Source organism: the organism of the source record quoted next, unplaced genomic scaffold, assembly GCF_019419815.1.
Source record: "Pyrus x bretschneideri cultivar Hongxiangsu unplaced genomic scaffold, Pyrus_bretschneideri_v1 Contig7, whole genome shotgun sequence".
In the NCBI taxonomy this organism is placed as follows: domain Eukaryota; kingdom Viridiplantae; phylum Streptophyta; class Magnoliopsida; order Rosales; family Rosaceae; genus Pyrus; species Pyrus x bretschneideri.
Genome location: NW_025999809.1, coordinates 6,800,021 through 6,860,968, shown reverse-complemented (window position 1 = coordinate 6,860,968; position 60,948 = coordinate 6,800,021). Strand labels below are relative to the sequence as shown.

Here is a 60,948-nt window from a genome sequence, read left to right as displayed (position 1 = left end):
AGGAATAAAACTAACTAATTAAAGAATAACACAGCGATAATGACAATTAAGAAAAACTATAATCAATTAAGAGAAAGAGATTAGGGGAGAAATTAGAGTGACGGAGAAAGAGGAATTTGGATGTACACACAGATTATATGTGTGCTTATTTAAGTGATTAGTTGTGTAAGAAAGAAGGGGTTAGAGAACTGTGTTAGAGGGGCTTAGGAGATTTTTACTGGATGCAATGGGAGGATAAGGTTGACTTAGATAGCATCACAATCTGTATGTGTATTAGTTAGCAAGAAACTGCAAAATTCGATCGAGTCACCCGTTGATTTCGACCGCTGCATGAAACAAGGGAAGAACCAGCTAGTAACTTTCACAAGTTTAAGTTGAAAGCTGGTGTTTTTTGTACATTTTCAACCATGGTTTGGCTGAAGCAGACAGATGAAACAATTATGCATACGACACAGCTAATGTTCGTTTGATGCGAGGAAACTGAGGCCGCGTTTGGTTAGCGGAGTGTGTTGGATAGTTTCGGATTACCAAAACAATATACCAAAACAATATACCTATAACAAACGAAGACTATGTTGTTCTTGTGTAAAGTCAAAGTCACTTGGCTGCATTGAAATTTCCAGCATTTGTTTGTTATTTTACATGTGAATTGAATTGTATTACATGTTTTGATGCAGCATATCTAAGAAATTCTGGAAAATATATAAGGTGTTGCAAAAGCTGTGAGCAACTTTTGGGTATGTAAACCCCTTTGATAGGTGCAGTTAGCAAACCAGTGAGTGAGTTAAGCAAAAACTTAAGAACAACTGTTAATCCACTGCATCTTTTACATGAAATTTTGCTTTCATCCGGAGTAAAAATACAGTATTGTCCTCAATTTTGAAGGTATATAAAGGATGAGCAAGAAGTGTATCAAGTCAAGTTACATAAGTTGCAAGTGGCATATGTGTCAATGTTCTACATGCTAAAGGAACATAAATACTTAATTCTAAATCAACCCAATGACCATTGGATTTGGATTTCACTTGGATTTATGTTCCAAGATCACTTTTGATGTCATAGAATGTGAAGATTTAGTCCTAATTTGTTAGGTCATCTGATGTTTTACAAATAGGATACATACCACATGAAATATGTCACACCCTTGCACAATGAGCAAAAGTTTTGTGCAACTTCATTTGCGTTCCGATCCACATTTCTATACCCGAATCTAGTCGGATTTCTACGATTCTTGAACCGACGTGTTCCTTAACTACGTTTGTGTTGGGTGAGGTGAAAAAATCCGGATTAAGTTCCGAGCATTCTCCGAAAATCGCTCGAGACGACAATAACATCACTAAAAACCCTAATCTTGACCATTGTGGCTTCAAACTCGAATAAATCCCGAACCCGAACTCAGAAAAAAAGGAAAAAATACTCGTTGGAAAGCTTAGATAATTTCCTACAAGGTGAAAAAAATTTCAATTAAATCCATCAAGTTAATATCAAGATATGATCAAATTAATTGAGCACAAAAGCACACCCAAACCAAGAATGAACACCTCATTTTCCAAACCCAGCCATCTACACCTCTCCCACCCAGAGCATCCACAACCGTCCACAACGGTTCATCCAAAGGCCCACATTCAAATTTCCGAAAGGCAGCGATCCTCGTGCTGGTCCTGTCGACCAATCAGCGCCCAGCTTTCTCAGGCACTTGACTATTTAAAGAGTCCAATTTCCGTCATCTTCTCACACAACGAAATTACCTGTGAATTGACACACACGTACATTGCCGGTCGATCCAGATCTCCCTCCCCTCTTTCAAATTCCAGTCCTCTTCCCTTTCCCCTTTATTTCCAAACCCTAACCCTAAAATTCGAATTGTTCATGGCGACCGAAGAAGCCACCGTGGTCGTCGTGACCGAGACGGTCGAGAATCCTCCTCCCGAGCCGGCCACCACCGAGACGGCGGCCGACAAACCGGCGGCCAAGACCGGCAAGGCCAAGGAGCCCAAGGCGAAGAAGGCGCCCGCTCCGAGGAAGCCCAGAAGCGCTCCAGCTCATCCTCCGTACGAAGAGGTAAACGCATTTTCGCGGATTCGAAAATTCGAATTCTCAATTTCTCGATTCGTGTTCTGCAAGTTTCGAGATTTAGGGTTTCCGATCTTATTTTTCCGGTTCAATTTTGTTGTCTGCAGATGGTTAAGGACGCGATTGTGACGTTGAAGGAGAGGACTGGTTCGAGCCAGTACGCGATCACTAAGTTCATCGAGGATAAGCAAAAGCAGCTGCCGCCCAACTTCAAGAAGCTTCTGCTCTTCCATTTGAAGAAGCTTGTGAGTTCTAATAAGATCGTCAAGGTCAAAAACTCCTTCAAGCTCCCGCCTGTGAGGTCCTCGGCGCCGAAGCCTGCATCTCCGGTGAAGAAGAAGCCGGCGGCCGCCGCTAAGCCCAAGGCAAAAGCTGTTGCTGCCAAGCCTAAGGGAGGGAAAAAGCCAGCTGCCAAAGCTCCGGCAAAGCCAAAGGCTGCTGCCGCCAAGCCTAAGGCGAAACCGAAGGCAAAACCCGCAGCTAAGCCAAAAGCTGCTGCTCCGAAGCCCAAAGCGGCTGCTCCGGCAAAGCCCAAGCCCGCTGCCAAGCCTAAAGCCCCCGCCGCCAAGCCAAAAGCTGCGGCTGCCAAGCCCAAGGCGGCTGCTCCGAAGCCAAAGCCAAAGGAGAAGCCAGCGAAGGCGGCGAGGACACTGACGAGGTCATCTCCCGGAAGGAAAGCTCCGACCGCCCGGCCTGCCCCGAAGAAAGCGGGGACTCCAAAGAAAGCTCCGGCTCGGAGCGTTAAGCCACGAAGCGTGAAGTCGCCGGCGAAGAAAGCTCCAGCTCGCAAAGGAAGAAAGTGAGAGAGTTTAGAGAGGAAGAGAGTCTAGTGGGTCTGTAGGGGTAGTCTTGTAAATCTCTTCGTCGTTGCAGTTTGAAAAGGAAGAATATATAATCCGGATTTTATTTTAATTTTCCTTTTTCGAGTATTTTCTGCCTGAAAATCGATCTTTTCTTTTGTTTTTGGTCTAGGGTTTTGTGGGGGACACAGTTTGGGAATGGATTGTAACAAATTTCAGTACATTTGAGTTGAAATAGAGAAGATGATGAGTTGTCGTGTTCCACCCTGCGCATTTTAGCATTGTTGTGTGTATATTCCAATGGCGTGAGCGATCTGAAAAAAGGAAGCGACGGCGTTTCATTGACGCTAGCCTGCCTGGTAAGCGCCTAACATCTGTTTGCGTAGACTTCAATTCAAACCTCATTCAATAACTGTGGTTGGTTCTCTCTCGGTTGTTTGTTAACTGGATCTCGACTTCTCCAATATCGTTTAAAATTGTTTGCTTTTCGATTCGATATTGAATGCATACTCTTTCAAACAGCACGAATGTAGACATGTGAACCGCCTGATAAGATGGTAGAAACGAATTTGGGCGAGAGAAATCTTTTGATATGTGCCCGAGATTTGGAGATGAATGACGCGAATAAGTAGGGTTGGGAGTCAGTGCCATCTCATAGTCATAGACACAGAAGATGTTTATCATAACATGAGATGGTTGTTGGGATACCAACATCGAATCATCTTTTGAGTAAAATCATACCGTACAATGGAACAACTGAGTTACTGAAACCATACCCGAGTTGTTGAGGCGAAGCACACAATTTAGGCGGTTGGGAGTTGAAGAAACCAGGTGCGACGGAGTTTCAACTCACAAACATCATCTCCTCTAACAAGTCATGTAAAAACGCATCCCCTGCTCTAGTGGCCTCTATTCTAGCGCGACCCCTGTGCAGTTTGCAGCGCCTCCTTATGCCAGGGCTTTATATGAACAAATGAATGCTATTTAAGTCTTTCTTTTCGTAACCTAGTTGAGTAGAATGCTATTGAGGAATAGGTCTAGTTTAGCTAAAACAAGGAGGTGGTTGGGTTTGAGAATGATTCCGATGTGGAATGCTGATATTTCCCATTTATCTCTGTCAGTTCTAGCATCACTCTAATATTGCGTCTGCTTTGGAGTTCATAACTTTTATCTTGCTACACTGGTGTTTTTGAGTAGTGGCAGCGTGACCCTGATATGTTTTGGGCACCTTCCACCTGAAAATGCTCAGTAAGCTAATGTTCAATCTCGTTTCTTGCATTCAGGATAAAGAATTTATGAATATGAGAATAGAAAACCCTCTAATATTTGGAATTCTAGAAAGTAAAACATTTACTTCCAATCACCGCGGTAACTTGAAATGAACAGAAAACAAGGCCTCCTTATCCATGATGATTCTTCATGCCAGAAGAAGTTGCGATGCGCGTACCTTGTTTTATAGACCATGGAGGTGATAAATTCAAGAGATTGAGACCTAGACATGAATCTCCCAGGCAGTTTCCATTTCAGTTACACGTTCTGTTGCTGGTAATTTGTTTCTCTAAACTCCCGTCCAATCTCCATGTTATTCAGAATTTCTTTCCTCATTCTTATGCAGTTGCTTTTTCTGGTTCATGTTTCCATTTTTTGTTATCAATTCCATTTTCAGCATTCTGGTTAGATTGATATACTTGCGATTTTAATGCCATGAAAAACTCTTGATAACAAACTCTTGATAACTAGATTTCAACTACAACAAACTCTTGATAACAAACTCTTCATACATCACACTAGTTTTCAACTACAACAAACTCTTGATAACTAGATCCTGGGTTGTGTAATTTACAAAATTGTTTGGTGGAAGTAAAATTTAGACAACTGGAGAAGAGAGATAACATAGAGGTTTGGCATTCGGTTCTACTATTGTTGGATGAACTCATGGAGAAGTTCTTATGTTGCCTGTTTGGTGGAGGGTTTTGTTCACAAGCTACCCAACAGATGTGTGAACGAATTCATTGGACTTGTGAAACAACAATGCCAACCAAAATAAAAGAGTTATTGCTGATGAGTCGACGACCAAGGAGTAGAGAAACACATGCAGGCATGTCCTTTACCATTGTCTCCATTAAGGTTTAACCATGTTTACTGTTGAAGTTGGCTTGAGAGCGCTCACTCTTTATTTTTATTTTTTTACCTAATGGAGTGCAGGTTTTCAGTCTCAAATGCAGGTTAAACATTGAAAGTAGCTGGCTGATATCAGGCAGGTACTCGTTTCTGTCATCTGTACTGTACGTTAAATTTTCAATTGATGCATCAGATGCATTGTTTTAGCTTCGAAAATCATTGTTCCTATGACTTCTGATAGTAGAAAGAATCACAAAAAGTAGCATTAATTACTGGTTTAGAAGATACGAATGTTTTTGGTCGGATTATTTCTTTCTCCTTACGCTATGGCTATGTAGTTTTGGTTACATTCTAAATTTCTAATGCCCTCCTCAATGCAACTGCCATTTAGGAACGGACAGTGTCTTTTAAGCAACTCTAGGTTACCATCTGGAGTGGAATTATTTGCCAATTAGCTGTGGATCTATAGATTTATTTAAGGCAGGTTTTGATTTCGCAGTTGCGTTGCTATAGATTATATTGGATATAACTGTATGAATGCTCATTTCTCAACTTGTTCTTACCGAAAAAATACAGAACTCAGTTAATTCTTATAGTTTCTTCGCTACCACTCTTCTCTGTTGAATGACAAAAAAATTTCACTACTCAGTACGTCCTGGAATATCTGAATTCAAAGTCATTAATTCATTTTGATTACACTGTATGTTTATGTTATGGGTAAGTTTAGGTTTATCAGAACAGAAAACATAAGGAAAAAGGAAACGTCTTTTCTAAACTGGCCTAATGAAGTTCATACAACAAGGAAATCAGACATTGTCAATCTCATATATATATGCCTATGATCATCTATGAAGATAAATCCGAATTTTGACCTTCAAATCTTCACCTTCTATATATATAAACCTTAGGACTATGCTCCTCATTTTTGATACAAAACAGCCAAGAAAGCTCCTCGTCTTTGCTACAACACTGACAAACACTTGCTGGTTGCAAATATGGAAAACTCCAATCCTTTGCTATGTCTCCTCCCGTCTTCTGAGCTGTGAAGATAAGAAGTTTAAAATGCTACCTGGCTGGGACCGTTGGTTTATTGTTTCAATCTTTCGACTTTCTGAATGGAGTACTTCAGTTCTTTTTGAATGTTTAATCTTGAAGGTGATAAGACAATGTCCTTCCAGACTGACCCGGTTTCATAAGCTGGGTTAGGGCGCTTGTAAAGTTCGTATATGGAATTCGCTGTGTCATTTAGCCTGCCTACCCTTTTTAAGCAATCGATTTCATCTGGATCCACGAGCAATGTTTTGTCTTTGTCTTTCCATCCTATCAACTTCACAAAAATCACTATCTCAGTATCACATATGTGATGTTTAGATTGCTACAAGCGTGCTCTATATCCATCATTGACTAGTATATTCATTCTATACATCTTGAATTCAGATGGATGCCTGGGCTTCATCAGACATGTTTCGGGGTTCAGGGTGCAATGGCTATGATTTCCGAGGCTAGGAGATGTAGAAATCAAGGCCATCAAAGGAAACTGTAAGTTTGTACTATTATGTTATGTATCCGAGCTTTAACCAAGAAAGTCCGTCCTTGTTGAGCTTGCTTATGTGAAAGTCTGCAGGTTTTTCTTATTGGAAAGGAAGATAAACGAAAAGAAGGGTAGCAGGCGTACCTTAGGCGGGCCTTCCAGTACATTCGTGCAATACAGTCTCGCGTTGTCAACCAGTTGGCAATATGTTAGAAATGCATTAGCAAATCTCTTGTGGGATTTCAATTGTGAGTTTACTCGCACCGCTCTTCGAACCATGATAGCTCTCCTGTTGTCATTGAGAATGCCCAATTTCATGCATCAATGTTTTTTCTTGCCACAAATTTGAGAGCGAAAAGAAAAAAGAATTAAGAAAAATAGGATATCTTTGACATAAAATGTTACCTGATGCCTCTTATAACAGCTAGATAAGCATCACACATGACTCCAACGAGCTCTATCCTGTATGGTTTTCTCTTTCTGCCTCCTACTTGTTCTGGTTCTTCATCGTCAAGTCGTTCCCAATAGTTTTCAGTGACAGTTCCATCCTCATTCACCCTGTAACCAGGCCCCATGCGGTAACGACGGCGATGAACATTTCTGGCCATGGTTACCGTCTGCACAACAAATGGTACCCAAGAGAGAGTGCCATCCATGATGACATCCCGCCCTTCATTAAGGGCTGTGACGAGGAGGGATGATGCTGCGTCCGTAGATGATTGGTGTACCTGTTTAACATTATTTTATCAGTTTTTGAGTAAATTCTGTGCATCTAAAGTTCCACTGCAGCATTGTAAGAGAGACAGGAAACAGAGACGCTGAAAGTAGAGAAGATAAGTGGGTAGCGTTCTGGGTTTTGAAGGTAGCTTCATATCGAAAGTTTTAAGGCCTCATATAATCATCTGTCCTAAGGATTCTGGCAATGGCTGGAGATCCTCCTACGTCAGTGTGGTTAAGAGAAGTACTGCCTGTTTAGATTCGTGTCGTGAAGGATCAACTCTTCATCCAGATCAAGGATAGAGATGCACTGTAATCAGATGCCCCTTCAGGTAATATAACTCAGACAATAAAAAAGCTACGTGCAGCGATTACTTCTATACGTCAATTTTATGGGTTATGCTATCTGCGGGGAACTTCCGGGAAAAGTGTGATGATGCTGCTCTTGAAGTTAGAGAGAAAGAGGAGAGAGTTGATATATACCAGTTCAGCGGTTTGAAGCATGTCGTCATGATGGCCTCTGGAGCTGAGAGCTCTGTATATGACATCTGATTCTTTGAAGGCGTCTGCCTCAATCACTACAGCATTCCCCGCTGCTCCGTGCCAGAATGGTCTGTAACGCATTTCATCCAAAAATACTATGTTAGCTTCTCTCCACTTTATTTTTCGTGTTCATTAATTTCGAAATTACTCCTCAGCTGGTAAGAAAATAAAGTTTCGCTTGAAAATTTTAGTAATGACGATGATCCGCATATGGAATAAGCTTAGAAACCCAACAGTTTTCCAAAAGAAGTTGGTTTATATAGATTTTGCATTCAATTATACTTACTCTTTGAGAATGTCCTTTAACACAGTGCTCTTTCCTGCTCCCATTCCACCTCCCATGAGCAGGAGGACCGGACTTCTGTCAGCATGAGCCACCGGAGCCATCACCTCTGTGCACGTTGAGTCATCCGGCTGTGCGAGTCCCATTGCCTTCATCTCCTCCACTAAGTTAGTGAAAACTCTAGCCACCTTCAAATTTTTCGTCACTCTCTCGAATCTCTGTTCTCTGTATCACAAATTGCAGGTAATTAGTATTCCTGTAAACTTCAATATTTGCATATCAATTGCCATGTCTTATTAACACACGCACGCACATACCCTACCAAAAAGAAATAAATTTCCCACCTGGTTGCCGCCATGACAATGTTTTTGAGCTTCTTTTTGGGCTCAGCATCACAGCTCAAGATCTGAAATTTTATAAATTGTTGTTACTTTCAGTTCCACGGAGAAATAAATCACCGGAATTCAACATCGTGTGGTTAATTTATGGAAAAAAAAATGCATCATGAACACTATCACATTATCATCCATATATTTTGTTTTTGATCTTAATCACCTGAGTAATCATCATATCAGCTTGGCTCCAGTGAAATGCAAAATAACTGAGGATGCATCTCTCAAACTCCTCGACGAGCTTCACAAACAGAGAATCCGCATCCGGTTCACTGGAAAAGAAGTTGTAGATATCTTCCTCAAACCCCTCGAACTTTCTGATGTATTCAGTGGCTAGCTTGCAGAGCTGTGGACATTCTCTTCTGTCTTTGAATCCCAGCTGCCTAGCTGCATCCACAACAACACAATGCCAAAAATATTCAATCACAAACACGTTGCAGATCACAAAGGCCACGGAAAATAAGCGGATGATCATGTTATCATTACCTACGTAGTGGGGGAACCTCTCGAGCTTGTGATGAACGCGGTTCGAGTCGGAAACCTTGAGGCGGGGGATGACCTTCTGATCCTTATGCTTTCGGAGGCGGTAATGCAGCGCGGCGGCAATGATGATGCCGATTGAGGAGGCTACAAGGATCTGAGTGAAGGTGTGATCTGAAGAAAATGGAGAGGTGATGAGGAACGAAAAATGAGAGAGGTTTTTGCATGAAGGATGGAAGCAAAGAGCGACGGAAAAGGCCAATATCAAGAGGCTGACTAGCTTTGTTGCATGATAATTCTTACCTTTCTGCATGTCTTACAAATTCCAGGAAAATTGCTCAGATCTGAAGAATGAATGAATATTTTTATTTATTTTTGCTTATATTCTTGTTTTTGTTGATTTGATTGTGAAAAAGATGAAGGAAAATTTGGGATTTGGTTGTGCTTTTGTCGTTGCATGTTAATCGTGATAGTTTGTTGCTATTGAGCGGTGACGCACGTCGATAATATCTTTTGAGAGAACGTTGTTAGTCAATTAATAATAATATTATTAATGGAATAATCAAATATATAACATGGCATAGGCCAACTAATGGCCAACTAATCTTATTTCATCAAACACTTTTATAAACTAAAGTATTTTTTAGCAATTATACATTCCCCACTTTTAAGAATTTCAAACATTCACTTTCTTTATTAGCAAAAAAAAAAAAAAAAACATTCACTTTCTTTGCCTAGGTGAATTACATCAGTTCGAAATTTGTTGCATTTGAGTTCAAATTTTCTGTCATAAGTTAGAAATGATATAGAGTATTCGCCTTGTCAAAAGCCCAAAAAAAAAGAAGCGTACACATTTTTTTTTTTTTCTATAATCGTTAGCTTGTTATCCATTATGTATATTAATGCTTTTCACACAAAAGGTAGGCATGTTAATCTATTTATGCATTTTATGTTAAATTTAACAAATTATTGTTGACAAATAATATCATAATGCATGTCTTAAGAATGCCGATTAAATTTATTTCTTATTTTAAAGTAGCAAAGCATTTATTTCTCATACAATTTGCAAGTAAGAAATTTTTCAATGAGATCGTGACATTATTACAATTCTTATTGATTCAGCTCGTATCAAGAACGGAGGGAGTCAGCTTTGGGCTATGGTGGGCACCAACCCCGCTTCAATGGTATGGTAAAGGTCTTGTATGTGTTCCTAAGAAAAGGAAGTTGTTCATTTTTCGGGGTCTCGAAGGGGCATGGAAACACCTAAGGACTATTGATTCAAGAGAATAATTCGGAGTTCTTGCAGAGTGAAACCATACAGTACCAGACATGAGATAGATCTTCCAAAGAACAATGTTTTTCAAATTTTTTGATGCTATCTTCTAAGTTACAAAATGTGAAGGTGCATTGCTATGGTCTTAAATGGCTGATCGTTATTGTATTCAAAACAAAATCTTCAGTGGTGGGGTGACGGGGGTCTGTACAAGAGGAGATCACATCGATGGAGTAAAGGATTGAAGATGCATTCAACTGCAGTGCGCGTGTGACTCCCCTGAATCAAGGTTGCAAAGAAACAAGACCTAGTGCAGCGTGCTTGTGCATGCATGTCGAAGTTGCATTTTTCTCCTGGTCTCGCAGATTATGACATGGTGTCAAAGAAGAAGAGAAGTTTACCTCTGAAAGGTACTGTTCTATGAACGTCGCTTCAGCGTTAATCTTTCGTCAAAGTATGAGAGAACATGATCGAAGAGTGTGTTGTAATCAGTCCGCCTCCCGTTCTACTCCATAGTTTTGTAATACAGATATTAAACTTGTTTGTACTTCATGAAAACCTTAAATTCTGTCAAATGTTCATGTTGAGAATTAAATAAAAGAACTGCAAATTATTCACTAAAATTTTCTGCTGCGATACTTTACGAGCCTTTTGTTCTCATTCTTTTTTATGACCTCAAAATATTTTCCATTTATTTATAGAACGAAACAACACCTACCCCCATGTCAAAAAGCCGAACTGAAATGGTTTGAGAGTCTGGCCTTACTAGTTGTTCTATGAGGGTCATATTGTGAGGGGTATGTCTATGAATGTTTCTGTGTATATTTTTACTTGTTGAATACTTTTTCTTTATTTGAACCATATTCTAACATATTAGCGGAGAAGAAGATTCGAGCTTGGGTGCATAGCGTAGAGTGCATTGCTCTAGCCTCTAGCCAACTTGGCTACGCCCAAGTCTGCATACTTATACAATACTTCAACTTTGTACCATCAGCTGTTCATTCTTGAGGAGAATTGGATATCCAGCATGAAGGTTGAAAACATGCACAAACATACAATTAGTTTCTGTTTCTGAAGGAAACAACATTTCCAAATGAATTTGGATTGATGGATGTCAACAAAAGGAGAACAGACACTCTCTTCCCTTCCCTCCTCTCTCTCTCTCTCTCTCTCTAAAAAACTTTGTAACAGTTAGCAAACAATTTTACCGTATTTTGAAGTTACCAGTTCTCAAAAAAAAGAAAAAGAAATCCCTCCATCCACATCGTGCCATAATTTGTTGAAAATTAGACAATACCCTACAATGTTGCATGAAAAAGAGTCAGGATAGCATATGGATGAGAATATAATACACATAAGCAGACAAAGATCGCACTGGTAGGCAGCTGGCACCCCCTCTCCATTTCTCTCCCTGCAATCTTTCATTTCAACCCCCCAAATAGGTTCTTTTATCCCCCTGAAGTCCAATCAAAAGCCCCACAAAACAAATAAGTACTTTGATTCCTATTTTGCAACCTAGCCTTTACTTTCAACATGAAAATCAGAACCCACACTTATAACTCTCAAGACATTGATATTGTATTCTTCTCGTATCAGCATACTTCATGCTCCACATTCAATTGCATTATTTTTCTTTTGGACATGATTTATTTTTAATTTTTTCATCTCACAAAGTAAAAAAATATCAAGCAGCCAATTGAGAAGCTATATAGTTATCTATATCTAGCAGATCTGAAATTATGAACTTCACATGTAAATCTGAGCATATACTTATATGAAATGAGGCCGCCAAAGTGTCAATATATCAAGTCTATTAGTGTCATTATACGTTTTAACTTTCTCACATAACGTCTCAGTTTCATGCAAGTCTTTCTTCCAATTTAGGTTTGACTTATCTTGTAAGGTATGGTTTGGCATGGAAGAGAGAAATCTTTATATCCTTTATCAGAACATCAAAGAAATAAACAAACGAAAAGGACAGAAGGAAAGCTTTAATTTGCAGTTCGCATCGGCACTATACATCTTTGTCAACATTTAAGCATGAAAAAGAAAGAATTAAACTATATATCATTACACACCTGATGCTGGGTTGCTCCGGTTGCCGATTCCGGCCACGATTGAAAATCTGCAGCCAGCTTCTCTGCACAAACAGGAATCATTAGGCAGTAGTGTACTAAAACAACAAATTGATGTACCTGTATAATTCTTCGTTGCATTTTAATGCATGATATGTTTCTAGACTGTATATTCCTCCAAGTTGAGGGGAATGAAGCCTGGTCCGAGATCATTCAGATGATAACGATCTTCAAGTTTTATCGAAAGATCTCGAACCAGACAACATTCCCCACAACTGTTCTTAAGAGAGAGAGAGAGAGAGAGAGAGAGAGGAGAGGAGAGGAGAGGAGAGGAGATGAGAGGAGAGGAGAGAGATGGCATACAGAGAGAGAGAGAGAGAGAGATTTCATATGGCCATGCATTATATTTTCATGGGGTCCTTATATACGTAAGGATGAAAACAAGATTCTTTCCCCATGTCACATGACGCATGGAGTCCACCTTCTACACTAATACTGCTAAACTAGCTTTCAATTTCACACATAGCTGGCCAAAGGTTCTTTGTGGATATCAAATTGTAATAATAAACATCCAAAGTAAAAGGAAATTGTCAGGATTTTCTTTCTCTTTCCTCAAGAAAATATATTAGTTAATAGTTTTAAAGTCAACTTAAATAGCTTCTTTAGGCACTTAAAAATAGATTAAGGAACAAGCTACCCTCTACTTTCAAAAGCCTTCTACCCTAAACCTTTGCAAAGGCCAATGTATAATTGTATATGGTCCAGACTTTGTAGTTGCTTTTTAACAATCAACTTATGTAAAACTTGCAACAATGCCTAAAATAGCGAAATATGCACAAATAAAACCAGTACAAACACCACGATTTAGTACTCTTATTGTCTGTTAAATTGATGTCCCTCAAGTTCTATATATTGTGATTAAAAGTTTGTAACTGGGTCTACTGAGATTGATTAATAATTGATGAAGTGATTAATAGTTTTGAGGAGGGTGCGTTGCTTTCATGCAAGGATCTTGACCTTGGTGTTGATTGCAGCTCACAAGCAAAGGATATGTCTTTTGCTTGCCACTTGGGTAAAGGGACGGTGACGGAAGGTGGAGAACCTTCAGTTATCAATGATGGCATGCATATATGATTTATGCCAAGCTTAAATCCCAAGCTTAACACAGATCGGTATGTTAAAGCTATTTACAGACAACCAACCAACAAATTTTAAAGCAGAAAGGAAAAAGGGACAAAAGAAAAGTGGAATATAAAGCGCATTATGCATAATGCACTCCCTAATTTTATTTTATTTTTGTCTTGACTTGATGATCATAAGTTTAAGATCTCCCATCCATGCTTCAATTTCATATATATTTTTGGTCTATTTTGTCACAAGTTAGAGATATTAAAAAATCTTTTGTCAGTCAGTTGCATATATAATATCAAGAAGGAAATTTTGTGGCAGCGTTTTTAACCAATTTAGAATATAATTATTCTTAACTCGGAGTCTAGTTTTAAAATTTTCCTAATTTTGTATCTTTGAAAATAATTTCCTGTATGGAATCTTGATATCCCTCAAAGAGTTTTATTTGTAATCGCAAAAACAGTTTTAATTTCATATTTGAGTCAAACTTAGCCCACACATCTATGTACAATGGAAAAGAGAGGAATGTGTACACAAATTATTAAGATAATTTTTGCTTGACTACAAACTAATAAAGTCCTTAGTAGATATTTTGGAATCAAAATCAACTTTCCAATTAGGCCTTACATGATTTTTTAAGTACTCTATGATTGATCAGGACGAGCGCTCTAGTCCCTAGACGACTTTTTTCAACAACTCATATTTCAACAGTTACAAATAAGAAAAGTTAAGTTTATTTCTTTTACCGACCGACTTGTTTAGCGCAAACACTAAGCAAGTAACTTTAGAGTATAATAAACATAGAGCGCTGATTGTAATAACCGTGATATTATCGCGTAACAGAAAGATAGAAATAAAAAATCACAATCAAGTTTAATACCAATAGCTAATGGAATCATTACCTCTATACTATATGCGTATTTGAAAGATTTATGACAAGTCAAAGTCCCTTTTCCTGAGTAGGCATTCTGTTCCCACATTTCGAGCATGTTCTCTTCAAAAAGTGGTGCCAACTTTCATCTTGGTATTTGAAAACCTAAACACAATCTCACACAAAGTAGGCATTTTTTCCATTTTCATTTTGTTGCAGAATTTCTTGGAGTTGGACATAAAATACATGAATTAATCTGCATGAGATTTAAGGCTTTATGTTGAAATTTTCTTTACTTATTTTAATTAAATTTTTAAAAGCTATCTTACAGTTTAAAAGAGATTTTTTTATTGAACTTTCTGTAAGTATTTTTATTCAATTTGGAATTTTCTATAAGCTTTAATGGTCTATGTCAAAGAGAAAGAACACAAAAAGATGAAGTGAGGAAAATATTTTAGATTTAAAAAACCGTCTTACCATTTATTGAATCTTATAAGTAATTTTTATTGATTTTTAAGCTATTTAACCAAAAAAAATTTGTCTGACTTTTTTAACTTCGTTATATGGAGGATAATGCCTGAGTTTGGTATAATACACATACTGGAAAATAAATAAACCAACTTACTAGGGTTTTTTTGAATCTTAAAGGTTGTAGGGTTTGGTGTTGTCATTTAGGGTTTAATTAGAGTTAACCACTCATGGTTTAGAGTTGTCATTCTAACCAAAGCTTATGATTTAGGGTTTAGAACTCGTGTCTCGAGCTAACTTCAAAATAATTTGTAACAAGAACAACATTATTGCTAGCCTATTGTGAAGCTTAACCCACAACATGAACAACACTATCGCTAAATCAGAAGCTCATAGAACTAATTGATTACGAATGTTTAATTAACTGATTATGTTGCTAATTAACGATCGAAATATGTGACTGAAGCATCAACTGGACGTCGACCATCCGAAAATAAAAAGCCTACGGGAAGATCCTGTGTCTAATGAAAGCCTATGAACACGCAAAGATACAAATCAAGACACTACTAAAAGAGAGAAGCCTATATCTTCTTTGCACAGTATCAGCTTGGGTATTGGCGACTATATGGGGGCAGCACAAGTTGTTCGGAAGTGTCCGGTCTGATTACAGCGGCTGCAATGCACAACTCGTTTCGCTCGACTACCATCTTCTGTGCGAATTCGTCTTTTCCTTGGTCGTCCAGGTGGTCGAAGCGACTTTGGCGGGTTAATAACCATCCAAATATCCGGGTTACCTTCATTTGGGAAACCAGCCATCTCCTTCCACAGCGTTCTATCTGGAATTGGATGAATTGTCTCTGAGTAGGCTTTCCGATAATTTGCCACTGTGAAGCAACTCTCTGTGAACCGATAGACATGTTGCCTGCAAGACTCGAGGGCTGCTGCAGCATGAGAACATGGCAGCCCGCATAGCTGCCATCCACGGCATGAACAACAACGGGTACGAATATCCACCGTGACTGATCCTTCATGGGTTCTAACTTCAAATTCGGCTTCATTTGCACGAATCACATTGTAAGTACGAGCAAGTGCAACTGCATCTAAAACACACTTTTCGGCAGAAGGAACAAGTATGCCCGTCCATTGCATGCTCATTTCACGACGCTCGTTGAACCAAGTCATCAGATGCCGTCTGATACACTCCATCATCTGAATTATTGGAAGCCCAGATGCTTCTACTATCCAAGAATTTATAGATTCAACCATATTAGCAGTCAACTGCCCAAACCTTGTCCCCTCAAAATATGCTGTTGCCCACAGGCGAGGAGAAATTTGTTTAATCCAATGGGCTGCTTCCTGTGATATAGCTTCAATCTCAATAAGTTTTTGTTCAAACCCAATGCCAGTAAGAGCATAAGCAGCCTCCCAGAGAAGGTTAACAAGCAGAGGATTATTAAATTCCTTCCGTAAACTGTCACTTAAATAGCGCATACAAAACCCATGAAAAGCAGTCGGGAAGTTTAGTTCCACCCCATCAACAATACCCTTCTGTCTATCAGACAAAATGGTAAGCCTAGGCATGTACTCTGCATAATTTTCAAGCAGGACACGCAGCTCAGAGAGAAACCACATCCAATTTTCATCATTCTCTTCGTCAACCACCCCAAACGCTAATGGAAACAGAGCTCCATCTCCATCAAACCCAGTAGCAAAAAGCAAAGTCCCAAGATACTTACTTTTCAGATGAGTCCTATCGAGCCCAAGAAGAGGTCGACAGGCATTCAGAAACCCGTATATAGATGCATGTAATGAAACAAATAGGCGTTGGAAGGAACTATCATCAGGACTCCCATAAACCTGTGCAATACTTCCAGGATTGGTTCTTCTGATCTGGTCACAGTATTGAGGAAGGAGTCGATAATCTTCTTCAAAGGATCCACGAACAGCTGCCATGAGGCGTTCCTTTCCCCTCCATGCCTGCTTATACGATAATGCAATGCCATGAACTCGGTGAATCTCTTCTAGTATCTCTTTTGGCTTGTAATTAGGATTTTCCCTCAAACGTTGTTCCACAGAATCTGCAACCCACTGGACTGAGGCTTGTTGATGACCAAGATGGGTAATTCCACCACAGGTGTGTTCCTCGTGGATGGTCCTTATTGTGAAAGTAGGGACACCAGGCAGCTTTGCAGCATGAATTCGCCAAGCGCATCCTTCTGTTGCGCACTTGGCAGTGAAACGAGTTTTGTCAGACTTGACAGTCTGCATCTCAAAGCGAAGGGCAATAGCAGCATCTCTCAGTGCCCTTCGACAGCTATGAACATCAGGAAACTCTTGCCCAACAGCCAGCTGGTGATTAGTTGTCATAGCATGAGATCGATACTGAAGGACAGGAGGAGTATCTAAAAGCTGGGATTGCTGCAAACTCATGTCTGAGTCAGGCACAATACCCATCTCCTGATTTTGATCCATTGCTAAATCCAAATTTTCGTGAAGATCATGGCCCTCCACCGATGACAATGCATGATTATCTGATAAACCCAACTCATGAGTCGCCACAGTAAGAGCAAGGTCATTATCATTTTCATCGACATCAACATTCTCCTGATCAGCTTCAACCCCAATATCTTGCTCCAACTCCAAACCTTCTTCTTCAAGATTTTGTATGCGCCTATGTTGAAGGGCTATCTCATGTTCATTTGTGTGATCAAAAGCCAATCCATGATCATGGGGATGTCTAAAACCCTGCTTATCATCATGGCTACCATGCCCTAATTCCAAATCCTGATCAGGGGCATGCCTCAATGCAAGGCCATGACTTTGACCCGGAACCAGATTGTGATTCAGCCCCCGTCCCGGATGTGAATTCTGCCTCAATGGCAGATCACCATTCTGCCCAAGAACCAAACTATGGTCCGCCATTACAGGTCCAAAAACCAACCCCCACCAATACAATCAAACACAGAACTTAAAACAGAAAATTTCTGCCCAATTTGCGTTTCTGAGTAGACCTGTGTCACAAAGAATGCCATTTGGATCAAATTTATGTTCTTTTTACCATGGACCCCGAAAGAACGGACACACAGTCCAATCTAGAGCACCATTTCATTACGAAATATAATTTTTTGATGTAAACTCATTCGGGAATCAGTAAAATTACAGTAAGTGCAGATTGAGATCAGCACACAGTATCCGCTGGTGCAGGAATTCCTAACGAATAAGCTAAAAAAGGCTTTAAACTGAAGTATGAAACTTACCATGCTACGTTATACTCTAATTAGGCTGCTTAAAACTCACAAATCCTAAAGCTTCTGATATTTTCTCAGCAACCAAACAGATAATTTACAGAAACAAAGCTGAAGTGCGTCGGAACTTACAAAATCAAAGTCCGCCCAGAAGCTCATGCAGAAGTTACAAACTGAACCTGCAAAAATCACAACAACAAAATTAATCAAAATTTAAAAAATATCAATCAACAAACTTCAGAGATGGACGAGAAATCAGTAGAGATTGCATCTAATACAGTTAAATAAAAGAAAATATATAAATAATTGTTTCTAAGAAAACCATGAAAAGGAAGAGCAGAGAGAGAGAGAGAGAGAGAGAGAGAAGTGTTTGAGTTTGGCGGGTGGGGGAGAGAGAAACCTGAGAGGGAAGAAGGGTAGAGAAGGGGAAGGCACAGAAATTTTGCAGGGGCAAACCGAGGGCAGCGACTGGACTTCGGCAAATTCTAGGGTTAGCCAATTTGGAGGGTATTTATGTCATCCTGTTTTCCTTTCGCGTCCAACTTTTTGGTATTCCGATATTGCCCCCACTTCTCTTTTCATTTATCTTTTGAGAAATGTAGGGTTTTCCTGTTTTGGATTTTGTAGAATTTAACAATTAATTAATTAATTAGAAGAATAAGTAGATATGAAGAGGTAAGTGATAATTTGGTCATTAGAGTTCACTAAACCTTTATAATTTGGTCTACTACAGAGTTCACGTAAATCTTACTATTATAGAAAAATAAATGTAATATTACAAAATTTACGTAAAACTTACTATTATAAAAGAAATGTGATAATTTGGTTTGTTAGAAAATTCACGTAAAATCTACTACTATAAAGGAACGTGATAATTTAGTTGATTACAAAGTTCGCATAAATTCTACTGCTATTAAACAATGTGATAATTTTATCTATTACAAAGTTCACGTAAATCTTTTTACTATAAAAAATGTTAGAATTTTTTTTGTAACATTACTATAAAATCTTCGCTTTCTTTTAAAGAAATAACATAAAAACAAACGTGATAACTTGGTCCATTATAAAATTCGCGTAAACTTTACTATTATAGAATGTGATAATTCAGTCTATTAAAAAGTTTATGTAAACGCTACTACTATAAAAGAATGTCTTAATTAAATTTATTACAAATTGTAGGTGAACCTACAACTACAAAAATGCGATAACATTCAATCACAAAATCCACATAAATCTTAGTGCCATATTACAATATTCAGACTAAAACATCTTCACTTTATTTAAAAGAAAGAGAGATGATAAACACATACCTTTTTAGCTTTTCACACTTTTATGTTTAATCATGTCTTCTATTTCATTTGATTTATTCAATCCAACGATCATGAATAGAGAGAAGTGATAAACTAAAAGTGTTTTTGAAAAACATTCTCTCAAAAGAAAAAAATACCATATAAAAATAAATATTAAAATATCAAGAAAAAAAAGTGTTTTTATTAGTTTTTATTTTGTGTGGGGGCCTTCATCTTCACCCACATAAGATAGAGAGAGAGGTTCAGAAATAATTGAGTTGGGGTGGGACCGTGGGAGGGCATAAAAGTAAAAGAGGTGATGGAGGAGTGGTATGGGCGTTGTTTGGTGGAAGATGAGGGCTACGACCAATAGGGGCAGTTACAAATTAGGAGAGAGTCGGGGGCACTTGTGTAGTTCTCTCTTCTTCTCCTCGGCTTTTTTGGTAATTTACCTTTTTTCCACATAAAAAACCTATCAAATCCCTTTTTTTAAATTTTTACCATACTCGATGAGTCAATGTTTATCATCACGTACACTATTAATAATATTTTTTGAAGAATAAAATTAGAGAGATTAAAATTTTAAATTAAATTTACAAATTAAATATAAAAAAAATATTATTTTTGAAAGTTTAGTCAATTGATCAATATAAATATGTGTTCAACTCATTTCATTTGAGACATGAACGACAATTCTAATTCGAGTTAAAAAAGTCTAGCAGAGTGCCTTGTCCAACTAACCAAACTTTCATCTGTCTTGTTCAATTGGTCATGCTAAATCCTATATAGTATGTGTTTGTGGTCGTAGGCTTATAGCATTGCCACTTAAAAACCAAGGGGAGTGCTAAAGTTATTTATGAAGAGTGATTTTCACAATCATCTTTTACGTTATGCACCCATCTCCTCAATTATGTCTTTTCATTCTACTGAATCGTTAGAACAAAAGAGGGGAAGTACACCAAGTATACAAGGGAGTGCAAAAATCACTTTTTGTAATTAATTTGGTCTGATTTTTCTCGTTTAAAAAGGACATGCATGAAAAGACATGGTGAAGAAGTGGTATGAATAAAGAAGAGCAAAAGTGACAATCAATCTCTAGAATTGCCTTCCAACTGCCAAAAAATTTTGCAATTTCAGAAAAACCATAACATGTAAGATTCACTTTTTCTTTGTTTACACCACATACCAGGCTGAAAAGCACCAATAAGATGCCTCATCAATAACAATTGGGAAATGAAATCGCCACACCCTTTTTTCCCTTCTGCATACTCGTGTTTATCTTGTCTCCTGATTCCCTTTTGATTCATTCAATCCACGGGCCAGAAACACACAAGAAAGTGCAAGAGGAGAAAAAGAGCGTGTTAAATTACTTCCCGAACAATATGTTGAAAAGGTGCAAAGAATGAAACATCTTCGCGCAGGAGAGTAAAAAATATGCTTGCAGAAAGCTGGAAAGCAAAGCGATATCATGCCAATTGCCAAAGCATATATTAGAAGAACCAAATCGATACCGTCACCTACAATATTTCACTAAATCCAAGATGAACTTCAAGCTATGCAAGCTTACCGACTCCTGCTCAAAACTGATGTTTTCCCCGAAAGTACTCAATTTCATAGAAGAAGCACCCTCAATATTTCACTAAATCCAAGATGAACTTCAAGCTATGCAAGCTTAACGACTCCTGCTCAAAACTGATGTTTTCCCCGAAAGTACTCAATTTCATAGAAGAAGAACCCCAAGGGTGTAATTAAACCCAGAGAATCACATAACTCCAATTGCTAAAAACCTACCGTTGTTATGATCTATCAAAAAGACACTTTTCTTTCTAACTGTGCAGATTTGAGCTTAGGAAGCAATTCGGATACCACCTTCTGCAAGGATACACAATTTAACCGGTTATCACTTCCATTGATGACCAAATTTGAAAGCGATGTAATTTCCTCGACACCCAAATTTTCATCAATTAACTCAATCCAAAATTTGTCATCCTCCTTGAGATTAGATGCCCTTATAAGTTCTATTACTTTCTCCAAGGTTGCCACATTCCTACCAGCACCACAACCTGTGGCGGTTGCAGCACCTACTGCATTTGCAATTGCTAATGTGTTAACCATCGGCATGTTGTGGATAAAACCATATGCAATCGCAGCCACGAAACTATCTCCACAACCAACAGTATCTACGGCATTAACCGGTTACATTTCAGCATGACAACTAAGGTTCCATTGGTGTATCAGCCAATAAAGAAAGCTGGAATTGAATTCAAACAGGATACAGCAGAATATGAAACTACTTCTATAATGCAGAATTACTTCTGGCCAAAAGATATGATCTACCTAATACTCTTATTTGTAGGAAGGTTCAAGCTACAACAAACATACACAAGCACGAGCACACAGAGCAAACAGACATCTCGAGCGTGTATAACACTTTTGATAGCTTTTTTTTTTGTCCAATGTTGTGCTTAAAACTATTTAACAAATATGATTTTGGCATGAAATGGTGTGCATGATGGCAAACAAGAAGCAAGATGTACAGAATTTGATCCAAAGTTAGATGTAGAACAAAAAAATCTAGCAAGAATTAATAAATATGTACCAGTATGATTTCATAAAACAAGTAAGCTACAAGTTCACGACAATGTCATAAGAAAATGTAAAGTTAGAAAATGATACCTCAAAAGCTGGTGTGAAAGAAATACTTGACCTAGTTATTAGAATTGAACCCCTTGGACCCATTTTGACAATCACCCATTTTGTGTGCACCCCTTGCTTGAGCAGCTCCTGCCCTGCTAATATTGGGTTTTTAATGCTCGTCAATGACTCAGCCTGGAAATCATTAATATCATCACAATGTATTAGACGGTTGCAAGCAGCAAGACAAAAGGAAAACTTTGCACATTATAAGATGGAATAAACTAGAAAAAAGATGAATCATGGTTAACAATACATCAAACCTCATCAGACGTTAGGAGAAGAACGTCACTCATCCTCAACAACAGGTTAAGTGCTTCTCGTTCATCTGTTGTACCAGCAGAAAGGCTTTTTCCACGTGGTCCAGGGTCAAAGAAAATTGCTGTACCAACGTCAACAGCATACTCTACAGCTGCGGCTATTACACCAGGAGAGAGCTCATCAAAGCCATAACCATTGCAGAACAGAATCTTTGACTGTTTAATAGCTGTCTTTACTTGTCCAGATAATTTGCTCATCCAACCGAATGCAGGCTCCTTACTGAAATCAGCTCGGCTGATAAACAAACCAGGTCGATTCAAATTGCCGTTCTTTACAAAGAAGATGGAATTACTAAAAGAAAAGCAAAAAGTGGAAAACATTTACCTGCAAAAACCATGTCTTTGCAATGGATCGACGAGTACCCAGCATAAAAGTGTTTCATACGTTGCACTTGAACTGTCAACATTGGTATTGTTGTCACTCACTCCAACCATGCTAATTCCTTCATCTTGAAGGACATCTAAAAGGAACTGTCCATATACTTCGTTACCCACGTGCCCAATTGCGATGCACTTAAGTCCTAATCTTGCAGCTGCTATGGCCATGTTGCAGTTTCCACCAGCTTCCCAGTATTGCTACCTTTCAAACCATATAATCAAATTCGGAAAACTTATCGGCAGACATGCATATCATATAAGATTAAGTACCTTACACTTTTCTTCATAGAAACTACTACACAATGCAAAACAACATCAACAAAAGGAAAAACTAAAAACTCAAATTACGACGAAACGAAAGTATTAAGAAGCAAAAGCCATAACCATTGTAATGGGTCGAAAGTTGAAAACTTGATCACAAAGCAACCTGAAATTAAAGAATCCCAACAAATAAAATACTCCGAATTGCGCTAGAGAGATGAAATTAGCAGTCTCTGTCACAAATTCAACTCTTTTACTTCACTTCTAAAGCAAAATATCAAATGGGTCCAAATTTTAATTGTAAAGAAAATGCACAGAATTCAAGAAATTAAATTACAGAACGATTTTTTTGGGCATAGTCAGAGGCTGCGAGAGAAGCAAACCTTATCCGGCGGCGAGGCGGACAACCGGTCCATGTAAGATTTGCGGTCGTGGACATCGGGCGGTGGCAATTTGGGCACATTGAGCACGATATCCACGCAGAGATTGCCGAGAGTGGCGACATCTACGTCTTTAACGCCGACGCTCTTCGGCTTCCAATCGTGTAGGGAGCCATTTGGGGCGCTGGCGTTTGGGGAGTGTTTGGAGACGGAGACATCGAGCCCTCTGGCGGTGCGGTTGGAGACGGAATGAGCACGAATGTAAATTGGCGCGAAGATGGGGTGGGATTGGGATTTGGTCAGCCTAGGGCTGGGGGGAAAAATCAGGTGGGAGCGAGAGGAGGATACATGGTGTGGAGGTGGGGGTTTCAGGGTTACGGTGCAGTGATGCATTCAGAGAGAGAGAGAGAGAGATTATGAGTGGATGGGGAAGCGAAGAACTGAGAGATGGTGGAAAAATGGCGGAAACATTGAAAATGATTTGGATGCAGTCAAGTGGGTTTGACTTGTTCTTCTAGCTTTATTTTGGAAAGGGATCCTCCGGATCCTTTTCACCAATCTATTGAAGTTCGGAATCCGGATCGTTGAAATTTAATTTAATGGCTACAGTTATCATAACTTTTAAAAGGGCTCCTTATTTACCGTTAGATCAAATTTCAATAGTCCGGATTCTCAAACTTATTGGATTTGGTGCAAGGAATTCGGATATGATCCCTTTCCTAATAGTAGTGGTTTAGAAAGATATAGGTGCCACTATTAGAGGTCCATGTGGAAGATGCATATTCTTCTACATGTTCCTTTGAATTGAACTCTCCTATTCATCTGAGAAAATGAAACTTATTCCATCATCATGAAAATGATGGGTTGGAGACACTAGTCAAAAACTGGATACCCCTCCTTGCTCTTCATACAGTAGCTCAAAATACAAGCCCGTATATCAAATGTAATAATACAAGTATAGAGATGTTATACTTTTTAGTATCCCTTCTCTTTTATGGCACGCGCTAATATACCAGCTTGAATTCCGAGTACACTGAAATGTTTCTTCCTTCAATGATGTTAAGAGATGGAAAATGCATCAAAACTTGAATTTCCAATAGCTCTGCTCACTACAAGTTTCAGATGATCAGAATATGTTCTAATAAATTATAAGCCGATAGCATAAAGAGTTTTCTGATAATTTGTTTTTTTGTTTCGACTTTATACTGCCGCGGTACTCGTCCGAAGTACTAATAGTACTCTATGACAATGCTGAGGAAAGATTACAAAGGCATGAACAAGGGAATCTGCCATTAGTGCAGAAAGTACAGCAGAGACTCCATTCATTTGCTGAATTGGACAACACAGAATCAGAGGGATATCTGTGGACGGGATTGTTCTTCCTTCGACAGTCTTTCTACAACTTTCCGAGCCACGTCCACATATGCTTTCGGGACGTCAGAATCAGGAGCTGATATTACTATTGGGACGCCATTGTCGGAGCCTTTTCTGATCCCCACTTCTAACGGTATCTGAAACATTAAGCACTTTGATCAAGAAAGATTAATTAACATAGGTGCAACTCATCTCAGCTTATTGGAGTACATAAAAAGAAAATCCAATTATGTGAATTTTGTATAAATATAGGATCCAATGGAGAAAAAACGAAAACAAAAGAGGTCATGAAAGCTCCTTCAAATGGCGTGTGCGCGACACACCACGGTACTCATAAATTATATCGAATACAGGTTCCATTAAACTAACATGAGGTATGTATGTTATGCAGATTGGCATTCATGGTATCTTTGCAAGAACAGAAATCTGGTTTGCAGCAAAACATAATGCCTTCAGCAGAGATTATAGAAAGTGACAAGAGGAGTCTCAATACTATGGAGATCTAAAATTTCTACCCTCCTACTCTAATGAAAATAAATGACTCTGCGTGAAAGAGAAGAGAGATGGAGAGGAAGGAGATAAAAGATAAGAATCGAGACCCAAACTGATGCAACCTAAAAGGAATTTACGGATATTACAGTAAACTATGAAACAGATGAAACTGACTAATCATACCTCGCCAACAAATTCCAAATCCATCTCAGTTGCTGTCTTACGAGATCCTCCTTCCCCGAAAATGAAGGAACATTCGGCACAGTGTGGACACTTAAAATAGCTCATGTTCTCTACAATTCCCAAAATCTACAACAGCAATTCAAATTTAATTATCTTAACAATTATGTCACTGATGATCTCCACAAACTTACAATGCCAATGCAAACATATCCAAAGACAATCTGGGTTCTGAAGAATAATAAAATCATACAGGAACTTCGACTTTAGAGAACATGTTAATTCCTCTACGGGCATCCATTAATGCTACATCTTGAGGCGTTGAAACAATCAATGCACCTACCAACAAACCAGTAATAGTTATGGAAAACCAAATGATGGTTGTGAAACCAAGTTAATGGAAAGGTAAAACTGGAATATTACTCGGATGTTCTGGGGGAGGGGTTCTAGGGGCACTAATCTGCATGTCTTCAGAAACCAGAAAATTTTAATTTTGATATTTACTATCTATAAATATACTAGCATTATGTTTTACATATAAGTTCCTTCTTATATGAAATCTACCAGTTGTGCCTATTGTACAGTTTCATGAATGAAGCTAATCAGTCCTCCAGTTTTAATGATTAGACCAATTTGAACAACCATGCTCATGCTGAAACATTACAGGACATTTAGAGGCTGAAGGTGGGAGAAACGATTGTGGTACTTTGAGAGTTTGCTAAATGCATTTAACATAGATCGAAGATTGCACAAGATTCTGAGGCATGAGATACGAACCTCAGCTATCAAAGAAGATACTGCCCAAACCAAATGCGGGAAATTTGAATGTAAATACAAAGCATTTTGTGGTTATGTTCTTCAACTACCTGATAATTGCAGCCTTTGGGATACAGTTATATGAGCATCACCAGTGCCAGGAGGCATATCTACCACAAGAATATCAAGATTTCCCCAGTCAGCGCCCCTAGTCATTTTTTCAAGAGCGCTAGATACCTGCAAGAATTAAACAAAAAAATCATGAGAAAATATGAATGGAAACAGCACAGTATTCTTAGCACAAGCGATGTTGATGCTATCCGACTTGAATTAGTGATGTTGATGCTATCTTTACCCTGGCCTTTCTAATTTTTTCAAATTTTCTATTACTTTTGGGTGCTTTGTTACTTTCTCTCAATAATAACAAAATTTCTTAAACCCCAGCACAATAATTTCAATCTCATAGCAACCAAATATTTAACAATTAATAAATAAGTGATATATATGTTTATATATGAAGACTTGTCCACACGCACACAAACACAAGAAAAGTACCAGCTTGGTTAAATTTCAATAGGAACCTCACTTCAGTTAACTAATTTGCATTCTTTCATGATTATGAGGACAATTATATCAGTAGTTGGAAATGAAATCTCTTAAAAGGTAATGATGTAGTCTGCATACCAGCACTAACTGTTAGTAGTTAGCGCCAACAATCAAACTATGCAAGGAACATGAAATTAAATAAACAATTAAGCAATAAAACTTATAATATCAAAGTTATACCATGGGACCTCTCCAAACAAGCGGAGCATCCTTATCCACAAGAAGTCCCATTGACATACACTTGACTCCATAGCTCTCGATTGGAATCATTTTTTTATCTGGTAGAAGATAACCATAATGTTAATATTCTCCAGTCTAGCATTATGGAATCAGTAAATAGTAAGGAGAGTATATGTCTGGTGTTTGAACATGTCTGAGTTACTCTAGGTTGCCTTCACAATAGAGATGCTACAAGATGTGAAAGAAGATGCAGAATCATGAAGTCATTATCTAGTGTGTCTGTGTGACGAATGTAAAGGGATACTTGTTTATATTACTTGTCTTCTGCAGAGTCCACAAGTGGACTTGACTATGAAATGACACACAGAAGTTAATACCTTATATCGTGTTTGATCACAAAATTTGAAAACCTAAATTCTCGTATTGCTTCCGAAGGACTGTTTAGCAAAATGAAGAGGTAATATTGCTTAAAATGTGAAGTGCAAAGACTCGTACAGGAATCGAAACACTCAAACTGATTGGAAAGTTTAGTTACCAGTTCATCTCTGTTTAGAACAAATCTTACAATTAACCAAATAAATTCTACATCTCTTAAGTGAAATCTGCAGAAAATTAACTTAACATATACCTTCAGTCACTTCTGGCTTTCTATCAAGCTTCATCATTATAGGAACATTTGGTCCGTATATATCAGCATCAAGCAAGCCAACCTTCATTTGGCACTTGTTAGCAAGTGCAACAGCCAGATTAACTGCAATTCCCACCATTATGCATATGTTGTTTTGAATAAGCAATCAGAAAGTTACCATTTTGAACATCATTAGATTAGATTTCATTTGCAACACTAAAATATTCAAAATGCGAAATCAGTGAGATGGTAAATCCTAAACTTTGATGTCTATTCTACCATCCAAAATTGGAATCGCTTATAACTACCTCACAACTCCAGCACCCAATAAGGTAAAAAATCCATTGTCTTCTTCAACTTTTAATGACAAAATTAACCAAAACAGCTGAAAATAATCAAAGAAGATCAGGAACGTAGTCTTCAGCTCACCACAATCCGAAAACTTACCCTACTGGAGACCACTGTAATCACAAAAAGGATGCCTCTTTACGTAATTTTCGCATAACCCAGAAAGCTAAAATACTCAAAAACTCCACAACGTTCAACCATTTTTAGATATTAACACTTAAACGAAAACCATATTGGTAAAAACTCGAAAAATGTGAAGAAACAATGGTACCTGCAGTGGTGGACTTGCCGACACCGCCTTTACCAGAAGCAACAGCTATGGCATGCTTAACCCCCTCAATCCGAAGGTCCTTCCTCGCCGCGCTATAACCCCTAACACCTACTCCAACCCTCTATGCATACACACACAATGCATTCAATCACACAGCACAATCAGCTCCTTCAAGAAACTTCAAAATAAAATAAAGCAGACGACTTTGGAAATGCCCACAAAGCAGAAGACTTACAGTGAAGGACTTGAGCAGTCCCTTCATCAATTCCAAGCTTCTTCAGCAAATGATAGACTGAGAGTGTGTGTTTTGTGTTTTGAGGGGGTTTTAGAATTTAGAGTTCGAGTCGGTTGTTGGATGATGGAATGATTGAGTCCCACATCGACGGAGGGAAGGGGAGGGCGGAGAGAAAGAAGAGTAGAAAAGGGGAGGGGGAGGGAACGTTGTCCATACTTACCTGGACGGGGTCAATGGGTGATCAAGAAGGCCCATGGCCTGGGTTGGTGACCTCCATTGCACTCAGGAGGGGTGCCCGCCTATGGTCTCCCCAACGTGGGAGAGCCAACGTCATAATTTGTGCCAGTGGGGGCCTGCGTTCGCGCGGCCCCTTCCAATTCTGAGTTTAACTCTTTAGGCTTTGGACTACAAATCAGCTAGACCAATATGGGGCTTTGGGGCCTACGTGTGGTGTTGGGCTTGTGTTTGGTTTTTTCCCAATGAAAAATTTCTCTCAAATGAAGACATTGGTTAGCAACTTCAATCCTTAAATAGCAAAAAGTTGGGTTACATCTAGTCCTAAAAAGTTGGGGGATCCACACCAAATTGAGGGTTCAATGTTGGGGTTTTTCTTTTTTTTTTGGGTTTTTTTAGTTTAGAAATAGGTGAGCCCTATTTTTAATTCCAAAACACGATCTTAAGGATTTTTTTCAATCCTTTAGGATTTTAAGGGTTTATTTTCAACCGTTTGTTTGATTAAGAAAACATATACAAACAATGACTATTTTTTGTGTGATTGATTAGAGAAAAAATGTTGTGCTTTGTGTTTAATTTTCTAGATTGAAAAATTCATTAAACAGTGATGAAATTTAACATTGGTAATTTAGAGACCTAAACCGAAGATATAAGCAAATAACATAACTAAATTGTGATAAGGTAATAAAATCCAATGGTTGTTATGAAATGCAAATCTTGTTTGGTTTCGGAGAATGTGTCAATCAAAAAAATAAACCAACGGATGAGATTGAGATAAGATAATCAAATCCAATGGTTGTTATAAAATGAAATTTTATCTTGTCTGTTTTCATAGAAACAAACCCAATGGTTGTTATGAGATTGAGATAAGAGAGCCTACAACAGTGCATAAGTGATGAAATCTAACTTTGTCAGAATTTGAATTTTTTAGGTTAAAAATTGCATAGATTAAAATTTAAGATAACACTCCAAAAATCAAGTGAAGAATAGTTAAGACAAAAATAAATTTACTGCATAATCAAATTACTACAAAAATAAAATATATGCTCATATAGAGCCCAAAAGATATATAGCCCCTTATTGGGAGAGATTCTTTTTTAGAGCCCCAAAGAATCCTCAGAACTCTAAATTTAGCTATATCCACCACTTTTCTAGCCCCATATAGTGATGAATGAAGACACATGGCAATACTACAATAGTTGCTGCCATGTCAACTTATATGGTTGGGAATGGTTTGTAGTTGATTGTAATTAGTTAGAATTTGTTGGTTAGAATCTGTTAATAGATAAGGATGGTTGCTTAGTCATTAAGAAATAGCTAGCATATAAAAGCTTTGTGAACACATTTCATCATTCATTTCAATACAATCAGTGCATTCTTTCTCTACCTTACAAACTTTTTTCTCTCTTAGTTCTTCTTCTTCGAATTCCTTCTTTTATGTGTTCTTAGGCATTGATCTTCCTTGCTATGAATTGTTGGGTTACATCTGTTATCATGGTATCAAGAGTCGTCGATCCGCTGTGGTTCTGTGAATGTTTTTGGGCTCATAAATTTTGTATCGGAGTATGAGATTTTGATGAGTTTGTGTTGAAGTTCTATCTATCAAGAATCAAGATTTGAAGCTCTGAATTTGGGTATTTTTCATCTGGGCATTTTCCATCAACAACTATGTCGATCTCAGGTGACTTGTTTTGATTCGTAGTCATGATTTGTTTTTGCTATGTTTCTTGGGGCACGAAGCCATCTTTTTTACTGTTTTTGCTGAGGCACGAAGCCATCATTTTGTTGAATTTGTGGAGGCACGAAGCCATTATCTGTTATAATTGTTGAGGCACGAAGCCATTCTTGAAGGTTTTTCTGCAATTCTTGGTTGTTATTTGCAATCATTTATGTGCAATACTTTGATTTGTGAAAAATGACAGTTCCTGGTGTGAAAATTAAAGGAGTTTTGGGAATGTTGACAATCAAGCTATATGATAGAAATGTTTCTAAGTGGGCATTTCAAGTCTTGAAAGGGTATAAGTTGTTTGATCATTTTGATGGATCTGTTATGTGTCCTACAAAGTATGTCATTCATACAGATTGTGGGGTCACTATAGAAATCACATAAACTTTCTTGGAGTGGGAATATGTTGATATGACTTTATTAAGTCTACTTCTTGCCACTTTGTTTGATGAAGCAATTGAGCATGTTCTTGGTTGCAGAACTGCACATGAAACTTGGTCTAGTATACAAGATTGGTATGCATCAGTGTCTAAAGCTAGAGTAAATACTCTGAAAACTGAATTTCAAACTCTGCAAAAAGGAGGAGATTCAATAGATCAATTCTTGTTAAAGCTAAAGAATATCAAAGACCAACTACTCATTACTGGTGAAGTTGTTTCCGATAATGACTTTATCTTGGTTACCTTATCTGGTTTACCTAGAAAGTATTCTACTATCAAAATTGTGATTCTTACTAGAGATACACCTATCATATTGAGAGAGTTTCGTGAACAGTTGTTATGTGTTGAAAGAGAAGTTGAATCTGTCATGAATAGTTTGTCTCATAATCTCCCTGGATTATATATGCAAGGATCATTTCATCTCAGGGATCTACTAGCAATTCTTGGGGGAGGGGGGAGTTCGTTGTGCAATTGGTGGTATTTTAACTCAGATGCTAAATGGATCTTCATCCTTTGGAATACAATCTTCTGGTTCATCACTTGGCACTGCTTCAAATGGTTCTGTCATTTCCATCACTTTCTATGCCATTTCCATCACTTTCTATGCCATTTCCTTCTAATATGCCACTGATGTATCCTCAGTTTCTGGAACTCAATTTAATGTTTCACCACCTTCATTCTCAGGATATTTTGAGTTTCCAAATGCATATGGATTTGTGGGAAATATTGGTGCTCAAAGGCAGTTCTCAAATCAAAATAATGGTCCAATGCCTTTCAGGTCCAACAACAGCAATGGAAATGGTGGTTTCAGACCTTCGCAAAGTGGAAATAACACAAGTAATGGCAGAGGTCAATCTTCTAGTAACAGGAAGAATAATGGATATTGGAATTCTTGGTCTGGTAATACTGAAACAAGGTCAAACAAGTGGTCTAGTAATTGAATGCTAGATATATGGGAAAAATGATCATAGTGCATTAGACTATTATCGTAGGAACAATTTTGCTTATCATGGCAATATACTATCTGCATCTTTAACTGCAATGCAAGCTCAAGCTCAGCCAACTTTCTTGCCAATTGACTCTTGGATTGTTGATACGAGTGCATCACATCACATGACTGCAAATGTGAATGCTCTTCAGCAAGTTACTACTTATGAGGGTACTGATCAAATTACAATTGGCAATGGGGAAGGTTTGCCAATTCATCACATTGGATCTGCAAAATTACACACATTACCTCATTCTTTAATTTTGAGAAATGTGTTACATGTTCCTATTATTGCAGTCAGTTTGTTATCTGTTAAATAGCTATGTAAAGATAACTTTTATTGGTTCATATGTGATGAGCATAATTTCTTTGTGCATGACAGGGTAACTAAGGCTGTGATCCCCCAAGGAATGAGCAATGATGGAGAGTTGTTTAAGATTCCTACCAAACTGATTACAAGTGCTGCAGTGAAGTCAAAGATCAAGTCAACTGGGTTCATTGGTCAGGAAGTGAAGCATGTGATTTGGCATTAGAGATGTGGACATCCAAGCAATGAAGTCTTGTCTACAGTGTTAAAGCAATCTCAGATAGTTAGTATTGTTGATGATGCACAACATATGTGTTCATATTGTATTTCAAGAAAAATGACTAGATTACCTTTTCTAGATAAGAAAGACAAATGTTTATTTCTTTTTCAAAAGATTCATTTTGACCTTTGGGGTCCTTCACCTACTAAATTCATTGAAGGATTCAGATATTATGTCAGCTTTGTGGACGAATCCTCTAGATATGTTTGGATATTCCTATTGGTTACTAAATCAAAAGTGTTTGATATTTTCCTCAAGTTCTACAGTTTTGTGTGTACTCAATTTAATGTTGGTATTATTTGCATTCAAACAGATGAAGGAGAAGAATACATGAGTAAAAGATTTCAGAATTTTCTAGAACACAAAGACATAATTTATAAAGTTGCTTATCCTCATACCCCTTAGCAAAATGGAATTGCTAAGAGGAAACATAGGCATATTGTGGGGACAGCTATAACACTCATGATTGCTGCTGGTTTATCTCAAGATTTGTGGTTTCATATATGTGTTCATTTTGTATTTTTTTAATTAACAGAATGCCATGTAAGACTATTTTTTTAAATTAACCATGTAAGACTATGAATTTGCAATCCTCTTATCAGATGCTATTTGGTGTTGTTCTTCCATTGCAAGGATTGGAGGTGTTTGGTAGTGTAGTATATCCATATGTTAGACCTTATAATGACAACAAGTTACAACCAAGACTTGTGTTATGTATTTTTCTTGGATATGCAAATGGATATAAAGGTGTTATCTATTATCATCCTCAGACTAGAAAATTTATCATTTCTAGACATGTCATATACAATGAAGATTTGTTTCCTTGCAAATCAAGTTCTGGAATTTCAAAAGATCAGTTCTTAGAGAAATTGCAGAAGTCTCAGGGTATATCATACACTCATGAAGTTACAAATAACCACTAATCAGCAACATTTGTTCTCCCAATACATCCTAGAACTGCTTTTCAATGCCAGATACTGTGAATTTGTCCTCTATTAATGAAGTGCAGTTTTCGAATTCTGAGTCTATCACTCCAATGTTACAGAATTTGATTGTACTACATTATCTCAACAATTTGAAACAACTATCCCATCTCCAAATATAGCCTCTATGTTACCTATCCTTCACCCTGCACAATTGGAGGTGATTTCCTTTTGATACCTCTGAAATTGGTAATAACTCACATTGTGGTACTAATACTCATAGGATGCAAACCAGGTTAGAAAAGATTACTCTAGTTATATTGCATTTTGGCCAGAATTGTCTACTTTGAGATTGAATGATACGGATACTTGTTAAAATGCCTTTTCTTTAATGGCTAAGATTCATGATATTGTTGAGCCAACATCATTTTGAAGTGCTGCAACAAATAAAAACTGGCAGAATGCAATGCAAAAGGAGTATGATGCATTTAGAAGTCAAGGTACTTGGATTTTAGTACCTCTACATAGTCACAGAGCAGTTATTGAAAGTAAGTGGGTCTACAAACTAAAGAAGAACCCAGATGGCTCAATTTCAAGATACAAGGCACGATTGGTTGCTCAGGGGTATTCTCAAGAGCATGGTTTGGATTATTTTGAGACCTTCAGTGCTATGGTTAGGCATACCACTGTGAGACTAATCATTTCACTTGCAGCACAACACAAATGGGAATTGAGACATCTTGATATTAAAAATGCATTCTTGCATAGTGACTTAGAAGAAGAGGTTTACATGAAACAACCACAAGGGTTTATTGATTCTCAGCATCCAAATCATGTCTACAAATTGATAAAGTCTCTCTATGGTTTAAAACATGCACCTTGAGCATGGAATGCTAAGTTCACTGGCTATTTACCTACAATGGGGTTCATAGTTTCTCAATCTGATACCGGTCTATTTGTGAAATATGATCGAGTTGATGTTATTTCATTATTACTTTATGTTGATGATATAATCCTAACTGGTTCTAGTCCTGAGAAGGTTCAAACAATTATTCAAGAGTTAAGGGATGTGTTTGATCTCAAGGATATGGGCAAACTGTCATATTTCTTGGGACTGGAGGTTAAATACAAAGCAAATGGGGATATTTTTCATAGTCAGTCTAAATATGCTAAAGACTTGCTGCACAAGGCAAGTATGGACAGTTGCAAGTGTGTGAATACATCGTGTAGACCTCATACTCAGTTTCTTGATTCAGAAGGGATACCTTTATCTGATCCTACATTATGTAGGAGTTTGGTGGGAGTTTTGCAATACCTCACATTTACAAGACCTAATTTGGCATATGTTGTTAATGCTGCTTGTCAATATATGAACAATCCTACTGATGTGCACTCTGATATGGTCAAAATAATCCTAAGATATATGCAAGGTACTATCAACTACAGTCTCACTTATTCAACCTCAGCAGTACTACAATGGGTGTTGCCATGTCAGCTTATATAGTTGGAAATGGTTTTAGTTGGTTGTAATTAGTTAGAATTTGTTAGTGTATAATGAGGGTTGCTTAGTCATTAAGAAATAGCTAGCATATAAAAGCTTTGTAAACACATTTCATCATTCATTTCAATACAATCAGTGCGTTCTCTCTCTACCTTACAAACTTCTTTCTCTCTCTTAGTTCTTCTTCTTCGAATTCGTGCTTTTCTGTGTTCTTAAGCATTGATCTTCCTAGCTATGAATTGTTGGGTTACATCTGTTATCATATAGAGCCTCTCATTGGGGATGCTCTAACTTAATGGTAGAGCATAGCCTTGTCAGGGTTCAAGTCCCCTCCTTATACTCTCAGCTTTGTCGTTTGGCGATAATTTGGGGTGATAATGCATCTTGTTCTAGTTAAATCGTTTATATTATTGTCGCGTTCATACTTTAAACTTTTTGTAAACATTAGACTTAACATTATAGTTTGGTACTTCTTTACTCGTTAGTGAGAAGTTTTAAACTAACAAATTCGATGCCAAATTATTAACTGCAACTCCCAATATCGTTTATGTAAAAAATAAAAAATAAAAAATAAAAAATAAAGAAAAAGAAAAACAACCTATTGGAAGCATTTTTCAAATTGACACGTTCTATGGTTTTATTACGTGTTAATTCATGAGCCAGCTAAAGCTTGGAGCTTCGCTTTTATTGGCATCCAAACAAATCTTCAATCGGTTGGTTTCAACGGTCTATGACTTTCCCACGCAACGGAGGACCTGCTCGTAATTCCCCCAAACTTTTCATTTTCCTCTTCCATTTTTTCCAAAATGTTTTTTATTCCATAGTTGCATTTCTTCCCCTGTCACCTTTTGATCCTCCATCAAGCTCCATTTTCCAGGTACCACCGACATTCTCTATTTCTGTTTCCCTTTGCTTTTTTTGTTTATCTTTCTTTTTTTTCCCATTTCATTTTTCATGTGTTAATTAAACCCGAGAAATGCATAAAAGATGTAAAATTTATTTCTGTTTAGATTAACACTAATCTGGGATTAATTTGTTTTCTGAAATCGCAATGCACGTTGTGATGGATTGGATGATGCCCTTTTCGTGATCCTTTTTTTGTTGTTTGTTTTGTTTGAAATTCCTTAATTTTATAGAAAATTAATATGCTGGGTAATCCATATGCTTGAAGCATTAGAATTTGCAGAAAAGTTTGTTGCTTTGTTTTTGATTCACACAGAATTGGTGTTCTTGAACTCTATCTGGGTTTCTCACATGAATTAGGTTAGGTGAGTTTCGTTTCGTTTTATTTAAGGTATATCGTTGGTTGTTGATTTGTCATTATTAAGAACAGTTGGGATGGTTAGAGTTTAATGTTTGATTGTCTTCTGGTACTTCTTGTTAGTAGCTAGCTTCTGTCATGGTTGGTGATGCACAATTAGGTATGGTTTATTTGTTTATTTATTTTCGTACAATGCGGTATTCTGAACTACTCTGATTTTCGGGGAGGGGGATTTGAACTCGGGTGCGATAGTGCGGACACACTGCCTAACTCACATCTGTATGCATTGAGTTTATTTAATGTTTTTAATTTCATCTGGTATAGTTTCTAGCTTAACTGCAGTTCTGTGATTCAATTATTTTTATTTGAATTTTCCTAATTGCTTCATTTGTTTCTTTGCTTGGTGTGGTGATTGAAGATGGGATGCTTAGTTCTGATTTGGGTGGATAGGAGCAGCTATTACCTTGATCGACCGGTGATCTCCTCGAGTTTTTGTAACTGGAAGGTCATGAGATTGTAGAGCAATTGGTAGGCAGATGGCAGCAAGGGGAAATTCATCTGTACATGTGCAGAAGAACTTAGAGGGGTTTGTAAACATATTAACATCTGCAGCATGTGAATGGGTTTTGATCTTTCTTCTGCTTGTCGACGGACTGTTATCCTATCTGCTGACTAAATTTGCAGAATATTGCAATTTGCAAAAGCCTTGCATCTTTTGCTCCAGGTTTGAACATGTTATAGGCAGTGAAAAACCAAAACCTCAACTTTATCAGGATCTACTTTGCAGCAACCACATATCTGAGTTCTCGTCATGGTTGTCTTGTCAAATTCATGGTAAGCACGATGGCAATGGAATGTGTGAAGATTGCATCGTGTCATATGCCAAAAAGGGCAAGTCAAACCCCGAAAAGCACATGTTTTCGGCTGGCAAGTCGGATTCTGATATTGGAAGTTCCGGTTTTAGGAGGTCCATGCAGAACAGAAAGTTTGTTCATAGTTCTGTGGGTGTAAGGCCATGCTCTTGTTGCAGTAGGCCTTATAGACCTAGAGAAAATGCTCGAGGACTACAACGAAAATCATCTGCTTCCAAACCTAATATTCCTTTGCCACGCTTTTCAAGCCGTAGTCGTATACCTCGCAGGGATGGTTCAAAGAAGACCAGGGATAAAATTTCTGGATCAGTAACTACTCGTCGTCCTGGAAAACTTGGCTGGGATCCCTTGCCACATAGAGGACGCAAGTTGAGGATTAGTTCTGATACTGACTCCACTCTTCGTCCTGGAAAATTTGGCTGGGATCCCTTGCCACATGTAGGATACTCTGAGTTGAGGATTAATTCTGATACTGAATCCGCTCGTCGGGCTGGAAAACTTGGCTGGGATCCCTTGTCTCATGTAGGATACACTGAGTTGAAAATTAGTTCTGATACCGATTCTGAGATTCCATTTTCTGATGAAGACGGTGGTAGCAGCATAATCATTGGAAATCGGGAGCATAAGAAGGAAGCTTTAGTAGTTCAATATACTTCAGAAAAACCATTCAAAGCACCGCTAAATGGTTTGAATCCGGCAAAGCAGAGCAACGTTACCACCGACCACAAGCCTATACTTTCTGATCCAAGTGTGCAGCCAGATGGTAGCACGAGGTCTGATATAAAATTCTTAGGCTCGAATGTTGCTTCAAAGAATGGCTTGGGTGAGCTTAACTGGCAGCAAGCGAGTCAGAATTCCATCCCTTATGCATTCCCTGAGCTTATTTCACTGGATGATATCCCTCCATTTAATGTTGTTGAAACTAGTAAGCTCAACTTTCCGCTTTTCAGATTCCAGTTAATATGAGTTGTATGACTTTTTACTTATTACATTGATCTTTTTTGAAATTATTGAACAGGTTTTACTGGGACAAGCGACTTTGGAGATGCACCCATCAGTAAGGATGATGAACTTTTGAAGTTTTTAAGTGCAACAGATGGAGCACCTACTAAAACTGATCTTATCATCAATGACCAACCTCTTACGAAGCCAAATCATATTAATGTAAATGCTGTGTCTGAGTCAGCAGGCATTGGTGAGAAAGGAGATACATCCAATTCTATTAAAGAACAACCTACAGTGAAGGTACCTGTTAGAGTTGATGGGGAAGTGAAACCAGCGGACTCACAAAATTCTTCAGCTCGGGGGAGAAATTTATCATCAAATAATACTGTTTCAAGGGTACTTGGTGTTGGTGATGAAAATCCGGTAACTGAGGCTTCCAAATCGTCTGCTCAGAAGAGTAATTTATCATCCAATAGTACAATTTCAGGGGTACATGGTGTTGGTGATGAAAAGCCGATTAGTGTTGCTTCCAAATCTTCTGCTCAGGAGAGTAATTTATCATTGAATGGCACAATTTCAGCGGCACGTGGTGTTGGTGGCAAAAAGCCAGTACCTGATGCTTCAAAGTCTTCTGCTCGGAAGAGTAATTCATCATCAAATAATACAATTTCAGGGGTATGTGGTGGTGGTGATGAAAAACAGGTAACTGATGCTTCCAATTCTAATCCAAATCCGGGGCTTAAAACATCATGGTCAGTAGAATCTGGTCTTGAATCTCTGGATGAAGGATATGTCAGTGAAATTGAAGGTGAAAGTATTGTTGATCGGTTAAAACGACAGGTTGATTATTATAGAAAGTGCATAAAGGAGTTGTTCAGGGAATTAGACGAAGAAAGGAATGCCGCTGAAATTGCTGCAAATCAGGCAATGGCCATGATCACAAAGCTACAGGAAGAGAAAGCTGCAGTCCATATGGAGGCCCTTCAGTATTTAAGAATGATGGAAGAGCAGGCCGAGTTTGATGTAGATGCACTCGAAAAAGCCAACAATCTCCTGGTTGAAAAGGAGAAAGAAATACAGGACTTGGAAGCAGAGCTAGAATTTTCTAAGTTCAATATCGCAGATGAATCGACAATGGACAGTATGCCAATGCCGGTAAAAAGTTATGATTTGAAGGGTAAGATTGACACAGTGGAGAGTACTTTGGTACCTGAAGCTGTTGTTCCCAGAGTAAAAAGTGATGTCGAAGCTACTGGTAACTCAACAGTTACCGAGGTACCTAAAGCTAGCAATGAACGCCTTTTTTCTGAGACAACACTTTTGGAGTTTGAAGATGAAAAATTGTACATTTCAAATTGTTTGAAGAGCTTGGAGAGGAAGCTTTCCGAAATTTCCTGTAACGGGGCTTCCACCAACATGCCTAATGGTGGGCATTCTAGAAAGCATACAGATGATGAACCAAATCAAGTACAGACGCCTAAAAAATTTAGGCTTTTATTAAATGGTCAGATTGAAGAGGAAGTTGTGCAGACGCCAAACGATTTACATATATCTAACGGAAGCGCTGCTCCACAAGAGGGACTAATTCATTGCGATAGTTTAGACTGTGAAGACAAAAAAGATTCTGAATTGAATGTTCTGGAAAACGAAATGTCAGACCTTAATGACAGGTTGGAGGCGCTCGAGACTGATCATGATTTTCTTGAGCACATGCTTTACTCTCTTCAAAATGGACAGGAAGGGCTACAGTTTGTTCAAGAGATAGCTCAGGAGCTGCGAGAACTGCGAAAAATTGGCGCAGCTTTCAGAAATCAGTCTGTTCCCTAACTTCAAATGGAAAATTACACGGTACGTATGTTATCCAAGGACTAAAATGTGCTTTTGCTCTGTTCAAGTTTCCCTCCCTTTTTCAGCTGCTTAATGTGTTTTCCAACATTTGCTTTACCATTCATGCATTCCTTTTGTCAGGTACATTTGAAATTTGGAAGGCAGAAGTAATGATACATCAGCCGAGCATTTCGGTGCAAAAGTGAAGAAATCAATTGCATTCCTTCAGTCACCCACAGTCATGAAAAATCAAAATGATTTCATGTACAGGTACCAGCCAAAACTCTTGGAAGGAAAAACCAAAAAAAGGTCTATACTAGGACATGGCGTTATCATCTCGTAAGCGCACAATTTTCCATCGGCCTTCTTTTTCCTCTGTTAGGTCCGATTTTCCCCATTGTTTGTTTGGAGAACTGGCAGGAATTTTCAAGTTCAAATTTATTGATAAGGCTGTAAAATTAGCATTCTTGTGTAGCTGATATTTCTTGTTGTCAAGGTTAAGGCTCTATTTTTAGCCAAACCACTTCCATTGTAAATTCAAGCAGGTCTTTTCTAGTAAGTTTAGAGTAGTTTTCTCCAGTTTTCCCAAATTGTTCAAGTACCTGCATATTCCTCATTAAAAATTTCTTGCTATGGATGATAAAAGACGAGAGGAACTTTGTTGGAGCAAAATTTCTTATGGGAAGAAATACATTCTCAGATTTGTTGACCGCAATCCTCGCGTTCGCTGAATCCTTCGTTAGAGGCGTCCCCGAATTCCTTCCCCGTAGCTTGTCTGGGTGGTGTACCTGCAAGAGATACTCCGACGCTCAAGTCAGTTGATCGATTTTCTATTCTCTGGTTTTTCTCAGGTTCTGATGGTGTACCTTGTTCTTTGGCCCTTCTCCATATTTATAGGATTGCATGCTTAGAGAACAAGTACCACGACCTCTCTTCCTCTCGCACTTCCTTAGTGGTCGATCGTAATATGACTACATGCTTTGGGAACAAGTACCACGTCATGTCTTCCTTTCCCACTTCCTCAATGGTCCTCCGTAGTGTAGGCAGTTACTTCCTTTCCCACTTCCTCAATGGTCCTCCGTAGTGGAGGCAGTTATCTAGACACGTGTATCTATATATTCCTTATGTGCTTTCCTCACAATTTATCTTGCACAACACCACCTTTGGGTGATTGATATTGGCCCATGAATCGAAACCGGATTTTATCCTCCCACAATGCCCCCCTTTTGCTTTTTTTTTATGCATGTAAAATAGGGAAAAACTGAGTTTTTCGATCGCATGAGGCCTGGAAACTATACTCTTTAAGCCAAGCTGAAACTTTAAGCACTTCTTGCTAAGGCCAAATTTGTGAAAGTTTCTTTTTCTAAGGATAAATTTACTGAAGGTAAATCCACCAAAGCCCTTGTTTTGTTCGCCTAACTTACGGATGCTCTACTAGCTTTCTTCGCCCTGTCTTATCTTCGCATAATTTACGAGTGTCAATAGACATCTCTGCAAAATTTACGAACATGGACTGATGCACAATTTATTGACACCTAAACCATAATATATGAAAGTCGACTATCGCGTAACTTGTGAAAGCCAACAGACTCCTTTGCATACTTTTACGAAAATCAACTAACATCTTCGCATAATTTATGAATGAGGACTTCACCTTCCCACGAAAGCGGACTAACACCTTGTATGATTTGCGAACGAGGATTTACGAACGAGGTTTGACACATGATTTATGAACGAGAACTAACACCTTTGTATGATGTACGAACGAGGATTTATGAATGAGGGCTGATACATGATTTAGGAGCGAGAACTAACACCTTCGTATGATTACAAACGAGAATTGACACCTTCATATGATTTACGAATGAGGATTTTCGAATGAGGATTGGCAATGACACTTTCGTATAATTTACAAACGAGGATTTATGAACAAGGACCGACAAAAGTTGACTGACACTTATACGTATTTATTTTACAGATCTCTATCCCATTTTGTCTGCACACCTAGTTTGTTTCCTTCTTCGTTCTCGTTCAAACTAGATGTTCTGCTTTTCTTAGGATATAAAAATATTATAAACCTCTATCCTTTACACATATGACCCATAATATTATTTCCTCCTCACACGTATGATCCACCATACTAGGCTGTACAGCTAGTCTGCACGTCTAGGCCGAAAGTCTAACCTCACACATATGATCCACCATACTAGGCTGTACACCTAGTCTGCACGTGTAGGCCAAAAGTCTAATATATATATATATACCAAATCGGGGAGAAGCTGTATATGATTATGAAATAGACAATCACCATCACAATTATCATCAGAGATGTTAGATGGAAAAAGAAGAAGATGAGGTTCATAAACTTCTGGGCTCAATATGTCATGATACAAGTTATGATAAACAAATAAGAAGAATTGGACAAATGATTAATCGGTATTTACCTTGAATTTGAGATACTCAATAAATTGATTGGGAGATAAACATAAATGCCAATTAAAATCAGTGGTGATGAAAATATTTTTCATAATGAAAATAATGAATTTAAATTAATGATGCAAGGATATAATTTGAAAATAAATTTTATTTCAAATTGGAAACCAACTTACAATTTCATCTACTGACGATTGATTAGAAAACAGATGGTGCTCACAGGCATCCTTGATTGAAAATTATAATACAAATGTTTGATATTTGGTGTTGGGATGGAGCTAAATCACTTATATTTCAAGAGAAGTTCTAGCTTTTGGCGACTAAAGTCCCTTTGCTCGGAAAATGAGCTATTCTTTTATACTGTTGAGAGGAATGATTGAGGTTGAGATAATTGAGCCGGGATTCCCGCTTGCATGTGCTGCTAGCTATTAAAGCTGGCGAATGATGAAAACTTTCACTGTGTATTCACGCGTCTATCTTCGAAATGATGAATGAATAGTAAAAAGTGATTTTCATGAATAGTGACTTGTCTGCTGCTACTGCTGATGAATAGTTCCTTGTCGGAATGATTGCTGCTACTGTTGATCACATGGCTGAGACTGTGCAATTTATATGGGTAAAACCCTTGAAATGATTACAAATTATTATATTTTGAAAAATTCAAAATTCAAATGGATCCTGAGAATCTTGATAATCGGACCACTTGATGGGTTGAGACGAAGTGTCTGATGAGTCTGAGTTTGCTTCTTCTTCTTCTTTGAGTAGCAAAGCTGCTTCTACCATAAGCTTATCTGCCAAATCTTGAAGTTGCGAGGATTTCTCTATTTTCTTCGAACTTGTAGACTTGGATGATTTGGATGACTTAGTTTTGCCCTTAAGGGAGGATGAAGGACTAATGTCTGATAAGGATTGGATGTTTTCTGGGATTTCTGGCAATGCCTTCTGAGCTAGTGGAGGCACCATTGGGACAGGAACAATGGGGAATTCCGATGAGACTAAACTGATAATTTTTTTATAGTCGAATTTGTCCCACCATTTGACCAACTGGGACCTGTAGATTTGGCCTGTTTTGGCTTCGTAGTTCCATCTGAAGATCCAGAGGACCTTGTATTTGGCCATGAACAATGATAGAAGGGTAATTGCCATCGAACCGACTTTTGTCAAATCTTTGCTGGAAACCAGATGATAAAACCTGCATGAGTTCTTCAGGTAGTAGGCTGGCTGTTGGGCCATGGACTGACCACCAATTGGAAAACCATGCTTGAAAGACTAGCCTGAAATTTCTGTCAAAGGTTACAAACCATGAATGGCTGAAATTAGCTGTTTGATGAAGAAATATATTAGTCCAGGCTTGAATGTAATCAAAATAATTATAATGGTTGTTTAGGATGAGAGCATGTTGGGTATGGATTTTTTTGGTTTGATGGAGGGGGATTCCCCAATCTTGTTCGGTAAGAAATCTACCAATATGAAGAGAATGGTAGAGTATTTTGCGTTCATGGGTGGTATTGTAAATGGGCTTAATAGCAATACTTTCAGTCTCAGAGAGAATGGCCTGATAATATTTAAAGGTTTTGAAATGTTCAGCTGGGAGATGATGGGAATTTGGAGGGAAAATAGTTTTGGCTATTTTTTCTGGGGGTTGTTTTTTGTCAATGTGATGGGGGATGCAAAATAGGTATTCCATTAGGTTTTTCTTGACATATAGGGATGTTTTAGCAGAGCTAGGTGGTTTGGATGATGATGGGGTTGGCATGGATGAATATGGATCATATGAACTGGTTAAAGCCGTTTGGTAATTTGGTCGGAAATTCCCTATAATGGATCCTAATGGAGTGAATTTGTTGGTGATGGTTAAGGCCGATGAGGAATTGGGAATAAATTCGTGTTTTACTGGTGGTAGAGGTGGAAGAGTGGCTAGAAGCCTTCTCTGGCTACTGCTGTTTCCTGCTATTTTTCCCCTGCAGAAATTCTCTTGTTAAGAAATCAGGAATGCAATTGTGGCTGCCTTTAATGTATTCAACATCAAAATAAAAAAATGCTTAGTATGGCTTGCCACCGTGCAAAAATCTGTTTGGATGCAATATTTTGAACATCTTTTTGTCAAACATGTTTTTCAGATTTGCAATCAACACGGACTAGAAATTTTTGATTTAATAAATCGTCTTGGAATTTGCTAATGAATAATACAATAGATAATATCGCTTTCTTAATAGTATTATAATTACTTTGTGCACAATTTCGTAATCCTGAATGGAAAGAAACAATTTGTTCAAGAGACATGGAAGAAGTTTGCTGCTTGAGGATACCTCTATAACCGATATCAGATGCATCGGTTTCAACTACCTTAAAAGAGTTGGGAGTTGGAATGCCAAGACAAGACAAAGTCTTAACATGAGTTTTAATATGTTTAACAACGGAAGTATGAATGGTAGATCATGTTGGAGGATTATCTTTGGGACGATCAAACAATGATTTACACTACTGACGAAGATGAGGATAAAATTCAGATACATAGTTCAAAGAACCTAAAAAACGTTGTAATTGAGTTTTATCAATAATCTGATATGGAAATTTATCAGCAAATTGAATGACTCTATCAATAGGCTGAATTGTAGATTTATGGATATTATATCCTCAAAACCTAATGTTAGTCTGAAACAGTTTAATCTTGGATGCAAATACAACTAATCCATTGGACTTAATTATTATTGCAAACATGTGCAAATGTTTCCAATGTTCGTCTGTTGATTTTGAATAAATAAGCACATCATCAATATAAACAATCGAAAAATGACTATATTGATTAAAAATTTCATTCATAATATTTTGAAATTCACTTGGGGCATTCTTAACGTCGAAAGGCATTACATTCCATTCATAATGTTCGAAAGGAGTTACAAAAGCTGTTTTGTATTTATCAGATTCATGGATTTGAATTTGCCAAAAACCTGATTTCATATCAAATTTTGAAAATATAACTGCTTGAGAAAGTCTCTTTAGTAAATCTCTTTTGTTGGGGGATTGGATATCGAATCCATTCCAAAACTTCTTTCAAAGGTTTATAGTTAATAACTAATCGGGGGCACCTCTTTCTAACTCTGCGTTCTTTTGAACATAAAATGAAGGGCATGACCATGGTGACTTACTTTTACGGATAATTCCTTTATTAAGAAGCTCTTGTATCTCTGTTTTGCAGAATTCCAAAACTTCTTGACTCATTTGAATTGGTCTGGCTTTGGTTGGGATTTTGGATTCATTAAACTCCTTGATATAAGGAAGCTTAACGATGTGTTGTTTCCTATGCCAAAAGGCGTTGGGAATATCTGAACAGATGTCATTAACAAGTTTCATTTGAAAAGTATTAATGGCTTCTAACAAAGACTTATTTTTTAGTTGTTCTTCAATTCTTTTGTGATTAATTTCTTCCTTTAAGAAATTAATTTGTTGTGTTTTATGAGTGATTAAATTGAGGGATCGCGAAATGTTGTTTTTCTGTAAGTGTTTTAATTTTTTGAGATCTGTCTCCTTACAAAACTCAAATGTGACTTTCTGTCCTAAGAAGTGGGTGGTAATCCTATTGTGATGAACCTTAAAAGGATATATGAGTGCCATAAAAGGGAGACCTAATATGACTGGGTCAGAAATATTTTTGATTAAAACAAATGAGGTTAAATATCATTTTGACAAACATACACTTTTGGGATTTCAAAATTTAATTGCATTGGTGATTGGTTTGCAACACTAAGTATTTCATTGGACTTATGATAATATTTAGTAGGTATTAACCCTTCTTGAATACAATTGAAGTCTGCGCCCGAATCTATCAAAGCAATGGTTTCAATACGAAAATCATCAATTATTATTTTGATTTTAGAATACCATTTTTGGATTCTTATCTTGTCTAAAAGACCTAAGATTAAATCTTTTGAAGATGATTTGCTCGAATGAGCATCAGAATGATGATCTGAAGAAGAACTGCTTTATCCTTCATCATGGTTGTCAACAAGGGTTTGAGTGAGGACTCTATTGAGATGTGTACGAATTTCTAGGTTTTTTGACTTTAAAAACCTAATTTCGTCTTTGATTTAATTAACTTCTCGTTGGAGATCTTTGATTGTGATTTCTTTCTTAGTCTTATTAAACCTTTCCAAGGTTGTGCTAAGAGAGATTTTTGGTGTTGGTTGAGGTTGGCTAGTGCCGGATTCATCAGAAAAAAACTAACTTCTTAAGTTTCTTAAGATAAAAAGATTTTAGTTCAGGGTCATTGACTTTACTTATTAGTTCTATAAGAAGACCTTCTTGTTCTTCTTGCTTATTAAGCATTGAGATTTTGTTACACCAAGCATCGATACATCCTAGCTTGATGTCGGGGGATGAAAGGTTGGTTGATGAACTATTATCAGAAGAGGATAATTCCAAATCATCTTCCGATTGACTATGGTCCGTGTCCTTGAGCTCTAAGACTCTGATTAACTGAAGCTTCTCTTTCTCAGAGATCTTCAACTGACTGATTGTTTTCTTAACACGACAATCATTGGCGTAATGGCCATACTTGCCACACTTGTAGCAATTTCCTTTTTGTTTTGGGTTCTTGGAGTGGATTTTTCCACAGGGTTTCCTTTTCCACTTGCTGGTTTTAGGTTTTTCATAAAACTTATTAGCTTCGAAATGTTTATTTTTGCATATGTATTTATTATATTTGGGATAAGATCTACCTGAGTACTTGTTGGAGTACTTATGACAAACCTGGAATTTTTTTCTTTTTGTTGGAGGGAGCAATAAGAGGTAGTCCGTATTATTCACACATTTTTAATCCTTCCTTCTGGATAATATTAATTATATTTCCATAAGTAAGGGTATTATACGGTATGACACCTCTTCGTTAACTAAGACACGTCTAATTTTGTGTGTAAAAAGATTTGGTAATCCGTTTATACATTTTTCTTTCCAAAAGGGTTGATTACTATCTTCTCTGAGCATGACTCTAGACATGAACACATCTTTATACCATCTCTAATCGCTTAGAGTTGGACATCTCAGATTGCTGAGTTGATCATGGATTCTGGAAGTAACATTACTAGGTGTTCCTATGAAATGTTTTATTATTGTGAAGAGTAATGTATTGACTGCATCTGGGACTCTTTGTCCAATTTGCTCGTCAAAGATTGGTATTCCTTCTTCATCTTTGTTAACAGCGTTTTTTTATTTCATTTCTGGATTGTTTAGTGATATGTTTCTCCCATCAGGAATGGAGCATTCCTGCAAATCCAGTGACCAAAAGGTCGACAACTTGTGTTTGGCTGAGATTATGATAGGTAATATAGCTATTAGCAACCATGAAGATATGTTGAAGTTTGTTTAGAAGTTCTTGTTCTGACAAACCATCTATGTTCCATTCATAGAGTTTATCAGAAGAGACTGATAATTGATTTTGGATATTTCTTTCTTCAAACTGGATATCTGAAGGTGTTGGCTTGAGATACCAATTTTTGGTGAGGGATGTAGAGTTGACTCTTTTATTGGTAATCCTTTTGAGTTCAAGGTTTTGAAAAGCTTGTTCAACTTTTCGTATGGAATCTGAATCATCTTCTGACTCAGAGGAGGTTGGAGAGATTCCTGATGAAGAATCATTGGGATGTTGTAAGACATGAATTGTCTTTTCTTGTTTTAATTCTGATAACATTTCGTCAATTTTTTGACTTGTGGAAATTGTTTTTAAAGTTATTGCCTTTGAAGAAGATTCTGGGAAGTTAACCAGGGGCTTTTCCCTAATTAATGACTTTGGTTGAGAAAGTTTATCTATTTTTGTTTCAATTTTATCTAACTGTTTTCCAATGGTGTGGAGACTCTGGGTAGTAAAATTGTTTTGTTCAATGACTGGTTTTACTCCTGCATCTTCCTTGGGAAGTTTAAAAGGAGCTGCTAGGATTTGCGTATTAGCAGTAGTGATTAAAATCTTTTCTTATGGAGGATGACTAGAGGAGACTATTGTCTTATCTTCCTTAAGTCAATTTTCTTTAGTTATTACTTCTAATTTCTTTTCAGACTCGTAATAATTTTCAATAGAATCGAAGAAAAATACTTCAAGCTTGTGTGTTTGCATAAATTCTTTCCATTTTTTATGAATTTCTAATTTTTCTTCTATTGTATATTTATTTCTAAAAATATTCCTTCTTGGAATATTTTCTTCAGCTTCAATATTAACATTGAGCTTTTTCCTATCAGGTTTAAAAGGTTTGTTCAAAACTAAAAGTTGATGATGAATCTGACAAGCGTCAAAATTAGATTCTGTTGGAGAAGATTGTTCTCCTTGATCTTGGGTTTGGGGTTGGTAAACTGGATGTGTGACCTAAGAGGTTGTTTCTACTGATTTTAATTTGATATTAATTAAATCATTAATTAATTCTTGTTGGGTTACTGATGAACTGGAGGCTACAGCTTTTAATTTCCTATTGGCTATTGAATTGATTAACTCTTGATCTTGACCCATCCTATCGGTTGGTATGGATCCAGAAAAAGAATTTCTGCTATGAGCAAATGATCTTTGTGACTGGGGAAACTCACAAGATTTTCTGGCTGGATGATCAAAATTAATGTTAACAGTTCCATCAAAGTATTGTTCTATGTTGTCTAAATTAACTAGGCTATTTTGGATAGCTACTGGTTTACTTTCATTAATCAAACACCAATCTAAAGGTAGACTGATATGGAACTTTAATGTTTGCATTTTCTTGGTTAGTTTGGATTAAAAGTGTATGGTCTCTAGGACTCTTGGTTAAAGCTTGAAAATTCATATTTATGCCAGTGACTTTGTAGGATACTCTGTAAATTAAGGCCAAAGGTTGTGTGCCTTCAAGGACTTGATACCTTGAAGTTTTGATGTTGAGAGTAAGTGCTTTTAGCATGTGGGCGTCTGAAAGGCTTATGGTGAGATCTGGAAAACAATCAAGATGGATAGGTCCATTATAGAGACTTGACTCGATCATTCCAAGTATGCTATCACTGAAGTTAGTGAATCTAGCATCTCGGAGACACAACAAAATAGAGGTGTTAAGGCTTCTATGTGTTAAAGGTTTTACGACTATCTGAACTAAGCCAATGTGGATATAGTTATGACCATCTTTCCTATGAGATTTAATTTGTTCTGGAGAAAACAACTGACAAGTTTCATGTTCTTTGCTAAGAGCATATGCTTTTTCAACCGTTTTAACATGATGTTCACTTCTAAATAAGGCTACTGACCATTTCTTATTGTAAATGTTTTTACTTGAAACCTTGGGGATGTTCTAATCTCCAAAGTCTATACTATCATCAGTTTGAAAATCAAGTTTTTGTTCTTCATTAACAATATTAGGTATTCCACCTAAACTGGATCTAGAGCTAGTGCAGGCCATTGAATTAGATCTGAATAATCTACTCATAGAATTCACAAATCAAGCAAACAAAATACAGAAAACTTATTCGCTAAACCATTTCCTCGCTCATGCACTCCGCTCATACCTCTACCTGGGACTTATTGTTTGGACCACGTCTTACTGTTTGGTTGGAGAGTTTAAACAAACAATTATAAGGACGATAAATTTAGTAAATTGAAAGACTGATTATGAATTTAACTTGCAGATTATAAAGATGCTAATGAATTTAACTTGCAGTTTATATATATATATATATATATATATATATATAGTGGCTCCAAAGCTTAGTTTGCCCACTTGTACATAGTGTGCTTTGTCTGGTTGTGAATGGTTTCTGCCAATATTTTGGTGTATACTGCGTTCATAATAATCGGATTATGACAAACGCCCAATCCAATCTTTTATATGTCTATATATATAAGCCCTCGTTTTGGCGCTCAGTAGCTCATGTCATCGCGTAATCTGTTCTCATAGGCTAAAACCCCATTTATGTTTGTGATCCGTTCTCATGGGCTAGAACCCCATTTTTGTTTGTATTTACGTCATCATATTTTACTTATTATATCTGCTTGTATCTTAGTGTAATTGTCGTTCGCAAGTTGGGCCTTCGCCCTTCTGTTTCCCAACCCTTCCTAGCCATTCCTTTTGATTTTCAGTTTTAACCAAATGAGATCAATATCCTTTATCCTTAAATTTGAGTTTTCAAACGAGAGATTAACTTATCACAATAAGATACGATCATCTTAGATTTTGAATTCTTGTCTCCAGCAACCTCAAAAGGTATTTATATAAAGAGGTGTTTAAGAGCAAGTAGGTAGTACCTGGGTTTCATGGCTAACAATCAAATAGTGAAGCTCAACTTTCGGCTTTGTGTTGATGTTCCCAAAAAGGGAAGCTCTCGGAGGGGTTCCAGGGGTTCTAGGAATGCTATCGAGTTATGCTCTAATTCCTTTTCTCATTCGCCAATGAGGGCCTTTCACTCTTCTGAAGTTCTTAACACTTTTCGTGAATCCACGTACCGGTCTCGAACAAGGTCGAGTGAAAAATGGGCTCTAGATTCCGTTGTCGATGGAAGGATCTTTCCAAGGCTGAATTATCCAAAAAGGAGTTACACAACTCGAGCTCCTGACTTTGTTGCTCAGTCTCCCATCCCTTATGTAAGAGATGAAGCGGGTCCTTCCTGTGCACCTTCCCCTCGCGACCCATGTTGCCCTCCTGTGTTTTGACTACTCCTTGTTATTAGACGAGCATGAAACTTTAAAGGGATACTTGCAACGTGTTGAACACCAGGTGGATCATCTCAAGAGGGAGTTGATGGCTGCTAATTGTGCCGTGTCCGCTGCTCACTCAGATGTCATACATGATGGTTTTAAACAAGGCATTCACTATTTCCGCTCTAAGGCTAAAGCGACATTTCCCTCCATAAACTGGGATAGTCTCCTCATCCCGTTAGACTAGATGTCATTTTGCTTGTAATAAGTTTGGTCCTTAGGTCCAACCACTATTAGAATATCTAGTAGTGATGTTGTCCTTGTTTTCACCTTGTACCCATAGGTTTATTTCTTCTTTCATTCTTATCTTTTATCGCACTATGTATCCAATATCCAAAAGGTTTTCCTCTTTTAAATAAAAGATATTCCCTTTTACGAGCTGGAAAAACAATGTCCCACTGCTTGAGCTTTTACTTTTGCACATGTAATGCTTCATTTTCCTCTGCAAACACATAACGTGTTCGAGGAGGAAAATCAGATTTCATCTCGTTATCGATCTCAAAAATAGTTCAATCCTTGGATTCTACTCTTAATCAATTCTTTACCTATTCGATCTTGATTGGGCCTTTGCCCATTCGATCTTGGGATTTCTTTTCCCACTCGATCTTAGATTTTCGATCTTGATTGGGCCTTTGCCTATTGGATCTTAGGGTTTTCTTTTCCCACTCCCACTCGATCTTATATTTTCGATCTTGATTGGGTCTTTGCCCATTCGATCTTGGGTTTTCTTTTCCCACTTGATCTTAGATTCTCGATCTTGATTGGGTCTCCGCCTATCCGGTCTTAGGTTTTCTTTTCCCAATCAATCTTATGTTTTCGATCTCGATTCGATCCTCTCAATCCATGGTTTATGTTATCCAGCTTTAGACTTTAGTAGAAGATTCGAATGAAGTGCTACTTTATTTATCATACAATAAGGAGATGTCAACAGACATCTAAAGATACACCCTTTGACATGCAAGGAAGACAAGAAGGGATTTACCCTTCAACATTGCTGGAAACAGAAATTTAAATACGGAAAACATAAACATGAAAAGCAAATGTGGTACTTTCTCAAATGAATTACGTTCCATGGGCGCGGCATATATTGACTTGTTTCAACGTGCCTGAGTTTATAAGCTCCATTTCTGAAGGTTTTGGTCACCTCATATAATCCTTACCATATGCATCCAAGCTTCCTTTCATTCAAATCTTTTGTGTTCATTTCCATAACCTTTCTCAATACCCATTCACCTACCTTGAATAGGCGCGGAAATGCCCGCTGGAGATGCAGCAATAGTGGTTGTGGCCCGCTTTAACCGGATAAGTTCCTCTTCCTCCAGTCTGATGATTCCATCAGCTTGGGCCACCACCTCCCTCATGTCCAGTGGTGGAGTTTCGATTAATGACCTACGCATCTTCGTTCCGGGCAACACCCCTTCTCGGAATACCAAAGACGCAGTGTAAGATTCATATTCTTCTAGGGTGGACATCTTTTCCATAAACCTAGTCATGTAGCTTTTGAAGCTTTCGCCAACATTTTGTTTGGTGTTGAACAAGATCGTAACATCTTTTCTTGGCCTCCAATTGCAAACATATTAAGATATGAATGCTTCATAAAGTTCCGTGAAACTTCCAATAAACATTGGTTTCAATTATCTGAACCAAGTTAAAAATGATCCTGAAAGACTTGAGGGGAATAACTTGCATAGGAGGGCCTCATCGTCTCCTTCAAGCGTCATCTACTGTTGGAAGTGGTAAATGTGCTCGACGGGATCATGCCATGCCTTCAAACAACCTGAACTTTGGTTGGGTAAACTTGGCAGGTTTTTTAGCTTTCAGGATGTCCTTTGTGAACGGCGCGCCATTTATGGATCCCTTTGGTCGCTTTTAAGGCAAGTTCTGTCGAGGTCTATGGATTTTATCCCTTCACTATCTTCTCAATTTGTTCTCACAAATCAACATCATTTACCTTTTTCAATCCTTTTCCCTTGTGATCCTTTTTGCCCTGACTTTTTGTCACCTCAACACGATTGCTGGATGACGCACTACTAGAGCTTTCCTCCTTATCTTCTCTTCTACACTGCTGTCTCTTGGTGCCGGTCACATCTTCCACTGCATTTCTCGTTTCAGCCTTTTTCAACGCCTCATATACTGTTTTTTTTGTTTCATGCAATTCCCTCATTAGCCTTCTAAATTGTTCCATGGTGAGACTGGGTTCACTATTTTGGGATTGAGACCTCGCATGCACTGATCAAGTGTGGATCCAGTCATATTTGTAGCTTGATTTTGTTTTGTGTTCCCATAGACGACGCCAACTATTAGAGCGAAATTTCTTATGGGAAGAAATACCTCCTTAGATTTGTTGACCGCAATCCTCACGTTCACCGAATCCTTCATTAGAGGAGTCCCCAAATAGTCCTTCCCCGTAGCTTGTCTGGGCGGTGTACTTGCAAGAGATACTCCGACGCTCAAGTCAGTCGATTGATTTTCTATTCTCTGGTTTTTCAAGCGTTCTGATGGCGTACCTTGTTCTTTGGCCCTTTTCCATATTTATAGGATTGCATGCTTAGAGAACAAGTACCACGACCTCTCTTCCTCTCCCACTTCTTTAGCGGTCCTTCGTAATATGACTACATGCTTCGGGAACAAGTACCACGTCATGTCTTCCTTTCCCACTTCCTCAATGGTCCTCCGTAGTGGAGGCAATTACTTCCTTTCCCACTTCCTTAACGGTCCTCCATAGTGGAGGCAATTATCTAGACACGTGTATCTGTATATTCCTTATGTGTTTTCCTCCCAGTTTATCTTGCACAACACCACCTCTGGGTGATTGGTATTGGCCCATGAATCGAAACCTGAATTTTATCCTCCCACAAACTTACATGCCGAGCGAGTCCAACACGTCTCTCTAACTAACTCATCATTTAACACCAACTAGGATGCAATGGAGTAACTTTACCTTGTTGTGTGTGTGCATCATGTCTATTTGCCTCCCTGGTCATGTAGCGGTTCACGTGATCATGTACTGCTTCACTTGAGGAGAGATATAGAGGGAGGATTGAGTTGTTTCACGGGAGAAAAACTTGGCAAATGTCAATCCTCTTTGTCTATCTCATCATGTAACGCCTCATCCAATGAGAGAGTTAGAAAAATAGAAGCAACTAGTGATTAGTCACGGTATATCTACCCCTTCCGAGCCCAGAGAAAGAGTTGACACATATACGCTTGTTTCATGGGAGAAATGCTTAGGTCAAAAGCAGAGTCAACTAATAAAATGGATGTCACATTATCAATTACTTATCACGTCAAATTTGAATAACAAATTGATAATATCAATAATATCAACAATGTGTTAATAATTGATAACTATGCCGATATACGATAGTAAATAATTAGACGATCTAGTTAATCTGGTAATGTGTCGTTATACGATAGTGAATAACAATCAAACTAACGAATCGATACGAGTAGTATGAACAAAGCTTTTGTGGGGTGTGAATGCACATGAACATTGAAGTTGGATTTCCTCTGATTTCCATCTACTTCACACTTCCGGGAAGACCAGAAATAGTGTCGTCCTAGGGCTGGGACCCTTGGATCTTGGCTTTCAACAAGACCATCCTGCCGTGCCCGTAGATTTACCCTTGAAGCCTCCGTACATGCACCATTCATTGTCTTTTTGGGTGACGGTTTTGCTTACGTCGTCTGCCATGTTCTAGGTCCACCACTTAAATAAATTGCATAATTTAACCCATATTATGGACAAATTGCGGAGATAAGAGTAATTAGTGTCTTTCTTTTTCCGATTTGAGTACTTTGGTGTTGGAATTTTTGGTAAGAGCTATTGACCCAAATATAATGCGACAATTAGGTTAGAAAAAGATTTTGGTCATCGTGGTCTTAATATTACAAATCTGGTTATCATGTTTCATTCTGTTTGCAAATAGACGTCATTTCAGATCTTATCCAAAGTTTAAGATCAATCTGCCTGGAAAAAAGTTGATTAAATATTTTCCACTAAACTTCCAAGTTTGTCCTTAAATAAATTAGAAAAAGAAAATAAACATTGGTATTTTTACATCAAAAAGCTATCACACATCTGCACTCTTTCATTATCTCTGGTAAAACCCACCCAAATGAGAGCAGAATATTCGCTCGAGGTCATCAACGACCATGGGTGATGGTGTTTCTCCAAAATTTTCTTTCCTTTATTTTAAATCCAAGACCCACCGTCCATGTACCTGCGGCTGCTCTGACAACCTCGCTTACGTACTAATATCACTAATCACTATCGATTGTCATTTAAACGTGAACGATTTATGCGCGGCATAGACTTGACTCATTGAAAAGTACACTAAAAACTGTTCATACAAGACCATATTTTTTGTAAATTTCCAGTGAAAAGTGATTAGTCTGATAATTTGCTTAAACAGAACAAACTCAGACATTATAAATTAACCCCCAAATCTTGCTGCCAAATCATCCGCAAATCAGCAGCACTACAACAACCACTGCAAATCGTCCCACACCTTTAAACCCTTTCATTTTTCTGCGTTATATCGGCCAGCCATGTTTCTTGAGCTCTTAACCTTCGCCTTCCTCCTCCTCCTTCCCATCCTCTTCAGGTTTTCATCGGACCCGAACCCCAAAACAAGCAAGCTCCCCAAATCATACCCAATAATCGGCACATTCCCATCTCTCTATAAGAACCACCGGCGCAGACTGCCGTGGTTCACCGACCTCCTCCGCACCTCCCCATCAAACACCTTCACTCTCCACCACTCTCTCAGCCGCCGCTTCGTCGTCACCGCCAATCCCACCGTTGTCCAGCACATCCTGAAGACCAACTTCCCCAACTACCAAAAAGGCGAGACCTTCCGCACCACCCTCGCTGAGCTCCTCGGCGATGGCATTTTCAACGCTGATGGAGATAACTGGAAGTTCCAGCGCCAAGTCTCCAGCCACGAGTTCAACACCAAGTCTCTGCGTAAATTTGTCGAACAGGTGGTCGACACCGAGCTCTCGAACCGCCTTATTCCAATTCTCTCCGCCTCCGCCGCCAGCAGTTCAGTCCTGGACTTCCAAGACATTCTTCAGCGCTTCGGTTTCGACAACATCTGTCGAATTGCTTTCGGGTACGACCCGGATTACCTCCTGCCCTCTCTGCCCGAAGCCAAATTCGCAGTGGCTTTCGACGAAGCCTTGCAAATCAGCAGCGACAGGTTCAGATTGCCGCACCCAGTATGGAAACTCAAAAGGGCTCTCGGAATCGGGTCCGAAAAGCGCCTCCGTGCCGTCGTATCGGAAGTCCGCGAGTTCGCGAAAACCATTGTCAGAGAAAAGAAGCGGGATCTGAGCGAGGCGAAGGCGTTGGAATCTGTAGATCTGCTCTCCCGGTTCTTGAGCTCTGGCCACACCGACGAAAAGTTCGTCACTGACATCGTCATCAGCTTCATCCTCGCAGGCCGGGACACCACGTCGGCGGCTCTAACCTGGTTCTTCTGGCTTCTCTCGCAGAACCCACGTGTGGAAAACGAGATCTTGAGAGAGATCAACGAAGCGGCGTCGTCTGAGTCCGCAGCGGGAAAAGGTTACGACGAGGTGAAGGAGATGGTGTACACCCACGCGGCGCTGTGCGAGAGCATGAGGCTGTACCCGCCGGTTCCCACCGACAGCAAACAAGCGGTAAACGACGACGTTTTGCCGGACGGCACGAAGGTGAAGAAGGGGATGAGTGTGATGTACCACGTGTACGCGATGGGGCGCATGGAGGAGCTCTGGGGGGCGGACTGGGCGGAGTACAGGCCGGAGAGGTGGCTGGAGAGAGAGGAGAGGGGGGCCCACAGGTGGAAGTTTGTTGGGAGGGACACGTATAGCTATCCGGTTTTTCAGGCGGGGCCCAGGATTTGTTTGGGGAAGGAGATGGCGTTTTTGCAGATGAAGAGGGTGGTGAGCGCGGTTTTGAAGAGGTTTAAGGTGGTCCCGCGGGAGAGGGAGGGCGGGGCACAGCCGGAGCTGTTGTCCTACCTCACCGCGAAGATGAAAGGCGGCCTTCCGGTCGCCGTTTTGGAGAGGGCTTAAGTATGCATGTGTATTGTAATGAGTACGTATTGCCAATCTTCAAATAGAGGTTATGGGTTAATCGGATGGCAGGCTGGGCCTAACGTATAGTGTTTAAGTAGGCTAAACAGGACCTAGCGGATGAGACAGATTTAACTGAATCTATTATATTTCGTGTAATAAGTGTCAGTTTATACTTAAAATATATATAATTTCATCATAAATTATAAAATCAATGTCATATATATTATGTAGTATTAGAACATAATGAAAACATGGAGAACAATCATATAATGTGTATTCTTTTAAATATTCAACAAGTCTCTTACAATTTACTAAAAATATAAAATGCAAAATGAAAGTTATCTATTTTCTATCTAAGTGAGATGCAACCTAGGCAGGTTTAGACAGGTGCCTAGGTGGTTTAGGCTGGCGTCTCAGCAGGTCTAGGTGCTCTTTTTTTAATTTTCAAACGCCTAGGCATTAATCGGGGCAGTGGCCAGCTGCCTAACCCCTAAGGTGGGGTCTAGCAACGCTAAGCGGAGATTTTTAGAACACTACGTACTGTATGTGTATTGTAAAGAGTGCGTATGTAATTTAAGTCGAAGCTTGACATAAGTATTCATGCAACAAAGACTACAACCCACCAAATAGAAGAGAAATTTTTCAGTGTGCTTGGAACATAGAGTAGAACACCACATGTTATTATATAATTAAAGTAAAACGTTTTTTTGAAATGTTCTTCCGATTGTATAAGATCATCTCCAAAGAAGATGTCAAATTTTAAACCTAAAATTTAAATTTAAAGACTTAGACTATCTCCAAAGAAGATGTCAAATCCTAGGTGGAATTCCATGTAATCAAATTTGAAGGTAAGAGTGAGCTCCAACTGATATGTTAATCCTATGTGGATTGACATATGAGAAAAGGTGATGTCAATTTTTTTAAATTATTTTATTATGTGGGTCCTATTAATGCATCAATTGTAGATCTTGAAAAATGTATTTTAATTGATTTCTTTTTAAAATAGATCATACAAATATCATTTATAACAAAGAAACATATCGGTTGGAAAAAGAGAAAATATGACATTGTCATATCAGTCATCAAATTAACATTTGACATTTATCTTTTGACATCTACTTTAGAGATGCTCTTACATGACACTTTAACATTTTTAAACTTTTGCTCTCCAACCGATATGTCAAATTTTAAACATAAGATAATAATTCATATGCATTTTCTTTGCATTGGGAATGAAAAGAAACAAAAAGATCATGCTTTAAATCAATAAAAAAAATTAATAAAAAGCATTTAATAATTAATTAAAAAAATCTAAAGGTGCTGTCAAATTTGGCAGCAAAGGGGAGAGATGTCAATCCATATCATGCCACATCAGATTTGGCTTCTCAGTTGGAAAACATTAATGTTGTCTTTTGTTACTATTATTGCTGATTTGGACAATTTGACATCTCCATTGGAGATGCTCTAATGACATGTGGTGTTTCATGCCGTATTTCGAGCACATTAAAAAATCTCTCGAAATAAAAAGAAGTGTATAAAGAGAGAGAGAGAGAGAAAGGAGTGTGTTCAAATTATTTCTTTTATATTTCACTTTTATTAGAAGTGTTGACCCTAAAAGTTATAAAGCCTACGTGGTGCGTAGGCCGAGTAACTAATGAGCTAACTACGTCATTCAGTTGAATGAGGGGATTGTGAACTCATCGGCCGAGCTCGGCCGAGGAGTAAAATTTGTTGATGTTGTGTTGAGCGCTTTGCTGACTTCTTGATTTTTGCGATTGCAGGCGAGAAAGGAACAAGTTTCGACCCTTCGGGTTCTTGAGCCCGAAGACAAGGCTGCTAGTTCTGCGAAGTTCAATATCAAATTTGGCTTTCAATGTGCCGAATGTAGTAACCTGCAATACCTCACTTCGCCGAGATAGCTAATAAGATGACCTCTGCCAATAAGGATTCGACGCAGTGCTGTTTAACCAAACTGAAGGTGCTCCTCGATTGGCTAATTCTACGGCAACAATGTTGTTTATCCAAACTGAAGATATTCACCAGTTGCCTTCACAGTGTTGTTTATCCAAACTGAAGGTGTGTTGGCGGAAAAAGAAAATAAAAAAAATCTCAAGATGTTTGCGTAAGGCAGTTGTGTGTTGAATTGGAGATCGCTTTTCCGTTGCCATTGCATTTGTATTTATAGGACCGACGTAGTTGGCACGACTAGATAATCGTGTAGAGTCCTTTTCCAACTAAAACTCTGTCAAAAATCAATTTATAACTGGTGTTTAATCATCTTGGCTGTCAAATATCTCTAAGATATGATAAAAGCTATCTCCTAATTTCCCTTGGAGAAATAAATATATATTTCCGCATACGTTTACCTCACCAAATGAAAGCATCCTATTCCAACTGAAACTTCTCTTTTTCCACCGTGTTAGTCCAGGTGGAACCGGGTATGCATACTAAATTGCATTTTATCTGCAACACAACCTGATCATTTTAAGAGACCATTCTCTATCAAAACCCATCTGACAATATCTCAGGATCCTTTATGATTATCCATGACTTTTCAACAAAAACAACACCTAGGCTTGTCACATCACCAGGCCTATCACCAGTCGCATTAAGTCACACATACATTCATCCATTTGTAGTTGTATGCATGCATAATCCCATCCTTGCCTGCTTCATTGACGTGCGTATCCCAATATCCCATATGTTCAAAACAATGGGGATTTAGACAAATATTAGGTTTAAATAATTTAATATATTATTAAGAGATAATATCATGATTAAAATCACAACATTATTTCCTGAAAATGATTGAAAATTATTTCAACCACTTTGTCATTCAACGGTCTCGATTACTTGGGCCGATAGTGTAAAATCGGGTCCAAATATTACCTCCCAATTTCCTTGAGCTTCAACTCGTAAGCCAAATGATTAAGGAAATTAATTGTTCGAAACCAACAAAATCTCATTGTACCGCCGAAAAAGAAACTTTGTTTCTAAACAATAACATGTATGTTCTGCCAACATTACGACCTTCCTCGACTGCCACAACTCCATACTAGGCTCGGCAACTTTGCCAGAAGGTTGAGAAGAATTTGGGAAGGGGTAGAAGAGAAATTAGGGTCAAGTGTAAGACAGGCTGAGGCCGAGAAAAACTAGACCGAGGTCGAGAAAACCTGACTCTTGGATTTGACAACCTACCTTCCACTATAAAACCTTCTGGCCAACTCTTATATATATATATATATATTTTTTTTTTTTTTCTTTTTTTTTTTGATAGCCCTCCAATCCCCCACTTTCCTTTTCTTTTGGTCAAAGGAAAATGGGAAAACCACTTTATTAACAAAGTCTGCAACCATCAGTCCCCTTGTCCCTTTCATGCACATGCATACGTGCATGCATTCTATTTATTAACATTTGATGGGTACCATTTGTCTTCAGCAGCCCATCTCTGATGGTAGAAAAGCTGCATCTGTGGGAAAGCTGCCGCAACGACTTGATGACCAAAGTTATGATCAAAGAAGCAATAATCTTGGCAGCTCGGCCTTTCAGGTCAAGAAAATTCATTTAGGCCGAGGTCGAGGAAAGTTATGGCTGAGTACAAGAACTGCTAACTTGGTAATCATGACTAGTTGAAAAATTGGGAGGCCGAGTAATGACCGAGGATTTTATCCTTAGTTGTTGCACTCGGCTGTTTCTAGACAAATTGCTTAGCAGGAAATCCCACACATTTTTGGCCCTCCTACTGCCTGCAGACCACCAAATTCAATTTACGCAGACTTAGACCAAAGCTCATGTATGCCAGATTTACGCCGACTTCGACCAAAGCTCATGTATGAATATTTTTCATTTTCGGCCGTCGAAAGTGTCGGACAATTATTATGCCCCCCAGGCATAATTGCTTCATTAATTTCGACTTTTAACTCAAACAACTTAGCCGAATTGGATTTTTCCATATCAACTTTATCGCCAATAATCATATCTATTGGCAAGGTTTTTTCGGCGAGACCTATGTCTTCAATGACCATATCAATTGATGTGGTTTTTTCATCTGAAGCCGTGTATCG

General features: G+C 38.2%; 8 protein-coding genes, 1 long non-coding RNA gene and 1 other non-coding gene across 13 annotated transcripts; 6 read left to right on the top strand and 4 right to left on the bottom strand.

Moving 5' to 3' along the window:
• Window positions 1–1,724: 1,724 nt before the first annotated feature.
• On the top strand, window positions 1,725–3,137 carry LOC103957308 (histone H1). The gene is made up of 2 exons (XM_009369455.3): window positions 1,725–2,061; window positions 2,181–3,137. Exons 1-2 carry the CDS (start codon window positions 1,870–1,872, stop codon window positions 2,874–2,876), a joined length of 888 nt encoding a protein of 295 aa, XP_009367730.2. The 5' UTR covers window positions 1,725–1,869; the 3' UTR covers window positions 2,877–3,137.
• Window positions 3,138–5,073: 1,936 nt separating this feature from the next.
• Window positions 5,074–6,753, top strand: LOC125472368. Its single transcript, XR_007254292.1, has 3 exons — window positions 5,074–5,134; window positions 6,432–6,533; window positions 6,612–6,753. It is a non-coding gene; the product is annotated as an uncharacterized LOC125472368 (long non-coding RNA).
• On the bottom strand, window positions 5,389–9,775 carry LOC103957307 (calmodulin calcium-dependent NAD kinase). Of its 3 annotated transcripts, none has more exons than XM_048573685.1 (8): window positions 9,244–9,775; window positions 8,624–9,114; window positions 8,413–8,474; window positions 8,072–8,293; window positions 7,726–7,855; window positions 6,931–7,253; window positions 6,670–6,814; window positions 5,389–6,321 (listed from the first exon to the last, which is right to left on the bottom strand). In XM_048573685.1, exons 1-8 carry the CDS (start codon window positions 9,251–9,253, stop codon window positions 6,082–6,084), a joined length of 1,623 nt encoding a protein of 540 aa, XP_048429642.1. In that variant the 5' UTR covers window positions 9,254–9,775; the 3' UTR covers window positions 5,389–6,081. The 3 variants fall into 3 exon arrangements, with proteins under 3 accessions (XP_048429642.1, XP_048429641.1, XP_009367728.2); XM_009369453.3 differs by having other exon boundaries at window positions 5,391–6,321; window positions 8,624–8,847; window positions 8,947–9,775; XM_048573684.1 differs by having other exon boundaries at window positions 5,390–6,321; window positions 8,624–9,775.
• A 5,358-nt stretch (window positions 9,776–15,133) lies between these two features.
• Window positions 15,134–18,489, bottom strand: LOC103946016. Its single transcript, XM_048573700.1, has 3 exons — window positions 18,401–18,489; window positions 18,133–18,179; window positions 15,134–17,766 (listed from the first exon to the last, which is right to left on the bottom strand). The coding sequence occupies exon 3, from the start codon at window positions 17,675–17,677 to the stop codon at window positions 15,377–15,379; it is 2,301 nt and encodes a 766-aa protein (XP_048429657.1). The 5' UTR covers window positions 17,678–17,766; window positions 18,133–18,179; window positions 18,401–18,489; the 3' UTR covers window positions 15,134–15,376.
• Window positions 18,490–21,914: 3,425 nt separating this feature from the next.
• On the bottom strand, window positions 21,915–23,789 carry LOC103966309. The gene is made up of 4 exons (XM_009379462.2): window positions 23,326–23,789; window positions 22,629–22,879; window positions 22,247–22,538; window positions 21,915–22,118 (listed from the first exon to the last, which is right to left on the bottom strand). Exons 1-4 carry the CDS (start codon window positions 23,713–23,715, stop codon window positions 21,915–21,917), a joined length of 1,137 nt encoding a protein of 378 aa, XP_009377737.2. The 5' UTR covers window positions 23,716–23,789.
• A 600-nt stretch (window positions 23,790–24,389) lies between these two features.
• LOC103957304 (iron-sulfur protein NUBPL) lies at window positions 24,390–28,778 on the bottom strand. Its single transcript, XM_009369448.3, has 8 exons — window positions 28,393–28,778; window positions 28,158–28,278; window positions 27,539–27,661; window positions 26,911–27,008; window positions 26,235–26,361; window positions 25,622–25,707; window positions 25,372–25,497; window positions 24,390–24,833 (listed from the first exon to the last, which is right to left on the bottom strand). Exons 1-8 carry the CDS (start codon window positions 28,417–28,419, stop codon window positions 24,672–24,674), a joined length of 870 nt encoding a protein of 289 aa, XP_009367723.2. The 5' UTR covers window positions 28,420–28,778; the 3' UTR covers window positions 24,390–24,671.
• Window positions 28,605–28,766, top strand: LOC125472624. The gene has a single exon (XR_007254542.1). It is a non-coding gene; the product is annotated as a U1 spliceosomal RNA (small nuclear RNA).
• A 5,431-nt stretch (window positions 28,779–34,209) lies between the features above and the next one.
• Window positions 34,210–34,794, top strand: LOC108867947 (uncharacterized mitochondrial protein AtMg00810-like). The gene has a single exon (XM_048574198.1). The coding sequence runs from the start codon at window positions 34,210–34,212 to the stop codon at window positions 34,792–34,794; it is 585 nt and encodes a 194-aa protein (XP_048430155.1).
• Window positions 34,795–35,069: 275 nt separating this feature from the next.
• Window positions 35,070–40,275, top strand: LOC103966308 (myosin-binding protein 1-like). 2 transcript variants are annotated; one of them, XM_048573663.1, is made up of 4 exons: window positions 35,070–35,668; window positions 36,471–37,849; window positions 37,943–39,717; window positions 39,838–40,275. In XM_048573663.1, the coding sequence occupies exons 2-3, from the start codon at window positions 36,589–36,591 to the stop codon at window positions 39,694–39,696; spliced, it is 3,015 nt and encodes a 1,004-aa protein (XP_048429620.1). In that variant the 5' UTR covers window positions 35,070–35,668; window positions 36,471–36,588; the 3' UTR covers window positions 39,697–39,717; window positions 39,838–40,275. The 2 variants fall into 2 exon arrangements, with proteins under 2 accessions (XP_048429620.1, XP_048429621.1); XM_048573664.1 differs by lacking the exon at window positions 35,070–35,668 and adding an exon at window positions 35,691–36,331.
• A 15,079-nt stretch (window positions 40,276–55,354) lies between these two features.
• On the top strand, window positions 55,355–57,105 carry LOC103957302 (cytochrome P450 94A1-like). Its single transcript, XM_009369446.3, has one exon. The coding sequence runs from the start codon at window positions 55,370–55,372 to the stop codon at window positions 56,879–56,881; it is 1,512 nt and encodes a 503-aa protein (XP_009367721.2). The 5' UTR covers window positions 55,355–55,369; the 3' UTR covers window positions 56,882–57,105.
• Window positions 57,106–60,948: the final 3,843 nt, after the last annotated feature.

Bases quoted from the DNA above. Each gene is read 5' to 3' on its own strand.
- LOC103957302 (XM_009369446.3), top strand. From the start codon at position 55,370: ATGTTTCTTGAGCTCTTAACCTTCGCCTTCCTCCTCCTCCTTCCCATC.
- LOC103957308 (XM_009369455.3), top strand. From the start codon at position 1,870: ATGGCGACCGAAGAAGCCACCGTGGTCGTCGTGACCGAGACGGTCGAG. The intron at 2,062-2,180 runs GTAAACGCATTT...TGTTGTCTGCAG, and splicing joins CTCATCCTCCGTACGAAGAG to ATGGTTAAGGACGCGATTGT.
- LOC103957307 (XM_048573684.1), bottom strand. From the start codon at position 9,253: ATGCAGAAAGGTAAGAATTATCATGCAACAAAGCTAGTCAGCCTCTTG. The intron at 8,475-8,623 runs GTGATTAAGATC...ATAAAATTTCAG, and splicing joins CTGATATGATGATTACTCAG to ATCTTGAGCTGTGATGCTGA. The intron at 7,254-7,725 runs GTATATATCAAC...AATGTTAAACAG, and splicing joins TGCTTCAAACCGCTGAACTG to GTACACCAATCATCTACGGA.
- LOC108867947 (XM_048574198.1), top strand. From the start codon at position 34,210: ATGGGGTTCATAGTTTCTCAATCTGATACCGGTCTATTTGTGAAATAT.
- LOC103957304 (XM_009369448.3), bottom strand. From the start codon at position 28,419: ATGAAGGGACTGCTCAAGTCCTTCACT. The intron at 28,279-28,392 runs GTAAGTCTTCTG...GTGTATGCATAG, and splicing joins GACTGCTCAAGTCCTTCACT to AGGGTTGGAGTAGGTGTTAG. The intron at 27,009-27,538 runs GTATATGTTAAG...ATCTTCTACCAG, and splicing joins AAAGCCAGAAGTGACTGAAG to ATAAAAAAATGATTCCAATC.
- LOC103966309 (XM_009379462.2), bottom strand. From the start codon at position 23,715: ATGCATCACTGCACCGTAACCCTGAAACCCCCACCTCCACACCATGTA. The intron at 22,539-22,628 runs GTAAATGTTTTC...TTTGTTTATCAG, and splicing joins CAAAGACATGGTTTTTGCAG to CCGAGCTGATTTCAGTAAGG. The intron at 22,119-22,246 runs GTTTGATGTATT...AATGATTTCCAG, and splicing joins TTCTCCTAACGTCTGATGAG to GCTGAGTCATTGACGAGCAT.
- LOC103966308 (XM_048573663.1), top strand. From the start codon at position 36,589: ATGGCAGCAAGGGGAAATTCATCTGTACATGTGCAGAAGAACTTAGAG. The intron at 37,850-37,942 runs GTAAGCTCAACT...ATTATTGAACAG, and splicing joins ATTTAATGTTGTTGAAACTA to GTTTTACTGGGACAAGCGAC.
- LOC103946016 (XM_048573700.1), bottom strand. From the start codon at position 17,677: ATGGCGGACCATAGTTTGGTTCTTGGGCAGAATGGTGATCTGCCATTG.